General features: G+C 48.0%; 3 protein-coding genes across 3 annotated transcripts in view; 2 read left to right on the top strand and 1 right to left on the bottom strand.

Annotated features, from left to right (window-relative positions):
- The window catches only part of SLC13A5 (solute carrier family 13 member 5), a 23,852-nt gene extending 17,997 nt beyond the window's left edge, over positions 1-5,855 (bottom strand). The window contains 1 exon segment of the mRNA XM_065897884.1: positions 5,754-5,855. Coding sequence (XP_065753956.1) covers positions 5,754-5,855 — 102 coding nt within the window.
- Positions 5,856-23,605: 17,750 nt separating this feature from the next.
- XAF1 (XIAP associated factor 1) lies at positions 23,606-33,732 on the top strand. Its single transcript, XM_065897288.1, has 7 exons — positions 23,606-23,637; positions 26,192-26,327; positions 26,874-26,930; positions 27,291-27,486; positions 28,654-28,739; positions 31,585-31,926; positions 33,676-33,732. Exons 1-7 carry the CDS (start codon positions 23,606-23,608, stop codon positions 33,730-33,732), a joined length of 906 nt encoding a protein of 301 aa, XP_065753360.1.
- Positions 33,733-34,849: 1,117 nt separating this feature from the next.
- FBXO39 (F-box protein 39) lies at positions 34,850-40,886 on the top strand. Its single transcript, XM_065897739.1, has 4 exons — positions 34,850-34,943; positions 38,045-39,150; positions 40,039-40,215; positions 40,545-40,886. The coding sequence occupies exons 2-4, from the start codon at positions 38,125-38,127 to the stop codon at positions 40,671-40,673; spliced, it is 1,332 nt and encodes a 443-aa protein (XP_065753811.1). The 5' UTR covers positions 34,850-34,943; positions 38,045-38,124; the 3' UTR covers positions 40,674-40,886.
- The last annotated feature ends 9,893 nt before the right edge of the window (positions 40,887-50,779 follow it).

Genomic DNA, 50,779 nt, shown 5'->3' with positions numbered 1-50,779 from the left:
CCCAGAAATGTGTGTTCTAAGCCAGCTCATTCAGAAAATGGCCAGCACTGAGGATTTGCAGGGCTGTTTTTTATTATAACTGAGAAGATGGTCTTGGCGTCTATTAGCCTCTCTAGTTACAAGGGTCCCAAGCTTTACTGTTCGTATTTAATCTTGTGTGAACTGCCTGTTCACACCCTTTAGCTACTTAGCCACTGGGATCTTGGCTTTGGAGTGAGACAGACCTGGGTTTGGTTCAAGCGCTCGCGGCCCCGGCCCCTTACTCACTGTAGGACTTTAATTCTCCATCTCATCGCCTAATAAAATAGGGATAATAATGCCCACCTCCCTGTGTTGTTTTTTCTTTCATCAGCATTTTTACTATAATCATTATTAACCAACCAGGCTCTGCCTCTCCCTCATTCCAGCCCCCTCCAGTTTAATCAGCCTCCAAAACCTATAGCTTCTACCCCAAAATCTTCCTCTTTCCCTTCTTCCTTCACCCTGTGGCCCTGCCTTTGCTCAGGCCACATCTTCTGCCTGCATCACTGCGGGTATCTTTTTTTTTATTTGCTGTTTTATTCACTGTAGTTGTTTTTTTGTAATTGAAGTATAGTTGATTTACAATATCATGTTAATTTCAGGTGTACAGCACAGCTGTCTTCTAATCCGATCTTTCTACTTGCATCACTCCACACTGCTGCTCCCTCTTTCTCTTTTTACAAACCGGATCATATCACTCCCTTGTTTAGGAGCCTTCCTTTGCCTTCAGGACAAAAGCCAAATGCCTTAGCATGTCTTGGGAGACCCTCTGTGATGGAGCAGGCCCTGCAGGGCCCTCCAGCCACATCTCCCATGCCCATTCCCACCCCGAGCTCCTGAGACCCCAGGGCACTGGTGGGAACGGAGGCAGATGCTCCGCCTCCCACAGCTGCTCTCACATGACATCATTCCTTTGGCCTGGAGTGAGTGCTTGGGGCTCAGTTCACTGCTGCCCGTAGTCTGGGTCTGTGTCCTTCCTCTATGCACGCCCCCACCCGCAGCAATTAGCACACTGGGTTGGCATTATATTTCACCCACCATTGAACACTGAACAGTGGAGTGAGCAGTGGAGGGCAGAATCCGTGTCACTCGGCATCCAGCACAGGCCTGAAACCCCAGGGACACTGCAAATGCTGATTAGAGAAACGGACCAGCACAGCACGGGCTGTGACAACACTGCTGGGAAAACGTACCTGCACACAATCACTGTTTATCACCACCCGAGATAACACATATTATATGCATGGAACATCACACAAAGGCTGAGACATTCTTTGTCTGGATTGTGTTATCAGTGATAAAAATAAATCTTTCTTTGGCAGCCCATGAGAACCCCAGGACACCTCTCTACTGTCTAATGCAGGGTTTCTCAGCCTCGGCACTACTGACATTTTGGGTTGGATGGTTCTGTGTTGGTGGGGGGTGGGGGCCTGTCTTGTGCATGGTAGGATGTTTGGCAGTATCTCTGGCCTCCACCCTGCTAGATGCCAGTGGCACTCTCCAGTTGTGACGACAAAAAATGTCTCCAAACTTTGTCAGATGTGCCTTTGTTGGGAAGGAGGGGAGAATCAATGCTGGTTGAAGCCTCTGGGCTCAAGGCAGGATAGCAACGTGGTTAGAAGACCAGGCTTTGACACCGGGCAGGCCTGATCAGCGTCTGCTGTCTGCCATTGTGTGGCCTTCAGTTACGCCTTCTCTGGGCCTTGGTGTCAAGGGAGAGAGAGGTAGGAATGGTCCGCTGCAGGGTGGGGCAATAAGAGGGTGTGCTGTAGAGAAATTTAAAACGGTAATACTGTCTAAAACTCACTCTCCTTCTTCTTATCATCATGTGAGAACAATTCCCAACAATGTCTTTTTTTTTTTTTTTTTTGCGGTATGCGGATCTCTCACTGTTGTGGCCTCTCCTGTTGCGGAGCACAGGCTCCGGACGCGCAGGCTCAGCGGCCATGGCTCATGGACCCAGCCGCTCCGCGGCACATGGGATCTTCCCGGACCAGGGCATGAACCGGCGTCCCCCGCATCGGCAGGCGGACTCTCAACCACTGCGCCACCAGGGAAGCCCTCTCTCCTTATCATCATGTGAGAACAGATCCCAACAATGTCTTTGATAAAATATTCCTCCCACTCCCAACCCTGGCCCCTCCCCCTGCTTTTTTCATGTCCTCACCTGGAAATTGAGGATTTAAAAGTACCCATTCTTAACATATGGCACACAGAAAGTGATTTTTTTATTATCTGAACTTAGAAGCAGCAGGTGACACGTGTAACCAGTTTTCCCGGGACAGTTCCTAGAGGCGCCAGAAGTAACCAACAGAAAAGACACAGGCTAACTGCCCTCTCACTTCCATGCTCCTATCAGGAGGCCCAGGAGGGTGCCCCATCCCTGAATACTACCAGTCAGCAAACTTGACCCTCCCTCGTCTAGAATGCTTCCAGAGTGTTGTGGAGAGAGCAGAATAGGACAGGTGACCTTGGGGAAGCCTGAGGAGGGGTTGGTCACCGTGCAGAATGAGATGGGTTCTACCTGCAGATGGGAGCCCAGTTCTTGGTCAGTTCAGAGCCTTCCCTGCAGCTGAGAATGTGGCCGGAGGAGCACTGCAAGCTGAGCTCACAGTGGACAGTGGGATTTAAAAGTCCACACCCAGGGCTTCCCTGGTGGCGCAGTGGTTGAGAGTCCGCCTGCCGATGCAGGGGACACGGGTTCGTGCCCCGGTCTGGGAAGATCCCACATGCCGCGGAGCGGCTGGGCCCGTGAGCCATGGCCGCTGAGCCTGCGCGTCCGGAGCCTGTCCTCCGCAACGGGAGAGGCCACAACAGTGAGAGGCCCGCGTAACGCATAAAAAAAAAAAAATAAATAAATAAAAATAAATAAATAAAAGTCCACACCCAGCACAGTGGAGAGCACATAGTGGGGCTCAAAAAATACGTTGAGTGAACAACTGAAGAAAACCATGGCTCATTTTTTACCTAATTATTAACAAATAAGGGCGTCCATGACATAGTGCTTAATGGAAAATTGTAGCTAAGAGAACATACTGTGTATGTGTCTTATGGGACTTGAAAGTCTTTTCATTTTTACTTTATACTTCACAGACTTTAAAAATAATATATAGGGCTTCCCTGGTGGCACAGTGGTTGAGAGTCCGCCTGCCGATGCAGGGGACACGGGTTCGTGCCCCGGTCCGGGAAGATCCCACATGCCGCGGAGCGGCTAGGCCCGTGAGCCATGGCCGCTGAGCCTGCGCGTCTGGAGCCTGTGCTCCGCAACGGGAGAGGCTGCAACAGTGAGAGGCCCGCGTACCGCAAAAAAAAAATAATAATAATACATAACTTTAATAACACAATGAATCTACTTTTTTATTGAATAAAAAGCTATTTTTTTAAAAGAAAGAACCCAGAGAACAGGCAGAAAAGTGGAGCAGAGATGAAGACAGGAAGGAAGCAAGGTGCAGGAGAAGAGGAAAAGAAGAAAGCCTGCAGGAGAGGGGCCCGGGCACTGGCAGAGGGTGACATGCCCTGGGAGTCGCCGCCCCGCTTGGACAGTGCCGCCCAGGCTGCCAAGTTCTCGCCAGCTTCCCCGCTGCTCTGCCCCCTGCCCTGGGTTTCCCCGCAAACTTTGTGGCCGTGGGTGGGGACGGGGAGCCCTTCAGGGTGACCAAAACAGAAGCACACAGGGAGAAAACAAGCAGACAGGGTTCTGGCTCCCAGTCACCTGCACCACTGGGAGAAAAAGCACATGAAGTCAGCCCCTGGAACGACCTTTACTGATACCTCCTCTTCCCTCACCTGATTCTCACTCCCAGGGCAGGTCAATGACATGCATTCACAGCCTGAATTGGGGGTCCCAGCTCAGGGCCACCTGTGTGTGGGGGGATGGGATGGGCAGGAGTGGTGGTGGGGTCTCGGTCATACTCTTCCGGAGCAGGAAGGTCAGCAAAGCTACCATAATTGATGTCCAGGGAACCTCACTCCCCACCAGCAGAACTAAAATCACAGCTCTCCTGCCTGGCTCCCTCCCACAGATGATAACAGCCCCAAATCTTTTTCTACAGAGGAAATATGGCCGATCACAGTTGGTGTTGAAACTAAGGAACCACTCTAGTTGGATCTGCTGTCCTTGGCCCATCCAGGGTCTGTGTTCAGCCCACCCAAGGGCTCCTCCCAGCCTCCCCCTCCCCCATCCTAGGAACCAGCATAATCTCTTTTGGCACCAAAAGCCATAAAATGTCAACAACCAAACCACCTTTCCCCATCGTACAGACAAGAACACCAAGGCCCAGAGAACGCAGGGGCTTGGCTAAAATCACAAGGATGGGGCTTCCCTGGTGGCGCAGTGGTTAAGAATCCATCTGCCAGTGCAGGGGACACGGGTTCGAGCCCTGGTCCGGGAAGATCCCACATGCCGCGGAGCAACTAAGCCCGTGTGCCACAACTACTGAACCTGCGCTCTAGAGCCCACAAACCGCAACTACTGAAGCCCGCGTGCCTAGAGCCCGTGCTCCTCAACAAGAGAAGCCACCGCAGTGAGAAGCCCGCCACAGCAACAAAGAGTAGCCCCCGCCCGCCGCAACTAGAGAAAGCCCGCGTGCAGCAACAAAGACCCAACAAAGCCAAAAGTAAAATAAATAAATAATAAAATCACAAGGATGGGTGAAAGGTGGAAGTCCAGTTCTCTCAAAGATTGGCTTCCTGATACCCCAGTACAACCCCATTCCTCTAGGACTGCCCTCAGAACATCCCCTAAAGAGCTCCTCCGTTTCCCAAACCTGCTTGGGCTGGGGGGAGCTGAGGTTTCCTGTCTGGGCTGAGAGTGAAAGGTGGAAAGAGGGAATGAGGAATGAGCAGCCAGCAGCCAAAAGCCTTCAAAGGGCTCGGGCCTCTGCCAAACAGGCCTCGCACTGCCCAGCAGGGCCTGGGCCCGGGCTCCCCGCACCGCCCCCACCCTGTGGCCAAGGCCATTCATTCTCCGCTTCCCTCCTGGGAGCACCAGGAGGCCAGGGCTTGGGACACGGCTTCCCAGAGACCCTGCGTCGTGCCACCCAAGGCGTGAGCTCTGGGACCATGTCCCACCTCCTGCCGCCTCCACAGCGGGCAGTGAACAAAAGCAGGCCGACCTGACCTGCATTTCAGCTGGGAGCAGGTTTCTGACTCAGCTGTGGCTGCCGAGGTTTCAGAGCTGGAAAGAAATGTGGATCATAGACAGGGAAACCGAGGCTCAAAGGAGGGCCAGAGAGGGACAAAGATGGCACTCAGGGTTCACTTAGGTGATGATCTTTCCGTGTAGGTCCCCGACTGGCCTCGGAAGCCACCTACAGCTGGGAAGTCCCCATTCCCCAAGGGAAGAGACAGGAGAAAGAAGGGAAAGACAAGCCCCCAGGCTCCCTCTTGGTACAGGTGGCATTTGGGGGGCCTGGGGACTGGGCTATGCACTCTGGGGAGATTCTGAGCCTATAGAGGGGCTGTATGGCCAAGATCGGTGCTAACTTCTGGGTTTCTGTGCTTGCCAAAACAGTTCTTGCGCCCTGGGATCTGTGAGCCCCAAGATCCATGCCTGTCAGAATTCTTTGCAGGGCACCTCCCATAGCACCCGGAGCTCCTGAGCCTCCGTGCCCCAGGGGAGTCGTGCCCGCCCCCGGGAATCCGTGCGCTCCACCTAATGCTCCCGGGTTCGGTGCCTGCTGCTGGGCACCCGGCGCCCAGAATCCAAGGGGCTGCCCAGAGACGCAACTGACCTTGGCGGGCATCAGAATGATGAGTGGCAGCAGCAGAATCGGGGTGACGAACAAGATCACGAAGGACTTGAACTTGGAGACATAGCTCAGTGCGGAGGCCATCGCGGAGAGGGAGTCTGGCGGGAGAGGCGAGAGAGGGGCAGCCAGTAGCTTCACGGGCTTAAGAAGGGGCCGCAGTCCAGGGGGTTGGAGGGGGCGGCGGGAACTCCGCCTCTCATGGTGGGGCCTCCCCGCGGCCCCGGGGCGGGGCCAATCCCGCGGGGTCGGTGGGACAAGCCTGCCCCCAACTCTGCCTCTGGGCGGAGGCGGGCGGCGCCCACGGACTCCAGCGCTTCTGGCGGGCCCTCCAGGAGTGGTCTGGGCCCTGGCACCTCCTGGCTCTCCGAGACTTTTCTGCGGTGCCCTAGACAGGCTCCCGCGGACGGCCAAGCGGGAGTGATTGGTCATTCAGTCTGCTGGCTTAGGCGTACGGCGCCCCCTCTAAATCCGCACCTGCCCTTCCTGGGCCCTGCCGGGGTCCCAGGTGAAAGTCCCTAGCGGTTTCTGAGTCTTTCGGATCCGTCTCCCCAACCTCTCCCTCCTTTTCACCTGGTTACTCCTGCCCCTCCCACTCTCACCCCGGAGGGGTCTCCCGCAGCGACCCACCGCGCGCCCAGCGCCGTCTGCTCCGCGGGCCTCCCCTCCCGCCCCCCCCCCCCTCGCCCCCGCCTCAGCTTCCCTGCAGTGTCCGCGCTGCTCTGGGCACAGGACTCATCCCCAGCGCGCCCTCTCCCACCCAGCGCATCCCGGGCACTCTCCAGCGATCGCGGAGGAGGTGAGGCCACCGTCCTCCGCAGCCCGGCGTGCTTTCGCCCTCCAGCGGACACTGGCGCAGCCCGCCGACGCCCTGCTGGCACTGCGTGCGCGGAAGGCGGACTGAGCCCGCCTGACAGCGGCAGCTACTGCCATTCTACAGGGGAAACGAGGGTCCCAAGAGGAAGGGACTTAACCAAGGCTGCCCTGAGAGGGTCGTTCATTCGCTCGGCCCGCCTCCTGCGGACAAGTACTGAGCACCTATTCTGTGCTAAGCCCTGTTTTGTGCGCTGGAGGTACACCACCCCTGTCACTTTCTTCTTTCCTCCCTTCTCCTCTGCCTGCCGGGCTTCACATTCTGTAGCTTTCTTTGGGGGAGGCCTACCCCTGTTTGTGGTTTAACCACAGCCTGTTCCTTAGTGATTAGTATCCTCTGTCTTCAACCCAGCCCTTGTGCCAGAGTCCCAGATTCTCCACATTTCCAACTTTTTCCAGCCTGGATGTGCCTCAGGCCCTGAAACTCAACACATCCTAAATCAAATTCACGAGTCTCCTCCTGTGACCTCCACCTCAGGACAGGTATTCCCCCAAACCCTTCCTGTATCTTTCTTCTCTCCCCCCCTTTGTAATTCTCATTCATATAAATCTGGGTTTCCCTGCCTCCCCCCATCCCAGGGCACTTAGCACTGTTTGTACCTATTTAATTACTGGTGTGATTTTTACATTTTTATTTATTTATTCATGGCTGTGTTGGGTCTTCGTTTCTGTGCGAGGGCTTTCTCTAGTTGCGGCGAGCGGGGGCCACTCTTCATCGCAGTGTGCAGGCCTCTCACTATCGTGGCCTCTCTTGTTGCGGAGCACAGGCTCCAGATGCGCAGGCTCAGTAGTTGTGGCTCACGGGCCCAGTTGCTCCGCGGCATGTGGGATCTTCCCGGGCCAGGGCTTGAACCCGTGTCCCCTGCACTGGCAGGCAGATTCTCAACCAGTGCGCCACCAGGGAAGCCCCATCGGTGTGATTTTTATTTAACGTTTGTTTTATTCATCACCATATGTCCAACCAGCACCTTTTACAGTGCCTGATCTGATATGTGCACTCAAAACTTTTTCTCTGGGATGTGTGAGTGAATGCAAGTCGTCAATGAAAAAAATCAATCAATAGTCAATCTAAGAAAGAAATGGAAATTTTTATTACAGCCAACCTGAGGATTAAAACCCAGGAAATAGTCTTTCAGAAAGCTCTGAAGACTGCTTTTCCTGTTAGAGGTCCAGGCACTTAAGTTTTTGAGACAAAGGGTTATACATCAAAGTAACATGTTGACGGTTTATGTAGTCCAACAAGGCAAGTAGTGGGTTACTGTGACCCCTTACAGGATTGAAAGAGGAATGTTATCTCCTGAGGAGTTACCTTGCTGGCGCCAGGAGAAAATACCCCCCCTTTTTTTTTGGCGAGTGGGCATTCCTGTGTCTTCTAAGGGGGTCTAGTTAATGTATAATGCAGATACACAATGCACATTAAAGGGACAAAAGTAGTGGCTCAAACAGGCAGAGAGAGAATTTTATGTTTAAAATTTTTCTTGCCCTGCCTTAAAAATAATTGTATTTCCTCTAAGTAAACCAGTTCCTTACAGTAATACAACTGCTTTTATTACCCAACCGCACTTGGGTCCGTTAGCCAAACACTCAGCAAAGCCAGTCTACTGACACTAGGTTGTGGTGAAGTGTGGTGTTTATTGCAGGTGCCAAGCAAGGAGAAGGGGCAGCTCATGCTCAAAAAGACCCAGACTCCCCAATGGCTTTCAGGGAAGAGTTTTTTTTTTTTTTTTTCTTTGCGGTATGCGGGCCTCTCACTGTTGTGGCCTCTCCCGTTGTGGAGCACAGGCTCCGGACGCACAGGCTCAGCGGCCATGGCTCACGGGCCCAGCCGCTCCGCGGCATGTGGGATCTTCCCGGACCGGGGCACGAACCCGTGTCCCCTGCATCGGCAGGCGGACTCTCAACCACTGCGCCACCAGGGAAGCCTGGGGAAGAGTTTTTAAAGGCAACATTTGGGATGAGGGTTGCAGGGGACCTGACTTTCTTCTGATTGGTTGTTGGTGGTGGGGTAACAAGGTGGTGTCTTGCGACTCTTGATCGTCAACCTTCTGGTTCCAACTAGTCTGGGGTCTATGTGCTTGTGGTCAACATGTACCCCATCCTCCACCTGGGTGGGGGCGGGGGCGGGTCTTAGTTCTTGCAGAACAATTCAAAGATGTGTGTCAGATTGTATATATATCCCTCGAGGAGGAACTAGTACCCTGTTTTATTGCTGACCTATTGTTTCTTGACTGCTTTTCCTCTGTTCCTGCGTTCCCTCACTTCCCTAATTAATAACTGCTTGAGTCTGCTCTTTGGAATTCAGGGAAGACCTAGGAGACCAAGGCCTTTTTCTACAAAAAAAAGAAATGGATACGGAGGGACTTTTTTACCCGGGAGGACCCCACGGGGTCCTGCTCGGTTTCAATCCCCCTTTTCTTTGATCCTCCTCAATCCTAAGGGGAACAGGGGCAGGACAAGAAAGAGAACAAAGTTTTGGATAGAGAGGTTAATCATAAACTCAGCAGGGGAACTCGGTTTTAAGGGGACTCGATTTCACTTTAAAGGGGGTATACGTGGTTAGAGCGTGGACTCTAGAGCTGGACCGCCTGGATGCATGTCCTACCCCTAATCTCATCCTGGCTGTGTGCCTTATCAAGTTGCCCTCTCTGAGCTTATTTTTTCACAAATAACACCAACTTTGATTTGAGAAGGTTGCTTTGAAGATTATATGAGTTAATGCTCAGAAAATGCTTACCAGTGCCCTGGCATATCGTCAACAATCAGTAAATATTTGCTCTTGCAATTATGTGCAAAATACTCTCAGTGTCAGGAACAATGGGGAAGGCTTCACCCAGGAGGTGGCATTTGAGCTGAGACTTCAAGGCTGAGTAAAAATTTGCCAGGCAGCAGTGGAAGGTAGTCAAAATCACCAATGAATGATAAAGTGTTCAAATCGTTGAGAAAAATGCTGAGATAATTCAGGAATACTGGAGACTAAAGTGCAGCGACAACAAAAATAAGCTAATAAATGGAAAGATTATCCCAAGTTCATGGGTAGGAGGACTAAACACTGTAAAGGTATGCATTCCTCTCAAATTAATCTATAAATTCATTTCAATTCCAGTGAAAATCCCAACAGAATTTTTATTTGACAAGCTAAATCTAAAGTTCAAACTTTTGCAAGGAGCCAAGAATAGATAAGACACTTCTGAGGAGAGGGGGGAAATTAGTCTTATCAGAATAAGACTCACTAAGTGATAGTAACTGATGTAACTGTTAGCTATTGGCATGAAGATAGAAAAATAGATGAGTAGCATAAAATGAAGAGCCTAGAAGTAGACGCAGGCTTAGATGGAAACTTGCTATGCAAGAAAGATTACATGGACTAGCCAGTGCCTACTGGCAGCTACTAAACTAATTCGTTTTAAGCAGTAGAGGCATTTTTCTTTCACTAAATATGTTAAACACATAACAAAAGTTTGATCATAATATGTAACAAATTAATAAAGTTATTTCTGATTTTTTAATCCACGAGTCATTCAGTTTTTCCCGATTCTCATCAATTGAAATGGGAATTCAATTGATACGTGCGAATTTATTTACCAGAAAATACTGACAAAGTACTGACGAGGACGTGTAGCAACCGCGTCTCTCATTCATTGCTGGTGGGAATATAAAATAGTGCCAACACTCTGAAGAATAGTTTGGCGGTTTCTTATAGAGTCAAACATACATTTACCATAAAACCCAGCATCACACACCTGGGAATTTATGCTAGAGAAATGAAAACTCATGTTCACACAAAAACCTATATGTGAATGTTCAGAGGAATTTTATTTACAGTAGCCCCAAGCTAGAAACAATCCACGTGCCCTTCAGCGGGTGAGTGGTAAAGAAGCTGCACTTTATCCACGCAGTTGGAATGCTACTCAGCAGTATAAAACAAGAAAGAAGAAAGAAAGAAAAAGAACCTACTTGGATGGATCTTAAGGGCATGATGCGGAGAGTAAAAAGCCAATCACAAAGTGTTACGTACGGCATTCCATTTATATAACATTCTGCAAGTGAAAAAAAACTAGAGGGAGGTGGAACAGACCAGTAGATGCCAGGGGTCAGGGTTGGGGGAGAATGTGACTATAAAAAGGTGACTGAGCAGTTTTATATCCTAACTGTAGTGATGAACATACTAATCTATCCACGTGATAACGTTTCATGGAACTACACCCACACCCACATACACACACACACACACTGCACGTAAAAATCATTAAAACCAAATAAAGTCTGTAGTTGAGTTGTCAGGATTGTACCAATGTCAGTTTCCTGCTTTTACTAGCATGCTATGTCTGTATGGAATGCTGTGGTGGGGCAGTCTGCAGAATGGGAACTCTCTGTACTCTTTTTGCAACTCCTTATAAATTAAACTATGTTAAAATTTAAAACCCCTTTTAAAATTGCAGTAGGTAAAAAATAAACTTTAGACTAATGAATCCCATCCCTCCCAATTCACATTTTTATGGCTGATATTGTAGCAAAGAGAATGGTATTACTGTTGAGAGGCTGACATGCATAAAACATGCCTAGGAATGCAACTGGTGAATAGTTTTTCTTAAACTTTAGATACTTTTATTCGAGTCTATTTGTGTCTATTTGGGCAGGGTGTGTAAGTATTTCTATGGATAGAGCAGCTACAAGGACTGGTCACTGCTACTAAAAGCAGGCATCGCTTGTCTCCAGGCTTTAACTTGGGAACACTGTTTTACTTGTAAACAAGTTTTGGTTGCTAAAAATTCAGCAACCAAAATTCAGCTTGATTCGCTCAGAGTATAGGATGTTGCCATTAGAAGAGAGCATTGGTCAGCTTTCGCTAGGTTCAGCTTGCAACAGCAAATATTTACTCCAGAGCTGCAAGTCGGCTGGGAGTCTGCGGTTTTCCACCTCTGCTCCCGGCTGTGGGTAGATTGTGGGCAGCTCCACACTCTTCTCATTTCTGAACTGTGGGTCTGCTTCACTTGCTTTCTCATTCCGAGACCCAGACTGAGGAAGAGGACGCTCTCAGGACACGCTGTTCCCAAGGCGGACAGCAGGAGCAAGAGTGCTGGTGGGACCTCACAGCACCTCTAGAGCTTCTGCTCAGGTACAGCGTACCTCATCTCCCCGCTTCCACTAGCCAAAGCAAGTCCCGTGGCCAAGTCCAAAGTCAACAGGGTGGGAATTGTACTCTGTCTGCAGGGAAGGATTGCAAAGATGGGAAGGGAATTAATAATTGTGCACAAATAATCTGACCTACCACACGTGATAAGTATTAAGTGCAGGGCATTACACTTAACATCTTTTAGAAGTGGTGTGTGTGGAAATGGGATCAACTTATTTGAGTTATATGAGCTTGGTTACTTGAGTTACAAGAATTCAGAAGTGAGACAGTTGTTACAGGGATATAAATTAACGTAGCTCTTCAAACTGGAAAGTGAAATCAGACTTTTTTTCATACAAAATAAGTCTTATTTGGATGATTACTTTGACAATAAATACTGACTTTGCCAATTAGGTTATATAGAGGATGCTTCCCATAAGTTGCCATAAGGCAACTGTGCTAAATTTGTAGCTTCGGTATTTTGACACATGTATAGTTGAATCTCATGATAACAGAAAATAACTGTCCATTGTAACAGATGTATTGAAATTGTAAGATGTATTACAATTAACAATATTTTCATTTTCCCAAGTCTTTCTGAGTATATTGAGTCTTAAGAGATGCTTCTGTGGTGAAAGAGGTATTTAATTATCATTTGAAAATCCTAATAAAGACTTTTTGGTGGAATTCTTGAAAGTTGAACAGGAAAATGACCCTAAAAGTCTGAGCAGCAAATGCTTTTCTGAGCCAGGTGCTTTCCAGTTCTTTGCTGTCAGTGAAATTGAGTGAGAACCAAATCAGGCTGCCAAATGATACAACATCCAAAACAATTTTCTATGATAGATCATTATGCGATTTTTGGTGAATTTGGTGCAACTTGGGAAAGTTCATAGAAGTAAGAAACTCTGCTCTTAAAAATCTTCTATTCCTATCTATTTACCTCAGCAAAGTTGCTCAGAGCCTACATCTATAACAGAAAATAAGGATAGAATTGATGCTGAATCTTGCCTCCACCAGGTAATAAGTAACATTCATCCATGGCTAACTGATAACAAATTAAGCCCCATCGACCTTATTGAACTGCCTTTGCAATCAAAATTTCACTTTTTATATATAATAATTATTTATAAAAATCTCTTATATTTATGTTTCTTTGGATAAGCATATACTAATAATTGCTGTCATAACTTAAAGCAGAAGAAAATTTTAACTCTTAGAGCCTTACTTTCATAAAAAATTTTGAAACATGAGTATTTCAATTTGTACACATATTTTTATTGTGGAAAAATATGGTTGGGAGAGCAGTAGAAGACTTCAAATAAAAAATATGTTAACAGAGATTTTATTAACTAAATGGAATGGAAATATAAGATAAATGAGAAACATAACTAGATAAAATTTTGGTCTGTCAAGGAAGAGTTTATTTGAGTAATTTTAAACTGGAGGGCTTCCCTAGTGGCTCAGTGGTTAAGAATCCGCCTGCCAATGCAGGGGACACGGGTTCTTGCCCTGGTCCGGGAAGATCCCATGTGCCGTGGAGCAACTACGCCCGTGCACCACAACTACTGAAGCCCGCGCGCCTGGAGCCTGTGCTCTGCAACAAGAGAAGCCACCGCAGTGAGAACCCCACGTGCACCGCAACAAAGAGCAGCCCCCGCTCGCCGCAACTAGAGAAAGCCCGAACACAGCAACGAAGACCCAACGCAGCCAAAAATAATTTTTAAAAAATAAATAAATAAAGTGGATAATAGCATGTATCAAATTACTATGATATTTAGATTCCATTGGATACATGTTGAAAAGTGAAGTAACAATTTTATTTTTAAATGATATTTATAATAACCAGACATGAAATTCTTTGCAAGTATCAGTTTGAACTATATGAAATTGTTAAATATTCAACCGTTTTCAACCTACAAATATGACAGATTCATCTGGCTCAAATTAGTATTTAAACTTATGCTATAATAACCTAAATGAGAAAAGAACTTGAAAAAGAATAGATACATGTATACGTATAACTGAATCACTTTGCTGTACACCTGAAACTAACAAAACATTGTTAATCAACTATACTCCAATATAAAATAAAAAATTTTAAAATAAATAAAATATATACATAATTTTTTAAAATAAACTTATGATAAAAAATTTAGATGACAACTTAAAATGTGGAAAGAGATACATAAGTTTTTCAAAATTACCTTAGGGAACACATGAGTGCACAAGAAGTTCAAAGATCATTGTCCTAGGAAAAAAAATCTGCACATATGTACAGGAGACATATAAAAGAAAGTTATGGTAATAGTGTTTGCAAGAACAAAAAATTTGAAAAATCCAATAACAAGAGAATAAATAAATAAATTGGGATATTTTCATGCCAGATTTTTATATAGCAGGAAAAATGAAGGAATTAGAGGTATACACATAAATATAAATGAAGCTTATAAGTATTTGGTGAAAGCTTTATAATATTTGGTGAAAGAAGTAAGTTACAGAAGGAGACTTACAGAGTGATAATGCTTGTAACATTTTAAATATGCAATATAATACTATATTTTACTTAAGGATGCAAACAGAAATAGTAAAAGTATAAAGACTAGAGGGATAAATAAACACCATATTCAGTCTGGTTTTAACCTGGTAGGGAGGAGGCCTGTGATTAGAGAGGAGAGCTCCAACTATATCTGAAATGTTTTATCATTTTAACTGGGTGTGAATACAGAGATGTTTACATATTTTCCTTTATAGTTTTTAACATATTTTAAATATTGCAAAATAAACGTTCATAATATTTTTAAAGGGGCCTGCATATATTTAACACTAGAAAAACATTCGTGAGGCTCCAGGTATAAGATAAAGGAAAAAAAATATTTCAGACAAAGAAGAATAGTTAATGTCCCACTTACTGAATATTTAGTCTCCAAAGGTCATCTTTGGGGGTAGGGGTATAGAGGGATAGTTAGAGCAGCATAGGGATGAAAAAGAACTGGGTGTTTTTAAGTTAGGGATCTTTTTATCACTGTGTATACAAGTGAGGTCTGAATGAAAATGTGAACTTTCATCCCTTTTCCAAATTGATGCTGGGTCCAAAGTTTTGTGCCGTGAAATAGTAATGTGGCCTTGATTGGCAAATCTGAAAACACAGATTTGCTGAGTGAGTATTCAAAATTTCCCCTTTGCTCTAATTATTCAGTTCCCTTCTTGCTGAATGGCAAGTCCTTTTTTGCCCCCTCTCTCTCTCTTTCAGATACATCCATCAATAGAAAAGATTAAAATATTTGTTGGGAGGTCTTCCCTTTAGTAAAATGTGCCCCTTTTGTAGCACATTGCATTTCGTTGTTAAAGATGCCGTATAGAGGGCTTCCCTGGTGGCGCAGTGGTTGAGAGTCCGCCTGCCGATGCAGGGGACACGGGTTCGTGCCCTGGTCCGGGAAGATCCCACATGCCGCAGAGCGGCTAGGCCTGTGAGCCGTGGCCGCTGAGCCTGCGCGTCCGGAGCCTGAGCTCCGCAACGGGAGAGGCCACAGCAGTGGGAGGCCTGCGTACCGAAAAAAAAAAAAAAAAAAAAAAAAAAAGATGCCGTATAGAGTTCTATCCCTCTGAATTAAGTTGTATAATTCTTTTTATATAAAGTTGTTCAGAATCCCCACAGTGCAGATTGTCAAGTGGACAATAAGGTAACTGTAGATGGAATGGGGTTCAGCAGAGGCAGAAGCCGGACTGCAGTAGGGTAAGGAGAGGACGGGAGATGACGCATGGAAACAAGCAAGATGAGACTTCTCTTTACAGAAGTTCAACTGTTAAAAAAAAAAGAGAGAGAGATTTACTTGAAAGGGCTAGAGGGTCAAAGGAGTTTTTAATTTGTTTATTTGTAGTATTATATACATTTTAACTCCATTTATACAAGGTTTCACAAGTATGCAAAAACAATATTATATGTTGTTTATGGGTCCAAACATACGTAGTAAATGTCTAAAGGCCGTGCCAAGGAATAATAAGCTCCAAATTTAGGAGAGTAGTTAGATATGGGAATGCAGGGCAACAGACCTGGAGGACACAGGGGACTTCAACTATTATTTCTAATATTTTCTTAAGCTGAGTAGTGGCTGAACAGATTTTTTTTTATTTTGACATTTTAAAATATTAATAATAATGCTTTTACTTTTATAAAATAAGTGAGGGGATTATTTCAAAAAACAAAATTTATAGAAAGATCAAATTTTATTTAAAGTAGAAATAGGAAACTGGAAAGTCAGGTCTTTGCTTAGAAATTTCAGAAAAAAAGAAAAAAATAGAGGGATAGCAGAGAAGATATCAACAGAACCCCAGCTGTCATTTACAATATGTAAGTAAATAACCTAGTGTTGCTTAACTCCAACCAAAAAGGGACAGAGACTGGAATATAACTGTTTAAAAAAAAAAATCAAGAGGAATGCAACAGAAGGGAAATTGTGCAAGCAGAAGGGAAGGTTTCCCAGTATGCCTAAACGACTTCCCTTACTATAATTGCAAAAGGTGGTTATATGGACCTAATCTGGAAGTCTGTATGTGTGGTTCTTTTCATCTGCCCTGAGGATGGTACAGACGTCCCTCCAAGTATGGGCGGAGGAGGAAGGAGACAGAGGTGGAGCTTTGGATTGTATATAAATGTGAGTGTTCTCCCAGCTGTATGTCCTAGAATTTCTTGATTACCCTGAATATCTGGTGTTTCTTCCTGCCAGGCAGGCTACTGTTGAGGTCAAATCAGCCAGTGTGGTCTGATCTGCATTGCCTCACTTGCTCTCCCCATCAGCGGCCATACATGGAAGTGGCCCTGGAATGAAGGATAACAGAGTTCATTTTCCTAATGACATTTCCATCTGGCTGTTGACGGTCATCATTGTGGCAACCTGTTATCTCTTTGGCCCTCCCAGCGCCCTCGTACCACTAGAAAGGGCCGAGATGGCGACAAGAAGGAACTAAAGGGGCTTCCCTTGGTGGCGCAGTGGTTGGGAATCCGCCTGCCAATGCAGCGGACGTGGGTTGGTTCCCTGGTCCGAGAAGATCCCACATGATGCAGAGCAGCTAGGCCCGTGCGCCACAACTACTGAGCCTGTGCTCTGGAGCCCATGAGCCACAACTACTGAGCCCGCATGCCACAACTACTGAAGCCTGTGTGCCTAGAGCCCATGCTGCACAACAAGGGAAGCCACTGCAATGAGAAGCCCGCGCACCACAACGAAGAGTAGTGCCCTCTCGCTGCAACTAGAGAAAGCCCGCGCGCAGCAACCAAGACCCAACACAGCCAAAAATAAATAAAAAGAAGGAACTAAAGCAAGATGTTCAACAGCACTAAACAGATATTTCAACAACCAATTAATCACCCTACCTACCCCACCTCTTCCCATCCCCCAGAGGTACACACTTGCAACACTACTTCTAGCACTTTATTCCAGTATTTACCTCTATATTTCTTTTCTTTTCTTTTCTTTGGCCTGCGCCATGCAGCACGTGGGATCTTAGTTCCCCGACCAGGGGTGGAACGCGTGCCCCCTGCAGTGGAAGGGTGGAGTCCTAACCACTGGACCACCAGGGAATTCCCCATATTTCTAAGTAAAATAAACTGCGATTTTGCGACTTCCCAAGTTTATAAAATATTTCTTGACTTCCTATCATAAAAGATGAGCATGCAGCCCTCTTACACAAATCCTACCACGTCACTGCCAGCCATTTCTCCTTTCCCTCCCCAGGTCTTCTCAACATTTTATATATCAACGTTCTAACTGGTGATCGACCCGCTGGGAGGGTGGCTCATCCCTAAGGACATGAAAGCTCTTCGTCTGGGAGCCTCCAGACCTCCTCCTGTGCGTCTCTTCATTTGGCTGGGCCTGGTTTGTATCCTTTATGATCCACTGTAATTAATCATAAGTATAGCACTTTCCTGAGTTCTGTGATTCATTCTAGTGGATTCTCGTACCTGAGGGAGTCGTGGGAACTCCCAGACTTGTAGCCAGCTGATCAGAAGTGAGGGTAACCTGGGGACCCCCAAGCTTGTGGCTGGTATCCTTAGTAGCTAGTGGGAACCCCAGGATTTGTAGCCAGTCAGGAGTGTGGGAGGGTTTGGAGTCCCTGAACTTGCAACTAGTGACTGAAGTGAGGTCGGCCTCAAGGGGAATGTGCCTTTATCCGGTGAAATTTGATCTAACTCTGGTAGTTAGGCTTAGAATTGTATTGTGCGTGGATAAATACAAAAGACCATTCTTCTCCCTCTTGATTTCTTTAGAATTCCTATGGCTTTTTAATGCACAATTTACAACATTGTCAGATGGTGTCAGGACTGAATTGTATCCTCTCAAATTCATATTTTGAAGCTCTAACCCCCAAAGTGTCTGCATTTGGAGATAAGATTCTTAGGAGATAATTAATGTTAAATGAGGTCGTAAGGGGGTGGTGGTGGTCCATTTTTAAAAACTAAAAGACACTAATTATTCTCTAAAACGAGTGGCTGTTCGTCAGCATGACTTATACGAAGTAAGCTTTTCTGATAGCAGAAAGATGCTCAGGGTCTAAATTTTTTCTCTTTCATTTCCCCGCCGGCCCCCCCAGAAAAGTGACAATAAAAGATTTAATGTACATGGTCATTTGTCCTGGGTCACATGAGATTTGGCAGCAACTAAGGTGGCCATTCCATGATTGAGATTTAGAAAATCACCAGCAAGAGGCAGAAAGCCCCAGAACACTGACCCTGAGATGTGCCTTTGGGGCACTGAGGCAGTGACCATCTGGAGACAAAGAGGAGAGCTGGGATTGCCGATTGCACGGGGATGGGTAGGGGGAGAAGGTGAGGAGGTGCTTTGACCAGGAAAAGAGCTGAGAATGTGTGGAAACAGACCTCCGAAGGAATGGAAGGGAAAAATACTTGGGACCACAATTGCAGACAGAATGCGATGAAGCTGCTGTTTCTTGCCCATGAGTTTAATGACAAGGTTCTCCCCCTTTGGATGCCAACTAAGCAGGAGCCGGCAGGGCATCCCCTGACTTTGCAGCCCAGCCAGGCCTGGAATCTGCCCCAAACACAATCACAGATATTCCCAAGGCTTGAAGTCCATCCAGAGACTAGTCATTTGATGCAATTGTCTGTGGTCTGAAAAACACACTCCCACCCAAACATATTGTACCTGGGGAGACTGCAATCTCAATGATCATGTCTCCCAGGACTCAGGCCCACTCTGACCACAGGATCTTTCTAAAGGCATGACCGACAGCAGTGTGCACAATTCCACCATGTAATTTTTGTCTGGGAGGTAAAATACGTGTGTCGTTACATCATTTTCCTTAGCGTAGCGATCCCTTGAGAGAAGAAAGCCTGACCAAGATCCCGTCTCAAAGTCAACCATGGAAATAACCTTTTAATATTCTCTCCTGTCTTCCGTAGCCTCGTACAGCTTTCACACACAATTCTCATTTTATCCTCAAAACAACGCATCGAGGTATGTACTATGATTCCTGCTTCCTGGGCCAGCCTAGAATTTCTGATTCCCCCTTTCCGTCCTCCTGTTGGAAGGTCACGCTGGGCAACCCAGCCAAGTCACGTCCGAGGGATTAGTTCCCTGTGACACCCCTTCCCCCACTCCCCTGACCCACAGGCCGGACACAAAAGAGGCTGCCGGAAACTCCTGACCGCTGCCAAGCCGGTAGCCGCAGTGCCGTGGAGAGGAATTCTCAGCTCACAACAGAGCATTTCTCATCTAGTTTTTTTATGGGTTTGGGGTTGGGGAGGGGTTGGTGACCAGCCAAAGATGGGTGGCAGAATGATGAAATCAGGCAAGCCCGCAGCACTGATTCATGTCACGGTGGGAACGGGGACAGGCTTTTGTGCCAACCAGAATGTGCCTTGGTTACACACTCCAGTTAAAAATAGTGATGGCTCAGGATCGGCCATGGTGGTCCAAAAGAAATTTTCCTTCGTCTGTAATATTCTAACTGCTTTCAAAGCAAACATATTTCTGCATTAGTTACAGAATATAAGTTATCTTTAAAATTCAGAAGGAAATGACCTCCACTGCTGTTTGGAGGGCCCTCGGGTTCTGGGGTGGGGTGGGGTGGAGGTGAGGGTGCAGGGAGATTTCTAACTTCTGCTCTGATTATCTCAGACCCGCACTGTGCACACCCGTTCAGCTCAGCCAGCGTTTACCTGCCCACTACTGCACAGCCCAGGGCTTCACGGCCTACCAGGCACAAGCACATGGGACCCTCTGGAAGAAGGTGATGAATCAGAAAGAGTCTGATGAAAGAGGTGATGAATCTCAAATCACCTACACCCATGGTTGGCTGAGGGCAAGTTGGGGCAACAGACAGACAAGCAGCCAACCATAACCAGAGACAGAGGAGGGAGGTCCTGTATCAGTCATAATGTCAGAGTTGGCCTTGAAGAACTTGTGGAATTTTGAGATGTAAGGAAGGGATGGTGCAGGGGTGGGCCAGCCCGGGAAGAGGAAACATCTTGGAAGACAATTAGGATGTAGATGAAAAAACTCATGGTCATTTCCAATTCCACCGCCATAGCCCCCATCACTGATCCTTGTGCCCGTGGAACATCTCACCTGTGCAGCCCTCTTTGACATCTCTACCACCACCTCCATTCTGGGGGATCTCAGCAGGAGACAATGTATGTGAAAGCACAGTTTTTTCCACTGTTGTTGCTATTCATAAAACTGCCTGGAGATAGACAGAAGTGGGAAGCAAAGGTCAGAGGGATTAAAGAATTTGCCCAGGGCTTCCCTGGTGGCGCAGTGGTTGAGAGTCCGCCTGCCGATGCAGGGGACGCGGGTTCGTGCCCCGGTCCGGGAAGATCCCACGTGCCGTGGAGCGGCTGGGCCCGTGAGCCATGGCCGCTGAGCCTGCACGTCCAGAGCCTGTGCTCCGCAACGGGAGAGGCCACAACAGTGAGAGGCCCATGTAACGCAAAAAAAAAAAAAAAAAAAAGAATTTGCCCAGCTGGTGAGGACGGGAATCAGGAAGCTAACCCGGGTCACCCCCAGCCCCACCAGCTGTCAAATAAGGTAGATGGTGTCTGGCTTGGGTTTATAGACCCCTAAGTGAGATCACCCTGGTTTCAATCCCAGTTCTGACATCACTGTGTGACCTTGAGCAAAGTACTTAACCTCTCTGTGCCTCCATTTCCATAGGTACAAAATGGGGTAATAATGCTTACACCAGAGCCATCGGGCAGATTAAAAAGGATCCTGCCTGTAAAATGTTTAGTATAATGTCTGGAACACAGGAAATGTTTAAGCATTCATTCGCCGCTGTTATCGCCTATCACTGATAGTTATTGTCCCCACCCACTGTCTCTCATTCGGTACCTGAATTTTGGAGGCTGGTAGTTGGCTGGAGACCACGTCTGAACCTTTTCCTTCATCCCACTGTCCTCCTCAGAAAAGCTGCTCTCACTCCATTTGCAGACTTCACAAGAATTCTCTCAGCCTGCTTGTGCCATCACTCAGCATGGTGCTTTGAAATCCTTCTGTTAGCACAGCTGTGTCTGGGGTCTGGGAAAGCTCTGAGGACCCCGGGGGTGGGAGATGCACATGAGAGAGGGTCTCTCGAGCAAGTGGAGGTGGGGGGTATGTAAGCAGCCTCCCATCCTGTTCCCACATCCCAGAAGAGCACTCTGTCTGGCAGGCCGGCACCCCTTCTCTTCCTGTGTGCTACCCAGGGCTGGCCCAGACGAAGAGCTTGTCTGCACCTTGGCTTAGATGGGCTTTCTTGCAAGCTCACCCGCAGGGGAACATGAGAGCTGCATGCTCACTGAATCCTAGACCCTCCCGGCCTCACTGCTGGGGCCAGGTCCCCTCCATCCCTGACAGGTTCATCCAGGGACTGGGTCGTAACCAGGAGGAAGTTCGGGGCCTCCTGGGACTTCCACCCACAGATCCCAGCTCTCCTCCTGCAGAAACCCAGCCCCGTTTTTCTTCCATGGTGGGTCCCACACTTCTGGAATCTTGAGTGAAGCTCATGTGCCCCATCCTCTTATTGTTCAGATGAGAAGGCAAAGGGCCAAGGCTAGAGCTCAGAACCAGCCCTTTCCCCCTGCATCAGTGGCTCCCAACTTCTTTCCACGTTAGAATCACCTGGGACCTTTCAAAAACTCCAGAGTCACAGCCACATGCCAGACCAGGGAAATCACGCTCTCTGGAGTTGGGCAGGTAAGTTTCCCAAGTGATTCCAATATGTGGACAAGTTTTGGAGCTACCGTCCTTGCAGCCCCAAGAATCCCGATAAATGGCCACACGTCAGGCTAAGTGCCCTGATTTAGGATTACCCATTACCTCAGCGGTCCCTTTTCGATTGCTGACCTTCTGAGATAGGTCAGAAGGAGGGACGTACTCATGTATTAGTGAGAAGCTGCTACACACTGAGCCAGTACTGTAGAGTTATGTGGTCGGCATGCTCACTAAAGTTTAAATAAATTAATATGCTTAGACAAATGTGCAAAGCCACAATCAAAATTCTCCAATTATTCACTAATATCTTAATCGTGTTTATAAAAAATAAAGGTGAATATTGAAGCTAATTAACTCTCCTTAAAAATGCCAAGGTGAAGTATATAAAATGTAAATGTCTCTGACGGGGTTGCAATTATTTGCAAATTTTTCAATTCCCACTGAGCGATTAGATACACTGTTTTATCATTTTTATTTATCTAACTAATTACATCCTGCTTCTCCCTGTGAAAAGAACACAAGTAGAAACTGTTCTATATTCACTTGATCCAATTATATGTATATAATTTTGGACATGTGTTGCCTTTAGCAGAGTTTGATTTCTTTGAATCTCAAACTTTGGGGTCAATTAGTCCAGTCATTTATAACTGTCTGGGTCCTGGACTCCTTTTGAGTCCACGTACTCTGATGAAAGCAATTTTTCACACAGTTTCTGGGAGCACCTGGACTCCCAAAGTCCCCCAGGTCCCCAGCTGAGTCCAGAAAAATGAGGAAACAAGCCCAGAGGCTAAAGTGACTCAAGCCGCCAGTCAGTTCCACTCTCAGGATTGGAACTCCCGTCTCCCGACCCTCTGGCCATTCTGGGAGAGACAAGCCTAGGGCCTCCTTGCCTGGGTTCAAAGCCTGATTCTTCTGCCTGTTGGCTGGCGATGTGTGCAAGTTATATCACCCCTCAGTGCAGTGGTTTCTGTGTCTGAAGACTTCCTCATTTGCCTGCCCGCTTGTTGTGTTCGCTGTAATTATTTACAAGCGAGAAAAGAGGCGCTCGGGGGATAGGCAGTTGCCCTAGGTCACCAAGCTGCTAAGCGATGTGGCTCCAAAGCCTGCAGTCTTGGCACATACCACGCTGCATCCCCAATTTCTCCCGGCCCTGACCAGGACCGGAGTAGGATGCAGGAAGTCCAGGAGCCACTCTCAGGGAACAACCTTCAAGTTCAACAGGGCACGCCAGCTCTCTCCCCGGCAGAGAAAGGACCAGCAAGAGGACCAGGAAGGAGAGGGAGGTCAGTGTTTTACGCAAGGGGATGGAGAGACATGCATGAGTGAGGCCAGCCTGGGTGAGGGGAGGGCCTGCTGCCCAGGGGGAGGCCTGGCCTCTGGCTCCCACCCCAGGGGTCGTAGAAACAGCTGGTGGCAGCAGCACAGGCCGAGGGAGGCGGCAGGGGCTGGCTGGGCTGGCCGAGCTACAGAGGGGCTTCCTGGAGTGTCCAGCCACAGGTACCTTGGAGCAGCCCTGGGCTGAGAAATCTGAAAAACCCTCCCTTCCTGGGCTGTGGACTGGGTTGTTGGAACACTTTCAGTTTTGTTTCTCTGCCCGCAAGAACTGAAACTCCTTGAAACAGGAAGACTCTGCAGACCAGAACATGGAGGGAAACTTCCAGGCGTGCAAGAACTGGTAAGAAGTTGCTTTCCCGGCGGCCGACCTGAGGCTGGCTAGTGAGAGGGACAGACAGGATAAGGCTGTTTCTGAAGTTAAGAGAAAAGGGCCCTTGTACCCAGGAGGGCTAGGGTGGAAGATTTAAACTCAGGAGATGTAGGAAGATGATGAGAGCTGGTCAGGGTTGGCTAACATCCCACCCCAGATATTTCAGTCTTTCTGGGACAGTTCTAAAGCCAAACAGCCAGGCTAACTGTCCCTGCTGGGCTATTCATATTTTTCAGAGCTTGGGTCCTAACTTGGAGTTCTGATCATATGCTCTTCACACCAGTCTTAGACAGAAAGGGACCCACGGAGGTTGTCCGGGACCACACCCGCCCTCACCTTGAGAGGGCGTTGTGGAGCAGGGTGAGGGAATAGAGCAGGGGTCCCAGACCACACCTCTAACTCAGGGAGACCTGGCCCCTTGAAGTACCTCACTCTCGAAGCTCCCTACCTGTGGTGGGAACCAGGGGGATCCCTCCCAGAGAGCTTTCTCCAGGCAGACCCTCCTGGCTGAACCAGCTCAGGAAGAAGAGCTGAACGGCCAGGCTGGACAGAAGGAGAAAGGGGCCAGGCCGGGCAGAGGGGCAAGAATAGAGGAAGGGAGTGGGAAGCAACTTTTGTGCCACCTGCTTGGGCTGTGCAGAAGCCAAGACCTTGTTCAGACCAAGCAGAGTGAGGCTCTGGCTACTCCCCTCTGGCCACATCCCACGTGCCCAGGACATGGGCGGGCAACTCTCATCATCCTTTAGGCCTTTAGAGCTATGGCCACTACGTGTCCTCTCTCCCAAGCTGCCACAAGCAAGAGCTGGTTGAAATGAAAGGAGGAGTATTAAGAAACACCCTGCCTGGGAACTGGGAGGGTCAGAAGCTTGTGTTTCTTGGGGTCTCCAAGAAGGGTATCAACCTCTCTGTGGGTTGCACAGGTGAGCCTTAAGGCAGGGAAAGGTAGATGGCTTCTCGTTCTGGGAGACCTGGGAAGCTCTCCCTGTGGGGATTCTGAAAGTTGGCATTGCCCTTGCAAGGCTCTGAGTGGGCATGCAGGCCTGGATTTCCAACTGGCTGTGGGCCAAGCAGGGGAGTGCTTGAAAATAGACAAAATATTTGAAAGAATTTGATGTTTGTTATTTCATTTTAAAAACAGCTTTACCAAGGTATAATTGACATAAACTGCATTTATGGTACATTTTAAAAAATATTTATTTAATTTATTTATTTGGTTGCACCAGGTCTTAGTCGAGGCAGGTGGCCTCCTTAGTTGCCGCTCACCGGCTCCTTAGTTGTGGCATGTGAACTCTTAGTTGTGGCATGCATGTGAGATCTAGTTCCCTGACCAGGGGTTGAACCAGGGCCTTCTGCATTGAGAGTACAGAGTCATAACCACTGCGCCACCAAGGAACTCCCTGTGGTACACTTTTAAAGTGTGCCATTTGACATGTTTGACATAGATATACACCCATGAAACCATCACCATGGCTACTAAAATTCAATAAACTATCAAGTTAGGAAGAACAAAAGGGAATTTTATTCAAGCCACACTGAGAATGATGACCCAGGAAGCAGATTCTCAGAAAGCTCTGAGAACTGTCCCACCAGTTAAAAGTCGAAGGCACAGTCATATACATTTTTGAGAAAAAGGATCATACATCAAAATGACATACTGGGGCTTCCCTGGTGGCGCAGTGGTTGAGAGTCCACCTGCCGACACAGGGGACACGGGTTCGTGCCCCGGTCCGGGAAGGTCCCACATGCCACGGAGCGGCTGGACCCATGAGCCATGGCCACTGAGCCTGCGCTCTGCAACGGGAGAGGCCACAGCAGTGAGAGGCCCGCGTACTGCAAAAAAAAAAAAAAAAAAAAAAGACATACTGATATTTCACAAAAAAATTCACCAAGGATACATAGTCCAAGTAAGCACGTACAAAGTGTACCAAGCAAACAGCGAGTCACTGTCACTAGGACCCCCTACAGAGCTGGGAAAGAGCCCTATTCTTTTATGAAGTTACATTGCTAGCTTCAGGAGAAAGAAAGAAAAAATTGATCTTTACCATCGAGCAGGCACTCCCATCTTTGAGGAGCTCTGGTTAATGTGTAATACAGATGCACACCGTACATTAGGGAGGGAGGAGGCCCAAACAAACACAGAGAGAATTTTATGTTTAATTTTTTCTTGTCCTGCCTTAATATATAAATTATATTTCATCAAATCACAATCAAGATGATGAACGTATCCATTCCCCCCAAAAGTTTCCTCCGGCCGCTTTGTAATGTCTGCCTCCCGCCCCTCCTTGCCCGCCCCCTCTCACCCCAGGCAGTAGAAGAGTTTACAGAGCATCCTTACACTTATTTTATGATTTTGCATTGTTCTGATCTAGGACCAACATGGGGAAGAGGGGCAGGTGCTATCGTCATCATATTTTCAGTGCTTGAGGCCTTGAAAGGTCTTAATCCAGCAGCCGTGGAGACGAAATACGGCTCCATGCTTTATACCGTGAAATAAGCCTGTTTTTCCTCCCTCTTGATCCTGCAGCAAAAGAAGCGGGGCCCCTGGCCACTTGGCCCTCCATGGGGCCCACTGTCTGCTCTTCAAGGTCCTCCGTCCGGAGTGCAAGGAACCCGTCCTACAGGATACGATGGAAGAGCACGGCGGGGGCGGGCACCAGCAGGTGGGGAGGCGGAAGCAGGGATGGGGGTGGGGGCACCAGGTGGCCAGCCGGAGCCCGGCCCGCACTGCAGCCCGTCTCAGGTGGGCACCCCGCGCCCAGCACCCCCTGTGAAGTGGAAAGGGTAGTTAAATCTGCCTTTCTTATACTGCACTGAGTCAACCCTGGTTTTCCCATCCCCTATCCTTTCCCTACAGGCGAATGGGTTCAGCCAAGGCAAGGGAGTCCCTGTTTCAGGAAAGGTAAAAGGTAAAAAAATCTTTCGAGATGTGTCAAGAGGAGAGACAGGAAAGGAGAGCTCTAGAAGGCACTCATGGCCAAGGCTGGTCAAAGGTTAACCTTTCTCTCCTGCTGTTTCTGGAGATCCTCAAGCTCAGGCATCCATTTCAACTCAGCGGGTCCCACAGATGCTCCTTGAGCACAGGGCTGGTGCTGCAGGGAGACGAGGGAACCTGACTCCTGCCCCCAGGCGCTCACAGACCCACACCTGACACACACAGCCGGGGCCGCTGAGCTGGGTGGGACTCCAGCGTCTCCCTTCGTGTTTAGGTGGGGTGCGCAGTGTGTCAGCAGAGCCTGCCGAAGCACTTGCTGGAGATTCACGAGGTGAGAGTCAGCTGTGATTTCTTCTCCCAAGCCCGGGAGGAGGGGAAGGGGCCAGTAATAAAGATTTCCCCCCCTCCCCCTCCCCCAGCTCTCTCTTCTCGCCCAAGGAGGCCTGGGGCACAATGGGGAACTAGCTCATCACAGGGCCTCCTGCCCCCAGATGCCCGTCAGAAGGGCCTGCCATGGTCCGCAAGCCCCAGAGAGCTCGTGTTTGCCAAGGAGAGTCCCCCTACCCCCTGGCCTTTCCCACCTGCTTTCTCTTACTGGCTTCAGTCCCCCAGGGAAATAAGCTCATATCCCCAACGCAACTGCAGTCACTGCAGGCCAGTGACCATGCCCGTCCCCCCTGCTTCCCCGCAGGCCAAGGAATGCCAGGAGCGCCCCGTTGAGTGCCAGTTCTGTGAGCTGGCCGTGCGCCTCAACAAGGTGGACATCCACGAGCACCCCTGCGGCAGGCAGACAGAGGTCTGCCCAGACTGCGGCCAGCGCATCGTGCTCCACATGCTGGCCCGGCACAGAGACGAGTGCTGCGGTGAGCAGACCCGGCTCCAGAAAGGTGAGCAGGGGTGGCAAGGAATGTAAGCTCTCAGCAGGACAGGTGACATGTGTGATGACAGATACACGTATCTCAAATTCATATAGCTACTCTGGACCACGTACTTAGAGTGGCCTTCTTGTGTGTCTGCTGTGGTCTCTAAATGACTGGTCCAGGGACACCAAGACGCCAGGAGCTGCGGGCCTGGGAGCTACACAGATGAGTGCAGAGGCAATGGGGGCCCGACAAAATGGGAGGCTTCCTTGGAACCCCTCAAGCACAATTCCAGCCTGGCAGAGACCCACCTGCATCCTTTTACAGATGAGAAACCTATGCATAGAATGAAACGGGCTTGCTAGAGGCAGAAACCAGACAGGACATCCAAGTTCCCTGACACCAAATCAGGAGATTTCACCACCATCAGCAGCGGACAGAAGGGATCTAGTTGTAACTCCTGACCCTTGAGCCTATGTGTTGGCCGCCTGGTAGCACTGTGTGTTGTCTTGACCTGGTTACCTCTTCATGAGATGCGTTTAAGGAGGACAGCAATGTGACAGATCTTGTGTTCACTGGTTGTTTTAGTAACACAGTAACACGTGGAGAGAGCCTAAAATCCTTTGGATGGTAAGTCTCTCCTGGTAGACAATTTTATTAAAATCGGCAAATGAAAAACTGGAGTGTTTGAGATGCGTGCACATTTCCAGCATGGCTGGGCTTCAACACAGCCCACAAACGACTCTTCAGCACAACTTCACCAACACAACACAACTTCAACAAGACAACACAGCACAGCTTCAACACAGTCAACAAAGATGTGTGCAGTAACTCCTCGTTTGATCACAGAGCTCAGAGACCGGTGAAATGAAAGAGCAGTCAGACTGGACAGGGCTGGCATCTGTGGTAACGGCTCCTTCTGTCTCCTTAGAAACCAGTCCTGCGCCAGGAAAATGTCTCTTCATCAGGGCTGTGTGCTGCCCCGAGTGCACTTTTGCAGCTTAAAGGAAATGATGTGGGTGATTTCTGCTGTGGGTGGCCTGTGTGGCCAAGGACCCTGGCAGTGCAGGACACTCACGGCAGACCGGGGACAGTTCATCATCAGGACTGCAGGCCATGTACGCGGTTGTGGGACAGTCGGGCTAGCCATTGTCAAGGGCAATCATTTGTGCTGTTGTTTCCATGCTTTTTCAGGGAAGAGAATTCCAGCTCCTGAAAGCAACATCTGCTGTCGTTATTGCAACCAAATGATCCCAGGAAATAAGTATTTCCACCATGTGGTGAGTAGAAATTAGTTATTTTCTAATGGTGCCAATAGCTGGTCCATATTCCAAAAAGAGTGATATGAAAGGTAGATTCTGGGTCCAATTTTACACAGCATGGATAACAGAGGTTCCCATATTTAGTTTTGCTCTGTTCAAAAAGGGATGTTGTGAATTGGTGTAGGCTAATTTAGCACACATAATTGGTCTCCCATCGTGCCAGCCCTTCAAGGAGCCTCCGTGACCAGTCCAGCTATCGTTGATCACCTCCAAACATCTTCAGCCCTCAGGGCCTGGCCATGGCAATTTGGTCCTTCATAGGACCTGCCTTATTATTTTCTGTCCCATGCGGGAGTCTTCTCAATTAGACTGTGAGCTCCCTCGAAAAAGTTAACAACTTTCTCCATCTTCCCACAGTGAAACTGGTATCAGGGCTAGGTACCAAAAGGGGGACTCTGTAAAGATGTCATGATGTGATTGACTGATTGATTGCTTTTGCCTGGGAACATTCACAGACTCCTCCCTCCATCACTCTGAGCACGTTTTAGTGCATTAGCCCGTGCCAAGCTGCTCCCTTCTTTTGCAGGATGGAGCATTTTCTTTCTGGGGAAACTTCCTAAGGCTTCTCTCCAAAGAACTCATTTCCTTCTGCTTCGATGGAGCGCTGTTTGTCCTTTCTTTACCCTTCAATTCAGAGAAATATGAATATCAGAACTTAAGAGACCCAAGGGATGATCTAGGCCTTTTTGTTTATTGTGGGACAATACATATAAAATTTACCATTAGTGACATTTAGTGCATTTTAATAGGAATACTTGACTTAATAAAGTCTAAATTAATCATATTCCCTACCCTCCTTACAAACAATATATGGATTTGAGAACATGTTGACTCCGATTCTCTATTCCCACCTTATATGTAAATGCTATGGAATTTAGTTTCACCTTGTTTTTTTTTTTTTTTTTTTTTTTTTTGCGGTACGCGGGCCTCTCACTGCTGTGGCCTCTCCCGCTGCGGAGCACAGGCTCCGGACATGCAGGCCCAGCAGCCATGGCCCACAGGCCCAGCCTCTCCGCGGCATGTGGGACCCTCTTGGACCGGGGCACGAACCTGTGTCCCCTGCATCGGCAGGCGGACTCTCAACCACTGCGCCACCAGGGAAGCCCCTCACCTTGTTTTCATACTATCCCTCTTTAGTCATTATTATCGCTGTCATTTTATGCAATTCATGCCTGCTTGGATATACTCACACATTCACCTTTCCCTTTGCTCACGTTCTTTCTTAAATCCCAAGCTTTCCGTCTGGGTAGGATTTCTCTCTTCCTGAAATACACGTCTAGGTAGTTCCCTCAGCAAGAAGCTGTGAGGAGTAAATTTTTAGTTGCCTGCACAGGTACTTTTTTCCTGCATTATTGAATGGTAGTTTAACTGGGTATCCGATTCTACGTTAACCATAATTTTCTCTTAGCATTTTGAAGTTTATTCCACCGTCTTCCCACCTCCATGATTGCTGTTGATAAGTCTGCTCTCAGTGTAACTGCCATTCCTTTGTGGGTAACCCTTTTTCTTTGGTTGATTTCAAGATCCTCTTTGCCTTTGATCTTCCTGGTTTCACTGCAATGCGTCCAAGAGAAGACTTATTTTTATTCACCCTGCTTAAAACAATATGCTCAAGTGTGTTTATTTTTTTCTTTCTTCTTCAGAATTGCTCCCGCCCAAATCGAAAGATTTAGTTCTGCCTTAATCAGTTCTGAAAAGACTCAGCTATAATCTCTTGGAATCCCCAATATTCCCTAACCCCTCCATGTTCTCCCAACTCTTTCTGTGGAACATATTAGATGTACATCAGGCCTTCTCGTTCTATCCTCGTGTCCCTTAACCTTTCACATTTTCTATTCCTCTCTCCTATATTCTGAATAATTTCCTCAAATCCTATTTTCAAGTTCATTCTTTCTTGGCCAAATCTAACTTGCTATTTTTAAGGCCTATCCATTGAGGTTCAGTGTCTGTATTTTTCATTTCGAGAAGTTCTGTTTATCTCTCTTTCAAATTCACCTACTCTTTTTTTCATAGGGTCGTATTCTTTTCTCTTGTTTGAACCATTTTTAATTAATTTATTTTACAGTCTCTCTCCTATAGTTCTGTTATCTGAACTCGTTGGAGACTAATCCCGCTAATGGTTGTGTCTGTGACTCTTACCCAAGGTAGAGTGTTTCCTTGTGTGTGAATTTGAATCATGAGACTCTATCTGTGAGAATCCTGTATGACCTAGTTTGGGATTATGTAACCTCCAGAGGGATTTTGTGATTGCTTCTGCCATACATCCCAAATTTTACATCAATTCTTCTGTTTGGGTATTCCCGGAGCATGAGGATTTTGTAAATCTGAACCCCAAATACAAGAATGGCATGAGCCTTGGATTTTGAGTTTTCAGGAGTGTCAGTTTTGCTTCCGCACCCTCAATTTCTAGTCCAAGGTAGAAAAGCTCTCTTGCCACTTTCCTTTTCCAATTAGCCGATTCTTTTCTCTTAGCCACCACAGGTTAGCCTTCAAGGTTCCCAGCTTTACGCAGGGAAAGGGGAATCTTACTTCCAATTCCACATCTTGTGTGGATGGGACTCTTCTCTTATCCAAGCTCTTAGATACGAGATTGACCCCACATCTCCTCCTAAAGTGTCAGCTCATGTGCTTAACAGGTCAGGTCTTCATTCCTGGAACATGGAGCTTGCTTGCTTTCTTGCAAAGTCAGCTCAGTGAATGTCATATTTTATCCAGCATTTCAGAGTGGGAATATTTCAGGTTATCTTGTCCACCATTAAAGCTGAGGTCATTTTAAAATTTGAAGTATGACTCATAATTGCAGGACAGATGCCGTCCAGTCTCAGACTCTGTGACATATTCTCCAGTTGGGAAACCAGATATTCCTCCTTCATCCCTTTCAAGTCAGCCTGCTGAAGATCAAACTTCCACAGCAGAGAAAGACGTCCGTCCAAAGACGAAAAATACAAGCAGATTTCCCCTTCTTTCTGAAAAGTCAACGCGGCAAGCACCAAGAGGCACAAACAAAACCACGGATCTGCCTTTGAAGTCTGATGGCAAGCTCAGGGCCTCCTCTCCTGTAGAAGACGAGACAGCCTATGACATTCTGAGGAGGTGTTCTCAGTGTGGCATCCTACTTCCCCTGCCAACCCTAACCCAACATCAGGTACCCAGCCTCCATTCTCTCCTCATCCGGCTGGGAGCCATCTGGACAGTGTTTAAAGAAATCCAAGACCTGCAGGATATTCTCAGACATCTTTATCTCCCCTTTCTCTGTGTGTCCAAATCCATTCTCATAGCACCTATCACCTGGTTATATATGTGCATCATCTCCCACCTCTGAAGGCAGAGCTAGATCTTTCATCTCTGTATCTCCAGTTCCCAGCCCAGGGAATAACCACAGCAAATGCCCCAAAACTGTGGAGCAAACAAACAAACAGAGCATACCCAATCTAGCTGTCTAGCTCATAGCGTAGATAAGGCAATCCAGGCCCAGAGATGAGAGCCTTGGTCAAGATACTAAGTCAGTTGGTATCTTACCTCCAGCAGATCAGGATTTGCAGCCTCAAAAGCCTGATTTTTTACATCCTAGATTATTTTCCAAGAGTAATAAGAATTAGTATGAGGTAGTTAACCATTATGCACCAGTTACAATACAAAGCTCTTTACAAATGGTTAATCATTATAAAAAACATGCAGGTATTCTATCCCTATCTTACAGATAAGGAAACCAGACAGAAAGGTCGAGTAGCTTCCCCAGGATTATACAACTAGAGAGTGGCAGAATCCAGCCTAAAATACACATGTGTATAGTTCCAAAGCTTATGCTTTTAAGCCCCAAACAGGATGCCTCACTCAAAAAAAAAAAAAAAAGCTTTCATTATTTGATGTTTTTCAAAATACAAAAGTACTAGATACTACTAAATACTGTATTTTGTTGTAACCAGTTGACATGATACCACACAAACAAATATAAAGATAAAGCTCATCCTCCCCCACACCCACCCCACTTCCCCAGTCCCACACCCCGAGATACTAGTTTCAGTGTCCTGGTGGGTGTCCTTCCAAAGCTTTAACTCTGTTCACACAAACATGAACAAGCCTCTATGGGGTTTGAACTGTTTTTTCTTTTCCCCTATATATCATCTTCCTATATTCATAACTCTGCCATTTGCCTTTTTCACTGAATATACGATGCACACTCCTTACAAAGAAGTAGACCTAGATCTTGTTTTTTCTAACTTCTTCTCTATGTGCACACAGCACATGATTCTACAAAACTGAGTGAATTTCATACTTGCTGGGGGTGTTATTAGTGCCATATTTCCTTGCCTCCCACAATTTGAAATTTCCTTCCATACTTCCCTCCATCCTTACATAATAGGGTCGCCGAATTTAGCAAATAAAAATTCATTACTTGGGACAAAAATAACTACAAAATAATTGCATGAGACATACAAAAAAAAATTCTTTGTTTCTCTGAAATGAAAATTTAACTGGACATCTTGTATTTTATCTGGCAACTCTGTTGTATAACCGCTCACACACATACACATTTGGAGTCCAATTATACACATTTCTTTGCATACACATTTCTTTGCATTCATCAATACCCAAGGACATCCCTCCAAGTCAAAGGATGTTGCCCCCCCCTTTTTAATGGCATAAGAGTCCATGGTGTGGGTATCCTCTAAACTGTTCATCCACCCCCCTCATGGTGATAGGTCTCTATTAAACATTGTCCCAAGCCTCCCATAGACCCCTCATGGCTCACCGGGCTCCATACATTTTTTATGCCATCTGTAGCTCAGGGTTCCTGCTCCGGGAACTGGGGATAGGATTGCCCAGAGATATCCTAGGAACTAACACTCCCCACTTGAAACACACTGAACTTTTTAAATATCCATTTCTTTAGGAGAAATGCTGGTGGTTAGCTTCATCAAAAGGAAAACAAGTGAGAAGTTCCAGCTAGCTTTGGAAAAGAAAAGGTACAACAGATTTAGAAGATTTTGTTTTTACACTGGTTTTTCTGCTTGCTTTCTGTGCTAGTCTTTACTTGTGAAAAGAGATGGGCTTTATTCACTGGGTTTCTTTCTTGTAGAAGAAAAGGTTTGGATTCTGTTTTCCTCCTTTTGAGCCGAGATGTTGGTTTCCCCAAGAGCTACAGATAAACCAGAAGAAAAAAGGGCTCTGACTCTTCTGCCTGAGAATTCTGATCAAGCGTCTAGGCTCCACACAGCCTGGACACCTTAGGGAACCCAGCTTTGTCCCCGAAGAATAAAAAAGCCCTCCCTGAAAACTTGTCCTCCACCTTCTTGTAGATTTTTCATTGGTTTTCCAGGGCCACAGATGGCAGCGGCTAGCACGGCAAGGAAAGGGGAGTGGCAGCAAAGAAGAAAGGGAGAAAGGAAGAGAAAAATGAGGCTGGGTGGCAGGGGAGAGCCAGAAAGCACAAAGACATGCTAGTGAGGGCTGTTGGCAGGGAGACCAGCTGGGAGACACCTAGAGATGCAGCCCACCTCCCAGCAAACAGCACACCCTACCTTTCTGCCTGGCCCGTGGGGAGACCCCAGACCCCACCAGGGAAGGGAGGGCCCAGGACACCCCACCCTCCCGAAACTGGAAGAGTGGGGCATTTCTCAAGCTTTGTCAAGTTGTCGAAGTCAGGTTTGCTTAAGACTTTCCTTGGGTCGGCAGCAACAGTGGTTTCCCAAAGAGAGGCCCCGCACGCTGGGTCCCCGGGACTGGACAGGACCCCGAGGATGGGTCAGGACAGGAAAGGTGGCGACTGCGCGGGCCTGCGCCCCAGGTCTGGGGGCAGAACCTCTTCTTCGCATGAGGAGGGACGGGCAGGGGTCGCGGGGCCCAGCCTCCCGCCTCTGGCCCCCCCGGCCAGGGCGCCTTCCCGGGCCACCTGCGCGGGGACCCGTCTTGCCCCTCACGCGCACGATCGGTTGAGCTGGCAGCCCCAGGTTTGGGCCCCGCGGCTGCGGGCTTGAGCAGAGCCCGGCAAGTGGGGGCGCGTCACAAAGGCGGCCGGCCCCTCGGCCTCTAGCCTCTGCGGGGCCGGGCGCGGAGCCCACCGCCGGTGGCGTCGGAGCCGAGGAGGCGCGGGCGCAGCAGGCCGGCGCTCGCGGTCCCAGCAGCCCGAGCAGCGAGCGGCGGGTAAGGCGACGCGAGCGGGCGCAGGCCGGGGACGTCCTGAGGCCAGCGTCGGGGTGCGGGGCTGCCCTCCTCACCTGCCGCCCCCGCGAGGCTCCTGGGCCACCTCCCCTCCCCGGGTGATCGGACACCCAGGTTTCCTCCCAGGCTTGGCAGCTGTGTGACGTGGTAAACCCAGCCTATGTTCCAGCGTCCTTAGGCTGGGTTGGAATCCCACTCACCACCTAGCACGCCATCTCACCGGGACACTTTCCTAACCTCCCATTTGTAAATACCTTCCCTACAGGGATGTTTTGGAAGCACCTTGCCACCCACTGTCTGATGGCAGCAAGCACTTGTATAACATTTACTGTGTGCCAGGCACTGTTCTGGTGCTTTCCGTATATCAGCCCGTTTAATCCCCCCAACGCTAGGAGAAAGGTACTATTATTACCCATATTTACAGATGTGGAGACTGAGGCATAAATAAATTAATTAACTTGCCTAAGGTCACATACCGCAGTTGACAGAACCAGGATCCAACCCACTAAGCTACAAGAGGGGAGGTTCCAGGCGGTGACATGACTTTTGGACCACTTGGCAACACCTTTTCCAGCCCACCAAAGATGTTCTTCCAATCCCCCTGCCCCCCATGGCTTAAAGTGTCGTATAATTCTTCAGACCCTGTGACCTTGCTGGGTCAAAGGGCTTCGATTAGCTTTCTAACTGGTTTAGCTTTTTTCTTTTCTTTTCTTTTCCCTTGACCACTCTGGGAGGCTTGTGGGATCTTAGTTCCCTGAACAGGGATCTAACTGGTGCCCCCTGCAGTGGAAGTGAGGAGTCCTAACCACTGGACCGCCAGGGAATTCCCTGGTTTAGCTTTTCTTGAGCATCTCTTAGGTGCCTTGCTCCTTACTAAGTGCCGTGGAGTCCCCTAGCCCCGGGCAGTTTATATGTGATTGAAGACACAATCTTATTTCTTCATTAGTTAAATGTTTAAGAACTTCCTCAAAAGAAGGATGAGGCTGTCCCTCATCTCAAGGAGTGTGTGGGCTTCTGGGAGAGAAAGGCTTAGATTATACTAAGATTATACTAAGGATGGACACAGAGCGAGAGGGGAAAGAGAAGGGGAGCCGGCTGACCCCACTGGAGCCCTGTGTCCTGGGTGGGGGCAGGCTGCTACCAGTTCCCGTGTAGAAGTCTGTCTGGGTGGGAGATGGGAGGGCCGGCTGGAGTCAGGGGCCAAACTGTTCTGTAGGTGATCATGGGGTAGGGAGGACAGAGGCACGGGGGAAGACCCCCAAATAGGTCCCCTACGGGAGCTTGCTTGAGGGTGCTCATTGCCACTGTGCTGTTGGGGGGAGCTGGAAGAGGCCTGGGGGTCCATCACAGGGAGAGTGGGTAAGAGAGAGAAGGGGATACCCACCGCTGGGTCTATTCAGATGACAGATGCCGTGTGAGACGTACGCAGGGCAACGTGAATGATGCTTACGGACACTGAACACACATTTGGCAAGCGCGCACACAACCAAAAAGCAGCGCATCAAACACGCTGGAATAGTTGCCTGTGGTGGGGAGCAATGGAGTGGGACATAGAATTAAAAGGGAATAAATGAATAAATAGAATCAAAGAGAGGTCTTGCACAGACAAGTGTCTGTCCTGAACTGAAAATTATGATTAACTTGTCCCTCTGAACCCAAGGCCTGAAAAGTAGACGTAGGAAAAAAGTGTAAGAGAAAGAGTAAGAAAGCCCAGGTCTAGCCTGAGTCTTGTTACTAACTTGCTGTGTGACCATAGGCAAGCCCCTTCACCTCTCTGTGCCTAGTTTCCACGGGTTAAAAAAAAAAAAATCAATTCTCACATCTCTTCCAACTCTGAGTTTTTGTGAACCACAATGAATGATCTTGGGTTACCTGGTAAAGAAGCCAATAAAAGCTTTATGGAGTGGTAGGGCTTGAACTTTAAAAATGGGGGATTTGGGAGACATAAAGAAAAGGAGGATAGTTCTCAGGCAGGGGAAACATTGAAAGCAAAGCCATGAAGATTACAGCAGATGGCTATGAAAAGTCTGACCGAGGGCTCAGTGTATCTGGTGGGGCCTTAACCCAGTTCTTCCCCTGGGACCCCCTAGCCTGGTTGGGGATACCACCTGCAATCCAACAGCCAAGTCAGAGACCTTTCAGTCCTCCCAGTTCAGGTGTTCACCAGTTACCAAATCATGTCTGCCAAAGGACTCACTACCCACCCCGATTCCCACTATAATGCCACCCTAGTCCCAGGCTTCAAGCCTGGCCTCTACTATGGACCATCCTTCCTCCATTCCCACAGAGTATTCTTTCTTGACCTCAAGACTGACCACGTCACTTCTGGGCGTGTGATCCTTCGACCTGCCCTGACCTCAGCTGAGGTTCTCCACCTTTGCTCTGCTACTGCACCTTTTGAATATAAACACAGCCATCAGCAATGTTGCTCAACACAGACACTGATTCTCATCCAGAGAAGATGTCAGAATTCCAAAGTCTTAGGGCGAGGGGACAGTGAGAATCCCTGGCTGTAGGACACAGCCTTTATCACATCATTCAGAACATCTTGAATGATGCCCTTGAACCAGCACTTCCCACTGCTCCAGCTCCAGTTCCATCACTCCCTGACCCTCACAAGTTAAGCTCCAAGCAATTTTTAGTTCCGTGAATGTGAACACATCACGCATACTCACAGTTCTGTGGCTTTGCCCATCTTGTTCCCTCTGCCTGGAATATACCAGTTCCTCCACCACCAACCTGTCTGCCTTGCAAATCCTACTCCCCCTGCAAAACCCAGCTCAGATGCCACCTCCTCTGAGCAGCCCTCTCTACTTCTTCTTACACAGACAGAACTAATACCCCCGTTTGTGCCACCCTGCACCATGAACATGCCTGAGGTTTTTCATGTCTCCCACAGTGCTGTCACTGAGTCCTGGTCTATGTCCCTGATAGACCTCTGATAGGCTGTGACTCCTTGCAGGTGCGCACGGTGTGGTGGATTTATCATTGCACCCACTGCACCAGCCCAGTACCTACACGTGGGGCCATAGTGCAGGTTTGTTCCATTGGGTTTAATATGTGTTTGGCAGGTAATGGTTCTTCCTTTTTACTCCCCACAGAAAACAAGTGATTGCTTTTCTTTCCTCATTTTTGGAAGCCTTGCCTACCACACAGCTGCAGTGGACATCCCGGTTCCTTGATGGACGAAGAAGGCCAACTGATCCAGCCTCAAGACCAGAGCTGCTGGGCCACCCTGCCCGATGTGTGCCTACATCGTATTTTCTGGTGGCTGGGAGACAAGGACAGGTCCAGAGCAGCCCTTGTCTGCAGAAGGTGGAACCAGATGATGTATTCGGCTGACCTCTGGCGATACAGGGCCATCACGTTTAGTGGGAGACATTCCAGGGTACACGCGTACGAATTTGAGTCGGCTGTTTGGTATGTTAAGAAATTTGGTCGTTATCTGGAGCACCTGGAGATCAAATTCCTGACTCCTTACAGCGTTGTCCTGACCAGGAAGTTCCAGGTCACCATGCAAGGCCTTCTCTCGTGTCTGGGCAAGAGAAACAACCGCCTGAAATCCCTCTCCATCCAGTACCTGGAACTGGACCGCCTGGTCTGGAGGAACAGCATCAGAAGCTTGTTCTTGAAAAGCTTGAGCTCCTTCTTGAAGAAAATAGGCAAACACCTGGATCATCTCAACCTAAAAGGGGCTAGGCTCACCGTGGAGCAGGGCTGCCACATCCTCAACTCCCTGAGCTACTTAAGGACAGAGAGTGCGGTGTCAGAGCTCAACATCGAGGACTACTTCAGCCACCGCCTCGCTGTCTACAGCAGCCCCCAGTTCAACCAGACCATGGCCACGTTCCGCAACCTGGTGTCCCTGACCCTCAACTACAACTGCATCTCCGATGAGCTGCTGGAGAACTTGGGTGAGAACAATGCCGGCACCCTCTGGAGCATGAACATCAAGTGCCACGCTCATGACCCCCACGGGCAGGTCGTCTGGGGCATGTCCTGGGCCAAGCTGGCCAGGTACGCCACCAAGCTGAAAGTCAACTTCATCTTTGACAAAGTCGTGAAGTATGAGCGCTTGGCCCGGATCCTCCTACAGGAGATCCCGATCAGGAGCATCAGTCTGAGAAACTGCTCTTTCAGCAACCCCGACTGGTCCATGAAGCCCACTCTGACGGATCTCCTGCCCACCTTCCGACACACTCTGCAGGTAGGTATGAGCTGAGGGCTGGGAGGCTTGTGAGGAGTGGCTGCCCCTCAGGTTCCTGCTGCCTGCTCTTGGCTGGGCTTGCATGCACTCACTCAAGGTCAAATTGAGGTTCCGGGAAACGTCACCAAACTAAGTCTCTCCCGGTCCCCAAGACCGCGGCAGAGGACAAAAGCTACTGCTCACTTCCTAGACGTGGAACCAATTCCTGATTGTCTGTCAACCAAGGAGAGCTCCTATATCCCTGGCTCGGAGCTGTGAGGCCTGAGCACGCAGGTGCCTCTACAGGTGAGAAACAGGTCAGCAGCTTCTTCTACTTCTCCACCCAGTCACAGCAGCACACAGGACCCGGTGTGACTCCAAACCAGACAAAAAGCCAAATTTGACCCAAGTTACAGAAGAGCTCAGAGGTGTGGGCAGCTCCCCATCTATAAAATCGGGATCATTTTGTCCCCCCCACCGAAGACCTCTCTCAGAAGGCTGTGAGGATTGATACTCAAGCGTATAAGTACCACTACTAACAGTGAGGGATGACAAAGTGCTAAGAGCTCATTTACGCTCACACAGCCCTGAAGTGGGCAGGCAGACATCATAGCCATTCGGTGCTGCCCATGGCCACCTGGCTAGTCCATCGCAGGGCCAGGACCACCACTTTAGTCTCCAGACTCCAGACACATTGCCTTGAAACTCCAAGTCTCATAAATTTGGATGAGATCACTTTCATTCCCAAATCCCTTCTTCCGACAACTGCTTGTCCAGTGCCCCTCATCTAAAGCACTTGAACCACCATGGGCTACCAGGCCAAAGCCAGGTCATGAAAGTGTTATGAAATGAACCAAACAGTCCCAGCATCTCTGTCCACATCCGTCTTCCCCTTTGGTGCTTTTCCAGAAACTAAGTTTTGAGTTCAACAACAACCATGAGTCTCTGGAGGAGGAGCTGCACCTCCTCATCTTATCCTGCAGGGAGTTGTTTTACTTCAACATCTGGGCTTTCCTTGATGTTAACTTTGTGGAGCAGATCCTGAAGAGTCAGGAAGAAGGGCGGTGTGCCCTGCGTACACTCAAGGTAAGAGCCCGCCCGGGGTGGGTTCCACGGGGATCGGGCAAGGGCATCCAGGCCCCTGGGCGGGCAGGCGTCCAGCCCCAGCGTTCCTGCTCTGGGATGAAGGTCAGGAGTGAGGCAGGGCATGGGGGGTGGATGTCTCACAAGTCCGTCCATTGGAAGTTAACAATTTCACGGAAGGGAATCTGGAGCTTTCATCCTTAGTTGGGCTTGGGCTTTTCCTGGTTCTGCCAACAATTTTACGTGTACATCATTCAGATTGTCTTTGGGGTCTGGGTGATGTAGCCACTGTGTGTGTGTGTGTGTGTGTGTGTGTTTGTCTATCGGCACAGGTGAGAATTTATACAAACAGATATGAGACGCCTGAAGAGGACAGGACACTGCGGCATATTTACAGGAAGTACAGAAAGCTGATCGATTCAGAGTTTAACTATTTTTCCGTCGCTTACTGCATGACGTAAGGAGCGCTCTCCAGAGGAAGAAAGCCAAGAGCACTTTGAACTTGACAATCCGAGCCTCACAGAATGACACTTTGGGCATCCCTTACCCTCAGCCCTCTTTCTCCTCTCTCTCCTCTTTGCTAGTTTCATACCAACATGACACCCCAGCAACGGCTGGGACTTCTGGTCATGTGAAGACCCCAGGTGACTTTAAAATGCTATCTTTACCAACTATCTGGGTGTGATTTCTTTTTTTTTGTCATTTGGTTTTGCTTTCTGACCCTCACTGAGCCACAGAACTGATAAGCCCAAAGCCGCTTGGAGCAGTGTCTTACTCGGGGACCCTGACTCTTGCTAATCTCCCTCCGGAAAAGGTGTAAGTAGTCAGCGAGCAAATGGAGCTGCATTTTCCACGGACTGTCAGTGTCAGTTCAGAAACACTTTCTATCCTGGCTGACCTTCACATGAGAGCCTTCTGCCACTGACGCTGGCCAGGCCTGATCTCAGATGAAAGAAATTCACCAGCACATCCTAGAGTGAAGCAGGGAAATTCCCTCGTTTAGAAGGAGCCTGCTCAGAGCGGGAACTCCCTCCCACAGGAGATCAGCCCCTAATTTATCAGTGTTGTGGACTCGGGTCTCCCACATCTGCTTTTCTGGGGTCTCCTTTATTCGCCATCCAGGCAGCATGGCGCCCAGCCTGCTACAAACGTTCAGTTCTCATGTGGGGCTGAACCAGAAGTGGCCTTTACACTCATATTCACAAAGAATCTGTAATGTCCTGGAGAACTATTCCTAATGTGATGTTAAGTGAAACTGTGTTTAGCGTGATACCGATCATGTAAAAACACAAACACAGGTTTGTGGGGTTTTTTGCAGTACGCGGGCCTCCCACTGTTGTGGCCTCTCCCATTGCGGAGCACAGGCTCCGGACGCGCAGGCTTAGCGGCCATGGCTCACGGGCCCAGCTGCTCTGAGGCATGTGGGATCTTCCCGGACCGGGGCACGAACCCGCGTCCCCTGCATCGGCAGGCAGACTCTCAACCACTGTGCCACCAGGGAAGCTCTACAGGGGTTTTTTTAAGCATAGAAGAGATATACCAAAAATCTTAATAGTTATCTCTGGGTGGTGGGATTATGGGTGATTTTTATTTCCCTTTTCATGCTTTCCCCTATCTCTCAAATTTTCTACAAAGACCATGTGTTTTTTTTATAGTCACAGGGAAATCTGATGGGTTTTAAACGGGGAATAAGAGTAAATTCCTGAGCCCATGCCATTGACATAGATTGCTTTTGGTCTTTTGAGATTTTTGTGCATATAGTTGCTTATAGGGGGGGTTTCCAATAGATAAAAATGAATATATCTCAGAACATTTTGACAAGTGTCTCACTTGCAATTTTATCTTATCTTTTGTATGTTGTGTCCATATTTATGCTTAGCTTTTCAGGTCTTTGTTCAAGTTCATATTTATCCAGTGCTTTTCAATTTTCACAGGATTTCCACATTCACTGTCATATCTGAATGTCCCTGCAATGCTGTTGGGTGACTATGGTTCCTGTTTCATGAACATTCAGAAAAGATCAACACTGGCAAGTGGTGTGGAGTCCCTATCTTGTTACCAAACTCGGGTTCTGCTGCTTGTCACTCAGGAATCCAATACTGAGAGACAAGTGTTGGGTAAAAGGAAAGATAGCTTTGTTGAGGAAGCCAGCAATCCCGGGGAGAAGGTGGACTCATGTCCCAAAGAACCAGCTCCCCACTGTTGATCGGGGGCAAGAGCTTTTAAAGGGGAGTTTTAGGGGTGCACAGGTGGGTGGGGGGCTACGTGCAGAACAGCACAGTCAGCTCCAACAGTCACCTTGAAATTGGTCATGCAGAGGTCTGATCAGCCTCATCTTGATTGTTTTAAGTGCAGTTAATCTTCAGTTCCAGGGTCGCTTTGTTCCCATTTCCTTGAGGCCAGTTCTTGGAATTGTGCAAGATGGAGCAGCTCATGTCATGGCCACAGTCTGGTCATCATGTAGGTAACTTCTTCCACCTGGTGGAGGTTTCAGTATCTGTAAAACAGCTCAAAGGATATGGCTCAGAATAGTATCTGTAGCCCTTGAGGAGGAGCTAAATGTCCTTGACTTTCCTTAATGGTTAAACTATGATTATTTTGTCTTCTTTGACTGTTTGCATTTCTTTCTGCATTTTCTTGTCTGATTAAATTTATTCTTTGGCTAAAGTTTTTCTACAGACAAGAGGTGGCAGAGGGTAAGGGGTATCTGTCCCAGAAAGGCCCCATAGGGTCCTGCTTGGTTATAATCTAAGGAGAGCTCCCAGGTCTTAGTTGCTGAAACCAGAAGGGCCCTTGGGAGCCATCTAGTGCCTGTGGACCAGAGATGAGGCAGCTTGCTTTAGGGGAGAGGGAAGGCTCAGCTGGAGTGCAGACCACCTGGGAGACTGACTGATTGATTGATTGGTGTAATGATCTATTCATGCTGTGGACCAGTTCTGGTTAGTTTCCTTTCGTCCCCAAACACAGGATCTAAGCATAGAGGACTCTTTTATGGAAAACATGTTAACAGAAGTAACAGTAAAAGAGTGGATTTGTCTTCCAGTTTTGCAAATCTCTTGCACATCCCGCTTAATAGCAGACAGCTGGGTTCTCATCCGGGTTTCTGTGGTCTGTCGTAACGTCAGACGCCGTGCGGGGAGCCTCTGCAAAACTCCAGAGAGAATTAAAGTGAAAAAGGCACGTAACGTCTTGCTATTAGTGGATCTCTTGAAAAAATGTCTCAAGGACCCTCAAAGATACCCCTGACCACACAGAGAGCTACCGCACAGACCTTCCTGTTCCCCGAGGAATCGAAACAGCAACAAGCCCGGGAGAGTCCTAGTGGGAACGTGCAGAGCACACGAGGTTTCCGAACCCACGGATTTTTAACAGGTATCCACTTTTTAATTTACCGCATTCAGAGGCGCAGTGGTAGGTGGAGACACAGACCTGTAGCCTGGCTGGGTGACAGCTTATCCATGCCTGTCCTCCAGTGCAGGGCAAGAGGCCGGAGGGCTGCTCCCACACGCCTCCCCCTGCTGAGGGTCCACAGAGAGCACACAGTTCTTTGCAGAAACGTGCAGAAGAAACTGGCACGTCCTGTCTTGTATGGATGAGCAGGAAACACATTCTGACTCCCCAGTGCCTCCTCTCAGCTGTTGGGGCTGATGAAGCCCCGGCCACCAAGTGACTGGGGTCAGCTCCTCAGAATTTACGAAAATAGGAGGAAAGTAGGGCTGTGATCAGACTAAGGTGTAAACAGTTACCCCAGGCAAACTGACAATGAAAGTGCCGTTTTTCGTTTTTGAAAAGACTTTCAGGGGCGGACCTCTGACTCTCTGGGCTGGAAGCGTTCTGAGACTTGGGTTCTTGGTCCACTTAGGCCACTAATTTGTGTGACCCTGCATAAGTTCTTTATCCTGCTCAGGTCTTAGTTTCTGCTATCTGTCAAATGGGAAACGCTGAACAGTGTATCACTAAGGTCCCTGAAAGACTAATAATGCTGGGATGGGGTGTGTGACACTGAACCTGGTGTGAATGGCCACATTCCTCAGCCTGGGCTTCCAAGCCAGGCTGCCTGGGTTTGAGTTCTGAGCTGCCCCTCACTTGCTGTGTGCCCTTTGGCAAGTATTCCCTGTCCCTCCAAGTGTTAACAGCTCTGTTTGTGCATGGAAAAATAATAGCGCCTCCCACCCGGGTCTGCTGTGAGGGATCGATGATTTAAAACATGCAATACCACACATAAGCCTATCCCTTGGACGTTCAACAAATGTTGGCTTTTATCTTGTTTAATAAATGAGGAAACAGACTCAGCAAAGGAAGGTCACTTGCCCAAAGTCATACAGCCATTTCGTGGCAGAACCAGTACTATGGTTTTCTGATTCAGAACCCAGAACTCTTTCTCCCAACCCTAAGGATAAAACGGGAAGAGCCCAGTTCCCCTCCCCATCCCTCCTCAGTCCATGCCGGACAGATAAGTGATCACTGGTTGAGTATTTACTATGTGATAGGTATTAATTCACAGTTTCATTTAATCCTCACTACAGCTCTTGAAGGTAGAGACTGTTATATCCCTCTTTTAGAGAGAGAAGAAAACTGAGGCTTAGCAAGATGAACCTGCTCAAGGTCACACGCTTAGGAAGCTTTGGAAGTGAGCCTCAAACCCAACGCAGCTCCAAAGCCATTCTCTTACTTACCACATATCGCCTCCCACAGCAAAAAGATTTGGAGTCAATCATACTGTAATTCCACTTAGCACAGGAGCGTGTGGAGGAGAGGATCAATGAAAACTTTTATTTTACTGTGTTTAGCTTAGAAATGCTGCCAACAGATCTCTTAAGAACTTAAGAACCAAGTATTTGAGTAAAACAGAACAATATGAATTCATCGTTATGATGTTTTTAGGATGATGTCATTGTTTCAGAAAAAAACGTCACCAGCGGTAACTTGATAGAAACAATCTTTTATTAACACAAAATAGTCCGCTTCTTTGATGGATACTTACCCCTTTATACAAGTGACCCTAACAGCTATTCCAGAGAGGGGACCTACAGAAAATTTGATTTGCAGTTGGAGGCCACAGAATTGTATTAGTTCACTGGATGAATATCACACACAGAGATTGCCTCCTTCCCTGGGTGGTGTTTAGAAAATTAATCTGATTCCTATTCCTCTACATTTGCAAAAGTACAGATTTTAAAAAACAGTCTAGACAGCCACACAGAAAATCTCAAATGCTCAGGTGGTGTGTAAGCCCCTTGAGAGCATACATTTTTGCTTTGTTCATTGTGTATCCTGCGTGCGTAGAACTGTGCCAGGCACAGCAGAGGCACTCACCATTGAATGATTTAAAATAAGATCTTGTCGAGGTGTGAGTCCACCTTTGTTTACAGTAAATAATTGCTTTTTAAAATATTTATTTATTTGGTTGCACCGGGTCTTAGTTGCAGCAGGCAAGCTCCTTAGTTGCGGCTTGCCAGCTCCTTAGTTGTGGTATGCAAACTCTTAGTTGTGGCATGCATGTAGGATCTAGTTCCCTGACCAGGGATTGAACCCTGGCCCCCTGCATTGGGAGCATGGAGTCCCCTGCACCACCAGGGAAGTCCCTAAATAATTGTCTCAAAGTAAAATGTTTACAGATTTTAAAAATATTTCTTAAAAGTTAATGTGCATAATGGGAAACTGAAAAACACAAGAAGCAGAAATAGTCACCCATAATCACAGTTTACAGTTCGACGTGTCCTTCTAGGTCCCATGTATGTATCTACACAACTAAACATCCATTTTTATGTAATTAAGATTGTTTAGTTACGTATCATGCTTTTTCACACATCATGAAGATTCACTGTTTCAAAGACCCAAAGCTATTCAATATATGAGTATTTTGATAACCAGGAATACACTATACCAACTCAATCAAGAAGAAAAAAATGTAATCCTGCCTCTCTTGGCGACAGACATTTCATAAAAGACAAAATTGGCAACAGGCCTCTAGCTAAAGATATTGTCAGAGTTATGATTAAAATACTGCATTCCCTTAATGTTCAATTAAAAATGAGATATAGGGACTTCCCTAGTGGTCCAGTGGTTAAGACTCCATGCTTCTCCTGCGGGGGGCACAGGTTCAATCCCTAGGTGGGGAACTAAGATCTCTGCGTGCCACGTGGCTTGGCGACCCTCCCCCCACCAAAAAAAATGAGAGATAAAGCAACAGAGTACACAAAGTATAATGCTTCTAAGAGAATTCATTATCCAATGTATACTATTAAAATATTAGCAAGGAAATATGTTTCCATTGAATTACTCAGCAATGTATCTCTATAGTACAGCCGAAAGAGATACACACACATCAGTGGTCAGCCTCAAAATGTAAATATGAACACATCCACACACATCCCTCCCTCTCGAGCCAGCGCACAGCCACAGTGCGTACTGTTCAGAAAGGTGGTTTGGCCAATCCCTTCCCCCCTAAAATAACAATATTTCATATGAATCTTAACAAAAAGATACTTTCAAAATGTCTTTTTACTACCTCTACTTTTAACATATATCAGGCGCTTCAGAACATCCACTAGATACTTCAGAAAAGTACTTAGCATTGTCAACTATTTATACAGCAGTGAGGGATAATTGTACACACAGAACAGTGGTTATGACATGGAAATGTCTCCCAAGTGTGACCAGTCTGGCACAGAAGCTTCTTTCCTTCCTCCTCAAGGTCTGCCATTCCATGTCCTCTAACCCACGTATGTGTGGGACGTACGTGGACCTGGATCACCCCGATGTCACCTCTAGAGGTCACCTCTAGAGGTGATTTAACTGTTCCATTTCAAAATGTCATTTCCAGAAGACATTCCTTTCCTATGACTTTTTAAAAAAACAAATGGGCATTTACAAGGTGTGCGATTTTCTAACTGTTATCCGTGGGCAACCTCTTTACATCTAGAAGGCCTAGATGGGGCAAGTTTTCTTTTGAAAAGTGGTGCGGGTGGAGGGTGGTGAGTTGCGAGTATCTTTTTCGTATTATATAGACAGGCCTTCTATAAACAGCCAGTAACTCTAACCAAAAGGTGGTGCGCACTTCCCATTGGCCAAATATGGTCTGTTATTCTGCCATTTCTATCTCCTGAGATCAAGGTCTGGTAGAAATGACAACCACTGCCCTTCAACCCCTCCTCACCCGGGGCTCTGCTCACCCATTAAGGCCTTTGTCAGATGTTGTCTGGTCCAGGTGAGGCACCCATTGTCGACCAGGGCTCCACTCACCTGACAGGCCCATTAAGGTGTCCAAACGAGGGGAGGTCGAGGTCTCATCCAGTTGGGACAAAGTGGTCACCCCAGGTCCAGGATCTACACAGCTCCAAGGCCTGAGGGTGGCCAAGCTGTTGTCCAGGTAGACCCACCTTCTCGGGCCCTCAGAGTTCTGACAGCCCCCATGGGGTTCGTGTGGCCACTGTTCTCGCCCTGTCCCACCCAACTCCCAGAAGTGCCGCAGCTGGGTGGGGGCTTCACCTGAGCCCCCAGCTTTGGGCTGAGAGATCAGGCAGTCAGCAGGGTCTGGCTAGGAGATGGGGGCAGGGGAGAGGTCTGGGCCCAGCCAGTGGGCAGCCTGTCCCCGGCCCTCAGGTTACCTGCTGGCCGAAGGCCCGAGGACCTGGATGGAGGGCCCCACAGGAGAAGGCCACGATCCGCTTCTCACCACGCTCTCTGCCCAAACTCCAAAGTAAAATGTTTTGTTTTGCCCACCTTACTGAGTAATAAGGCAAATATGTCTTTTTTCTTTTTTAAGCCATCAATAAGAACACACGTTTATGGCACCGATACAACTGTGCAATTATTTTAGTCAACTCTCTCGTGACTTTTAGACCACAGGCTGGTAATATAAGGCCTTCTCAGTGCAACAGACCTTATAAATCACTTTACCAGCCCCTCTCACCACCACCCCAGTGTCCCCTCTTCACAGACGAGGAAAATAAGGCCCCGGGGGGCTGGGGGTCTCGCCTACCAGTCTTCAATAAGTAACTATCAACACTGGAAAGCAAAAGCATGTCTAACCCCAAGGCCTTTGTGCTTTGTCGGCCACAACCATTCCTAGGGAATTTATCCAACCCCCTTCCCCTCCTCCCCAGGGGAAACCTTCTAAGTCACAGCCTAGCTTTGTCACTCACCTATGTAACTGATGGCCTGCCTGTGACTGAGGAGTTAGACAACTTTAGAGAAATACAGGTACAAGAAGAATGACAAAGATGTTTCCTGAAGGACCATTAGTTATAGCAGAAAAGTAAAATCAACTAAAGAGTCCATTAGCTTGGGAGTGGGTGACTTAAGCACTGGTAATTCTGCATCATGCAGCAATTTAAAGACGGAGGTGGGTCTTCATGTCTCCACGTGGACACCCTTCGAGACGTACTAAGCGAAAAAAGCAAGCTGCAGGTCTCTCCTGCGAGGGTCAGGCCACAGGGCTGTCCCGTGGCCTCCCACCTCGGGCTTCTGCGGCCCCTCTGGCGCTGGGGCTCATCAAGCTCCCTGCTACGCCCCCGGCCGCCGCCTCGACCCCCCACCGCAGACAAGACCAGACACCGGGGAAAGCGATCCCGGAGGGTGGGAGCCAGCGTCCGCCTGCTTCCTTCAGGGGCCCGGACGCTGAAGACCAGGGTTTCCTTTCGTGGTGGTCGAGGAAACCGGAGAACAACCAGTCTCATTTGAGGAGGTGAGAGTTAGAAGCGACGAGGAACAGGTAGGCCGCAGGGGTCGCTGGCTAGCTGCTGGCTCTGGCCCCGCCCCCAGGCTCTGATTGGCTAAAGCCAAAGCTTCGGGCCGCGCCCCCACTCGCGGGAGCATTTCAATGGATGGACCTGGACCGCTCTTCAGCTGCCTCCTGGGAAGCCCCACCTAGGTCGCCCGTGCCTAATTACCTGCCTTTCTCCAGAACTTGAACTTGACCGTGGTCTACAGGGTCTTACATGATGTTACCCCAGTCCACCTCCCGGGGCTCTTCTACAACCTTCCCCTTTTCTCCAGCCACATTGGCCTTTTCTCTGTTCACTAAAAAGGCCAGATGAGATTGTTTTCCCCAGATACTCACATGACTGCCACCTTCTTGTTGTTCACCTTTATCTCAGCTCATCCGAAAGGCCTTCTCCCATCACTCAATCTAAAGTGGCAGCCCGTCCTGTCACTGGTATCTCATCATCGTATTTCCATCACCACACTTTCCACTATCTAAAATGACTTTGTGGTTTAACTGTACCGTCTGCCTCTGGATTGAGCTCCACGAGGACAGGAAGCTCTGTCTAATTCATCTCTAATCTCAGTGCCTAACACAGTCCCTGACACTGTAAATTGGAGCCCAGCAAGTATTTGATGTTACTGAACAAATAACCGTACCCCACCCAACACACACACACCAATGATGTGCAAAAGATATGAGTATACCTGTGCTGACTGGCCGAAGATTCAGTGGGTTTCCCTGTGCAGGGGGCATTGCTGGAGGCATCGAGGTCTATAGTAGCTTCTCTATGGAGAACGTGACAACCCAGCTACAGTTAGATGAACAAGCAAATCCTCCCGCTTCAAGGGAGTAGGTGAGATTCTTCCTAATTTTTACATTTTTTAAAGGCTTGCAAAAATTTATAGATGAATTTTGAAGTAAAAAATACTTTTAGGCAACAGATTCTGGTTTCAGGATCTGGAAGCCCGAGGTCCAAGTAAGCCTCGGTCACTCATTAACCATGTGCCCTCTGGCGAGTCAATTCCTGCTTCTGTGCCCTCATTTCATCATTTGAGATCCTGTCAGTGAAAACGCGTTACAAATTGTAAAGCTCTTTTGCTGGATGGGAGAGCTCTTCATAAGAGCTGGAGCCTGTGATCCCTTGCCACCTCTGCCCCAGATCACCTGGTGCACACCCCTGCCTCTTCCCAGGCCTCAGTTTTCCCATCTGTACAATGAGGATGATGGTTAAGTTGTTTTCAAACTGTGCTCCCTGGGCTCCCCTGGGGAACGCTACAGAGAGAGACTGTTGGTGAAGCTGTGTTCTCAGACATCCTGCTGTGGGCAAAGGAGCTCTCCCTCCAATTTTTGCTTAACCACAATTATCCCATAAGATTGTGTTTGACAAAGCACACATGTGGCCTAAGCTCAGCCAGTTAGATAATTGATCTCAGGTCGTTGCATTTGTGTGAGTGACTTCAGTATTTGGAGATGAGGATCATGGACCAGTTTGGCCCTTCCAAGAGACGTTGCCATGCTTCTGGCTTCTTGGTCTTTTAGAACAGGTTTTGTCAACCAGGACACTCTTCTGAACCACAGAACACAGAAAATGATTGAGTGACGATTTCCCCCATCTTTCCAAAAGTCTTTGCCTTTCTTCTTTCTTCCTGCCTGGACCCAGACTCTAGACCTAGACCATGGGGATGGTGGAGCTACACTAGGATGGTATGGTAAGGAGCCTGTGCTTTGAGGACTTTTCAACCTGTTGTATTAGCCCCGGACTGTATATCTTTATTTTTTAAATGGAATTATAATTTACATACAATATTTGTTTCAGGTGTACAACATAGTGATTCAATATTTTTATGTTTTATGAAA

This window comes from Phocoena phocoena, chromosome 19 (genome assembly GCF_963924675.1).
Source record: "Phocoena phocoena chromosome 19, mPhoPho1.1, whole genome shotgun sequence".
NCBI classification, from domain to species: Eukaryota; Metazoa; Chordata; class Mammalia; order Artiodactyla; family Phocoenidae; genus Phocoena; species Phocoena phocoena.
Note: the sequence above shows the minus strand (reverse complement) of the source record. Positions and strands in the feature narration are given on the sequence as shown.

Coding starts and splice junctions, on each gene's coding strand:
- FBXO39 (XM_065897739.1), top strand. CDS start 38,125: ATGGACGAAGAAGGCCAACTGATCCAGCCTCAAGACCAGAGCTGCTGG. Junction 39,151..40,038: donor CCTTCCGACACACTCTGCAG/GTAGGTATGAGC, acceptor GTGCTTTTCCAG/AAACTAAGTTTTGAGTTCAA. Junction 40,216..40,544: donor GTGCCCTGCGTACACTCAAG/GTAAGAGCCCGC, acceptor CTATCGGCACAG/GTGAGAATTTATACAAACAG.
- XAF1 (XM_065897288.1), top strand. CDS start 23,606: ATGGAGGGAAACTTCCAGGCGTGCAAGAACTG. Junction 26,931..27,290: donor ACTTGCTGGAGATTCACGAG/GTGAGAGTCAGC, acceptor GCTTCCCCGCAG/GCCAAGGAATGCCAGGAGCG. Junction 27,487..28,653: donor GCAGACCCGGCTCCAGAAAG/GTGAGCAGGGGT, acceptor ATGCTTTTTCAG/GGAAGAGAATTCCAGCTCCT.